The sequence below is a fragment of the Cnephaeus nilssonii genome, assembly GCF_951640355.1.
Source record: "Cnephaeus nilssonii genome assembly, chromosome: 5".
Taxonomy (NCBI): Eukaryota; Metazoa; Chordata; class Mammalia; order Chiroptera; family Vespertilionidae; genus Cnephaeus; species Cnephaeus nilssonii.
Genome location: NC_137076.1, coordinates 49,411,238 through 49,477,480, shown reverse-complemented (window position 1 = coordinate 49,477,480; position 66,243 = coordinate 49,411,238). Strand labels below are relative to the sequence as shown.

General features: G+C 44.8%; 4 protein-coding genes across 4 annotated transcripts; 2 read left to right on the top strand and 2 right to left on the bottom strand.

Moving 5' to 3' along the window:
- Positions 1 to 14,670: 14,670 nt before the first annotated feature.
- TMEM192 (transmembrane protein 192) lies at positions 14,671 to 36,644 on the top strand. Its single transcript, XM_079772552.1, has 6 exons — positions 14,671 to 14,827; positions 26,868 to 27,014; positions 28,294 to 28,558; positions 32,905 to 33,039; positions 34,665 to 34,767; positions 35,372 to 36,644. The coding sequence occupies exons 1-6, from the start codon at positions 14,801 to 14,803 to the stop codon at positions 35,508 to 35,510; spliced, it is 816 nt and encodes a 271-aa protein (XP_079628678.1). The 5' UTR covers positions 14,671 to 14,800; the 3' UTR covers positions 35,511 to 36,644.
- A 991-nt stretch (positions 36,645 to 37,635) lies between these two features.
- LOC307100194 (tripartite motif-containing protein 75-like) lies at positions 37,636 to 44,282 on the bottom strand. Its single transcript, XM_079772551.1, has 3 exons — positions 44,174 to 44,282; positions 40,668 to 40,732; positions 37,636 to 39,996 (listed from the first exon to the last, which is right to left on the bottom strand). Exon 3 carries the CDS (start codon positions 39,720 to 39,722, stop codon positions 38,328 to 38,330), a length of 1,395 nt encoding a protein of 464 aa, XP_079628677.1. The 5' UTR covers positions 39,723 to 39,996; positions 40,668 to 40,732; positions 44,174 to 44,282; the 3' UTR covers positions 37,636 to 38,327.
- A 3,419-nt stretch (positions 44,283 to 47,701) lies between these two features.
- Positions 47,702 to 49,108, bottom strand: LOC307100083 (tripartite motif-containing protein 75-like; the record flags this gene model as incomplete). Its single annotated transcript, XM_079772396.1, has 1 exon — positions 47,702 to 49,108. One exon carries the CDS (start codon positions 49,106 to 49,108, stop codon positions 47,702 to 47,704), a length of 1,407 nt encoding a protein of 468 aa, XP_079628522.1.
- A 3,287-nt stretch (positions 49,109 to 52,395) lies between these two features.
- On the top strand, positions 52,396 to 53,793 carry LOC307099011 (tripartite motif-containing protein 75-like; the record flags this gene model as incomplete). The annotated part of the gene is made up of 1 exon (XM_079770224.1): positions 52,396 to 53,793. One exon carries the CDS (start codon positions 52,396 to 52,398, stop codon positions 53,791 to 53,793), a length of 1,398 nt encoding a protein of 465 aa, XP_079626350.1.
- Positions 53,794 to 66,243: the final 12,450 nt, after the last annotated feature.

Here is a 66,243-nt window from a genome sequence, read left to right as displayed (position 1 = left end):
TTCTAACTCATTCAAAGACTTATCACAACCCTGTGAGATAGGACTATTAGTATCTCCATTTACAAAATGAGAAAACTAAGGTTCCAAATTTAAAGTAAAATTCAAGGAAGCAAATAGGTTTGTTTAGTTATCCCTAGAAATTCTCCTTTCAATGTTACTAGTAAAATTTGGAGGTTCTGGGTTTTGTCCCATCATATCAATTCTAAGGCATGTTACCTTAAATGCCTTGTCCAAATGCCCAAGGACCATCATGATTCTGCATGAATTCTGTGGGTATAGATTTAGAGACTCCCAAACTAAAATAAACTCTGATACTTTGCTCTTGTGACATAAATGCCATGGAAGGGGCTTCTGACTTTATTCAGAGTGAGGTGGCAAATCATTTGAACAGAGAGGAGTATCATGACTTTATTTTTGCTTTTCACAGATCACTCTAGTTAATGTGTAGAAAATAGACTGGGATGAGGACAAGGATTGAAACAGAGAAACCAATTAGAAAGCCATTGAACAGTCCAGGTGAGAAGAAATAATGGTCTAGATTAGGAAGGTGGTAGAGGATGTAATGGGAAATAGATATTTTAAAATATGCCCGGCCAGTGTTGTTCAATGGTTGAGCATAGACCTATGAACCAGAAGGTCATGTTTGATTCCTGATCAGGGCACGTGCCCAGGTTGCCGGATCCATTCCTAATAGGGGGTGTGCATGGGGCAGCCACCAATGATTCTCTCTCATCATTGATGTTTCTATCTCTCCCTTTCTCTTTCTCTCTGAGGTCAATAAAAATATATATATTTTATACATATATATATATATATATATATATATATATATATATATATATATATATATATATTTCACAACTAGAACCATTAGGTTTTGCTGATGGCTTTATTGTGGGTTATCAGCCAAGTTTCTTGGCCTTTGGGACTGGTTGAAAGGTAGTTTTTTTATTCAATAATATGGAGAAATCCATGAAGAGAAAGGCAGGAAATCAAGTTCTTTCTGTGGATATTTTAAGTTTGACATGCCCTTTATACATTAAGTGGAAATATGAAGTAGACATTTAAATATATGAGTCAGTAATTTTCAGGAAAAGCAACTTGGTTTTTTCTTCCTCCTCCCACCATGTTCTCAGGCAAAGATTTAACTCATATTGAACTACAAATTATGGTGGCCATTTTATATATCCTCCCACTAGAAACAGATTAACTTCAATAAAGGACAAAATGTTATGCCATTTTCTGGTGGCAAAAATTTCAGACATTCACATTACTCCAATGTAGAGTGAATAAAAAGGGCATCTAAGTGCTGCTTGGGTCATACCTCATACTTAAGTATTTATAGTGCTTTATAGTCAGTCCTCATGATAATCTCAACGTTCAAGAAGTAGACACGCTGCCCTAGCCATTTTGACTCAGTGAATAGAGCATCAGACTGTGGACTGAAGGGTCCCAGGTTCTATTCCGGTCAAAGACATATGCCTGGGTTGGGGATCGATCCCCAGTAGCGGGCGTGCAGGAGGCAGTGGATCAATGATTCTCTCTCATCATTGATGTTTCTATCTTTCTTTGCCTCTCTCTTCCTCTCTGAAATCAATAAAAATATATTTAAAAAAAAGAAGTAGACATCCTTATAGAAATGTCAACGAATACCTTGACATTTACCAGTTTGCGAAGAAATTTCTTGGATTAAATATGTTCTCAGATTAAACAGATAGTTGGTAAAACTCATGCTTAAAATAAACTCACTTCCTTTTGTTCATTGAATGACATTAGTTATTCAGCATGGATGAAGGAGAGAGGTAGTTATTATTTTCACAGGCTGAAACTTTATCAGGAAATATATAAAGACACAAAAATCACAGCACCATATCAGAATGTGTGGGGAAAATACAGTAAATAAAAAGTGTTTTTACGTCAGATTTCTTTACAATGTAAAATGCCACAAGTTTTCTTTGTAAACTTAAAGTTAAATTTCTGTAATTAGGCTTATAACTAGAAAAAAAAAGGGAACTTTCTCCAAAATGTTCCAACAGAAAACTGCTAGAAACACTCTCTTTTTAAAAGTGATTCCTTTTTTAAAAAAATGTTTTTATTGATTTTTTTTTTAGAAAAAAAGGAGAGGGAGCCCTAGCTGGTTTGGCTCAGTGGATAGAGTGTTGGTCTATGGATTAAAGGGTCCTGGGTTCGATTATGGTCAAGGGCACAGGCCCAGGTTGCGGTCTTGATCCCCAGTAGGGGGCATGCAGGAGGCAGCAGATCAATGATTCTCTCTCATCATTAATGTTTCTATCTCTCTCTCACTCTCTCTGAAATCAATAAAAAACATATTTTTTTAAAAAAAAAAAGGAGAGGGAGAGAGACTGAAACATTGGTCAGTTGCCTCCAATGGGAAACTGAACCTGCAGTCCGGGTACGTCCTCTGAGAGTCGACCGGCGGCCCTTTGGTGCACAGGACGATGCTCAGCCAACTGAGTCACACTGGCCAGGGCTAAAACAACTCTTACTTTATTTTTATGTCATTGTTTATTATTCCCAAATGTCCTTCAAAACAAAAACCCTTATTATGTCTTGCACTAAATTTAGTGTCGTGTTTAACATATCTAAGACAATACTTTACAAAATATCCCACACTATATTTATCTAGTTGACTTCTACAACAACCTTTTGGAACAAGTGTTATTAATATCCCCATTTGCAAATGAGAAAATTTAAGGCTCAAAAAAGTTGAACAATATACTTAAAATTATATAATCAATTGATGGTTTTAAACTAGTCTAGTTCTTCAGATTCCATATCATGTTGCTTCTCTGCGTTTTTCCTCCTCTCAACCCACAACACCCACTCAAATTTGACCTATTTTTCTCTGGCTTGAAACGTTAACTTTTCTATAAATAGAAGCTTTTTCAAGAACATACTGCCCTACAACTGTGAGAATGGCTATCATCAACAAATCAACAAATGACAAGTGCTGGTGAGGATGAGGAGAAAAAGGAACCCTCATGCACTGCTGGTGGGAATGCGGACTGGTGTGGCCACTGTGGAGAACAGTATGGAGTTTCCTCAAAAAACTAAAAATGGAACTCCCATTTGACCCAGTGATCCCACTTCTAGGAATATATCCCAAGAAACTAGAAACACCAATCAGAAAGGATATATGCACGCCTATGTTCATAGCAGCACAATTCACCATAGCTAAGATTTGGAAACAGCCTAAGTGCCCATCAGCAAATGAGTGGATTAAAAAACTGCTACATCAACACAATGGAATACTATGCTGTGTTAAAAAAAAAAAAAAAAAAAGAAGAAGGAGAAAAAGAAGAAGAAGAAGGAATTCTTACCATAAGCAACAGCTTGGCTGAACTGGAGATCATTATGCTAAGTCAGTGGTCGGCAAACTCATTAGTCAACAGAGCCAAATATCAACAGTACAACGATTGAAATTTCTTTTGAGAGCCAAATTTTTTAAACTTAAACTTCTTCTAACACCACTTCTTCAAAATAGACTCACCCAGGCCATGGTATTTTGTGGGAGAGCCACACTCAAGGGGCCAAAGAGCCGCATGTGGCTCAAGAGCCACGGTTTGCCGACCACTGTGCTAAGTGAAATAAGCCAGTCAGAGAAAGATAAATATCACACGATCTCACTCATTTATGGAATATAATGAACAACATAAACTGATGAACAAAGACAGACCCAGAGACATAGAAGCATCGATCAGACCGTCAAACCTCAGAGGGAATGTAGGGGAGGGTGGAGGTAGGGGGAGAGATCAACCAAAGGACTTGTACGCATGCATATAAGCCTAACCAATGGGCACAGACAACAGGGGGGTGAGGGCATGAGTGTGTGTGTGGGGGGGAGCAATGGGAGGATAAGGACACATATTTAGTACCTTCATCAATAAAGAAAAATTTTTAAAAAAAGAACATACTGCCCTCACCAATATATTTATCCTTGACAAGGGTGAAAGGACAACAAAATGCTCTCTGGCAGAGAAAAGGGAAGAACTTGTCTGTATGTCATGTGTCCCTCTTTCTCCCTTATTTTCTTCTGCTACCTACAAATCTTATCCGGTTCTCTGTTTTGAGCATATTTTCATTTATCTCATTGAACATAGTTATTATAACTGCTTTAAAGTCTTTTTAATTCCAACGTCTGGGTCATCTCAGGGTTAACCTCTGTTGATGGTCTTTCCCTTGAGAATAGCTCTATTTTCCTGTTTTGTTTTGGGTTTTTTTGTTTGTTTGTTTTGGTTTGTCCTGGACATTGTGGATGTTACATTGTAGAAACTCTGGATTCTATTATATCTCTCTGAAGAATGTTGGCAGTTTTGTTTTAGTGCACAGTCAACTTGATTAAACTCAGTGCACACTTTATCTCTCCTGTGGTGGGTGGCAGCTCAAATCTCAGTTCTTTAGTTTTATCGTTAGCTTCACTGCTTGCAGTCTGACACCATGCATACATACATAGTTCACGAATCAGCTAGCATCTTGGACAAGCTTTACACACTAGATTTTTTGCTCCCGTCTCTATCTTTCCTCTCTGGGATTCCTTTGTCATGTTCTGGCTGCCCCTACTTGTAACCAAGCTTGTTCTTCAGATCAGAAAGATAGCTAGCTTGCTATTGGAGTTTTAGCTTCTCTGTGCCCTGCTGTGACTATGGTCTGCACTCAGGAAAAGCTGAAAATAATTAGGAAAGCCACCTTGTCATAGTCCCTTCTTCAAAGTTTGAGCTCTTCTCCAGAAACTTACTGCTTTTGTCCAGTCTTCTTGGCCCTCAGGTAGTTGTCTCCCCGCCACCCCCCGCGTCCCCAAGTTTATAATTGTTATCTGCAGGAGGCTGATCTGTTAGCCATACCTGAGATATAACTGGGTGGTTCTTCTCCATGCATGTTGGATGCTGCCATCTGGAGGCTTGAATGAGACTGAAAATACAAAATAGCTTCACTCCTATGCCTCATACTATTCCTCTCATCCCTCCTCCTCCTTCCATATCTCTCCTTCTAACTTGATCATATTTATCCCACTCCCCACCTTCCATTAGTATCTTATTTTTACACAAGTTGGACTGAGTTCAATTTGACCACCATTTGTTGCATGCTCAATTCTGGGCTGTGTGTGATGGATTACATCTTAGAATGTCTGAGGTTTAGTTGGGGAGGATAACCCATAACCTGGAAACTTCTGAAGCAAAATAGAACATTTGCAATACCTATCTATACTAATAAAAGGGTAATATGCTAATTAGACTGGGAGACCAGACATCTTCCTACTGTCTGACTTCCTTCAGGACAAAGTCACAGTGGTGGTGGCCGAGGCAGAGGCATTTAGGGCAATCAGGCCAGCAGGGGAGGGCAGTTGGAGGCCATGAGGCCAGCAGGGGAGGGCAGTTGGGGGCCAGGAGGCTGGCAGGGGAGCAGTTAGGTGGTGGTCAAGCTGGTAGGCAGGCAAATGGTTAGGAGCCAGCGGTCCCGGATTGTGAAAGGGATGTCCCAGATTGGAGAGGGTGCAGGCTGAGAGACACCCCGCCCTCCATGCATGAATTTCATGCACCAGGCCTCCAGTATTCTATATAAACATTGCTTCTGATTGATTTCATCACTCTTATTTAGTTAATGGAGCTAAGTACTTGAAATAGTCACCAAAATTGTTAAGGATGTCTGCAATACCTATCAAATACCCACAAATTCTTAAGGCATCCAGACGTAGCATGAAACAATGGCAGAGAATAAAATATCCTATCCTGATCAGTGTGGCTCAGTTCAGTGTCAAGCTATGAACCAGGAGGTCAGGTTCGACTCCAATCAGGGTACATGCCTGGTTGCAGGCTTGATCCCCAGTGTGGGGTATGCAGTAGGCAGCAAATCAATGATTCCCTCTCATCATTGATGTTTCTCTCTCCCTCCATCTCCATTCCTTATTGAAATCAATAAAAATATATATTTTTTAAAAACAGGAGCTGAAACTCCCCAATGTCCTAGTTTTAAAAAATGTATCCTAATAATCATCAGTCAGCTTCTCTTGTAGGAAACAACTTTTGTTCTCTTTTTAAACTTCTCCTTCTTGATAAACTTAAGACAACCTGATGCAGAGATCCAAAAGTAATGATTCCTCTATCCTCATTACACTGCTATGTTAGCATGTAAAGCTCATTTACTCTTTCCCTAGAGAAAAAAACAACAACAATGAACCTCCCTAAGATTTACAGAGTCCATTTAAATACGATACCTGCTTGAGAATTAGAAGAATGAACTGGAACTCAAAATCTGCAGTGAAACAGTTTTATATGCTTTGCACTTAGTTTAAAATCCTCAATCATCTAAGAATTCTATAAAGGTCACACGGGAGAAAATAGTTTTTAAAAAAGAATGAATGGGCAACATTGATTTCTAGACAACCTCGAAACCTTACTCAAGTTTCCTAATCTTGCAATTTTAAAATAATTTCAGAAAATTGAAAATATTCTCTCCCATCAGAAACATCTTCATTTCCCTTTGTTGTTGTTTTGTGTGTGCGCACATGAGAATCATGAGTCTGGTGTCACATATACTTGAGTTTATACCTTGGTGTGCTGGGTGACTTTGGTCAAGTTATCTGGCTTATCTGAGCCTTGGTTTTCTTTTCTGTAAAATGAGCATACTGTCACTTACCTCAGAAGATTATGTGATTTAATGAAATAAGTTTACTGTCCATACAGTGGGCACTTAATAAATATTAATCTCCTTTTCCCGCTCTCCTCCTTGAGAAGGAGAAACTAAAGACTCAATGTCTCTTCTCAAACTCACAGTGAAAGAATTTAGGTTGTTATCTGGCTTCACATTCCTGCCACCTGCACAGAGGTGTATTCAGGTAAATAGCGAAAGCTTAATGGAGTACTCAAGAGTCTGACCTCAGCAAGGACAATGATAATTGTGATGATGATGATAGCTGAGGCACACATTTTAAGGTTTCACATTTTAAAATTCTGTCTTTAGATATTCAGATATGTCAACCTCCTAGCATAATTCCTGAGCTATTCAAATCATAGCCCACTTACTTAGTATCCAGGTCACTAAAAGGAGACAAATATCTATCTTTAATGCTTAGCCAGAAACACTAAATATTTGTCCTTTTTGATGAGAAAGATGTATCGATACCTGAGTCCAAAGTCTCCATCTTACTGATAGAGGAACAGCACTGCTCAGTGGGCTACATAAGAACTGCACCTCCAAATGCAAGTGTGGTTTGGGGGAACTTAAAACCAATTGTTTAGCTTTTATGAAACAAGTCAGTTCCTTAAAGCTTTGGGATAGCCTGCAGTCCCAAAAGCATTGGGATGGGCACTCCATCTCGCCCAAAACTCATTGCTTGCTCCTAGGGAACAGCAGCCAGTGTGGTGTAGGGGGTGTGGACGTGAAATAGGAAGAGGTGATGAGGTAGAGATTTCCTAGGGACATTTCTGAGTTTGTTTGGAAAAAATGCTTTCATAAGCATCTTGGGAAGGAGAGTGAGATATCAGGGCCTGCTCAAGCAACAAAAGATGTAAGCTGAATGGATATGCATGAAGGAAGGAGAAGTTTTTCATTGTTGTTGTTTTATCCTAAGAAGGAGGGGGAAAAGCAGAGGAGAGGAAAAGGGCTGAGTCAGTAGGGCAACAGAAAGCCTACACTCCCCTCCAAACCTCAGAAAATCCAACAGAATTCACAAACACTTGGTATAAATGGGCTTTTTGTAGAACTCAGTGAAGGGAGAAAGACAAAGAGATCCCAACCAACATCTGAGTTTCTGCTGAAAGCCTCATCTCCATTGCTGACCCTCTCTTCTTCTGGAGGGGTGGGTGACAATAACAAGTGACAAATCTCTTTTTTAAAAAACACACACATATTTTTATTGATTACAGAGAAGAAAGGAAAGGCAGAGAGATAGAAACACCAACGATGACAGAGAATTATTCATTGGCTGCCGCCCGCATGCTCCCTACTGGGGATCAGGCCCAAAACCTGGGCATATGCCCTTGACGGGAATTGAACCCAGGACCTTGCAGTCCACAGGCCGATGCTCTATCCACTGAGCCAAACCGGCTAGGGCACAAGTGGCAAATCTCTTCATCAGTCTCTTTGACTAGCCCCTAGCTTCTCAGTCTTTTTGCCTCTCTGTTAGACAACTATGCTACTGACTAAAAAGCAGGCCCTCAAAGTCTAGACATCTGACTGTCCAAAGGCATAGGAGCAACATTGTGAGTTAGGTGTGGGGATCATCATTCCGTCTTTGGGAGAAATGGAGTATCATTATGTGATTTTCCAAAACAACACTCTGAATTTAACATTGGTGCCATCTGAATTTCTGCCAAGGCAAAACATCTAATCAGGGTGATTGAGCAAAGTGCCTTTCGCCTGCTATGATAATGCTGAACATAATCAAAAAGCAGTTATTAAGTACTTAATTACATGCAGTGCTGTGCTGGATGCTGCATGCCCATGGAGAGAACTCTGTGTACCTGGCCCCTCCTCGATAGCTGACTACAATGGAGAGAAGGGGGGCGGGGAGGGTACCCACCAGGAAGGAAGCTAAAATTTCACAATTTTATGAGTTCCTCATGTGTGCCAAGTCCCCTGTAGGGATTCGACGTGTGCTTTAATACTTACGGTCACCTTAGGAGGTATCATTTTATAGGTAAGAATAATGCGGCTCAGCCCTAGCCCATTTGGCTCTGTGGATAGAGCGTCAGCCTGCAGACTGACGTTGCAAGCTTGATCCCTGGCCCTGGTCAGTGTACCTGGGGGAGGCAACCAATCAATGTGTCTCTATCAGCTGTTGGTCTCTCCCTCTCCCTTCCACTCTCTCTAAAAATCAATGGAAAAATATCCTCGGGTGAGGATTAACAAAATAAATACATAAAGGAATCTTATTTTTTAAAAAAAGAAAAAGAATAGTAAGGCTCAGAGGGGTAAGTTGTAGAACTGGAATGTTTGAGCTGAGTTTTCTGACTCCCAGGCTCTTTCCCCTGCACCACCTTGCCTCTGGGAAAAGGTGCTCCAAATAAAAGAACTACGTAACAATAAGATGGCTACCATTTGGGGATGGGAGGCAGCGATAAAATAAGTCGGGTAACTTGGGGTCAAAGAAAGAATGTCTTGTAGACATTCTGAAAAAGACTTTTAAATTCTTACCCTACGTTTTTATGTAAAACACTTTGTTTATTGCCCTAACCGGTTTGGCTCAGTGGATAGAGTGTCGGCCTGCGGACTGAAAGGTCCCAGGTTCGATTCCGGTCAAGGGCATGTACCTTGGTTGCGGGCACATCCCCAGTGGGAGGTGTGCAGGAGGCAGCTGATCGATGTTTCTCTCTCATCAACGTTTCTAGCTCTCTATCCCTCTCCCTTCCTCTCTGTAAAAAATCAATAAAACAAAAACAAAAAACAAAAAAACACCACTTTGCTTATTAGCTTAGGCTTGAAGTGCGCCATAAAGCAGAGGCCTGAGGAGCAGTTGCCCCTTTCTCCCCCACTTCTTTCCTCATTTGGAGATGCTGCTGAGATGCCCTTGGCCTTTAAAGCTTGTACTTCAGACAATGAATCTGCCCCAGACCCAGGGGCATTCTGGGAGTAAAGCTGCAAGTTTATGGCAGGATCCACAGCAAACCTACCCAACGAGAAATCTGCTCAAATGAAATGCCCGCTGCTGTTAGCGGCCTGGCAGTGTGCTGAGGACCCAGCTGAGGGTCCTGTCCCCAGGTAGCCATTTGCTCAGTGCCTGGGAGAGGTCTGCCTCTCACTGCCAGCCGGTAATGTTTGTGTGCCTGGTGCCTCCCCCGCCCTGCCTCAGGCACCTTACGTTACTTATCTCCCTGTGCCCCCTACCAGCCCTGTTGGTGTTTCACCTACATCTTGATCTAATTAATACAAAGCACGTGTGACTGCCTAGTCCAGTGCCCCTCAGCTCCCATACCTCTCTCCTCAACCTTTACAAGGGCTGCATTTCTGTCATCTCTCCTCTTCCTTCCCATCTGTCTCCTTCCACCATATCCTTCTTCCTCGGTTCATCTCACCTCCCACCTTCCATTAGTATTTTATTTTTATACCTTTCCTCTCATTTCTCTTTGACTGGGTTCGATTCAATGACCATTTGCTGCGTGTGCACTTCTGGGCTGTGTGTGATGGATTACACCCTAGTGAGTGTCTGAAGTTTAGTCGGGGGAATAAGGAATAACCATGAAACTCTTATTGATGACAGGAAATAATTAGTATTGGGAGTCAATTAGAAAAATGGTGTGAACCAGAATCTAAATAGGTGAGGAAGGCTTTTGTCTCCTTATAACCTTCTAAACTCTGAATACTTGGATTAACCTTTGCTAATTTATCACTTACTAAAGGATAAAGGTCAATTGAATGTGAATTATATGAGAAAAAGAAATCTTTTTTTAAATATTCAGGGTTGTTACAGCCTAGGCCAAGTAGCTTAATTGGTTAGAGTGTCGTCCCACTATGCTAAAGTTGCAGTTTGATCCCCGGGCAGGTCACCTACAAAAATCACCCAATGAATGCATAAGTAAGTGGAACAACAAATCGTTGTTTTTCTCTCGCTTCCTAAAAATTAATAAATAAAAGACTAAAAATTATCTTTAAAAAGTAACGAATGGTAAAAATTTCAGAGTGTGAAAAAATTTTAACAGGAAAGAAAACATTATTCTACATTCTTAGTCCTACTCAGTAGAGATAACTATGAATGATTCTGGTATATTCTTGCAGAAAATTTTCATAATTGTACAAAAACAAATATGTAACAGGTATTTTCACACAAATGGAAACATGTATATATATATTTGCAAATTGAATTGTTCTTACCTGGCTATCATTCTGCAGTATATATAAATCCATGCATATGGATTTACCCCTAGGCTTTTAATGTCAACTTCCATTGATACAATATTTTATTTAACTAGTCCCCCATTGACAAATATTTAGGTTATTACTGTTTTTAATAAAGAGGAAGTTTTAGAAATAATGTTGCAACAATATCTTTCTCACTTTTTTTTAGTACAACTGCAGAAAAAAATCTACAGTCAAAAGATAAATAAGTATTTAAAACCTGGGTAAATGTTTATTAGGTAGGTTTGGCAAATTGTCCTCAAAATGTTGCAGTAATTCACACTGCTTCTAATAATGCATGAATGTTTCCCACACTCTCATTAATACTTTTGTCTTCAGCAATCTGATAGGTAAAATGGCATCTTTTGTTGTTTTATTTTGCATTTTTAAGATTGTGAGATTAAACATGTGTTTCTTATTCTGTTTGCCTTTTTATTTCTGTGAACTACTTGCTTTTATCATTTGCTCTTTAAAAATGTTTTTAAACATTGATTTGAAGTACTCTTTGCATAATAAAAAATTACCTCTTTATCATGCAAGTTAGAGTTAGGATCATGCTATGATTCACAATTACATAATAAGCAGTTTTGTGTGTATTCCAAACTTTTTTAAAAATTCTGTTTTTCCAGGAATGCTCAGGGCCTACTCAAGAAGGCAAATAATCCTCTCCACTAATAATTACAGGGTAAAACAAGATGGTTGTTAGAGTATTAAATTTGACAGTAAAATAGTAGTCAAGTTTTCAGACTAATTTAAATTGGCCAATCAAAATAAGCAAATACTCTAGAAAAATCAATTGTACTGGACAAAAAAGCTGTTACTAAAGTGTTAACTAAAATTTTTATTGGTAGTTCATCTCATGGTAAAATTGCGTAACATATAATGAACCTAAAGCAGTCACATTTTAGTGCAAAAAAGTAAAATTTAAAAGCTATCAAGATTACAGCATAAAATTTCCAAAAGCCTCCCAATATTTAAACCAAAAAAGGGGGGATAGTAGAAGAATATCATGTAAGGAAAAATATTCTGCAAATAAATTACATCTAGAAAATTTTTACTTTAGAAAATTAACTTTCATTTGTAATGCTAACAGCAAGTCACCCAGGTAAAACATACATGGTGTCAAAACAAGCCAAAGGAAAATCATTTGGGCAAAAAAATGAAAAAGGATCGCAAGTCAAATTTATAGAAAATATTCCTTTATTAACTTTTGGTCGAGAATATGTTTGTATATTTTCAGAAAACAACTCCGAGACATGTGGATTCCTGCAACAGAGAGGAATTGACAGGAGTGCTCCAGCCATGAAGTCAGAAGAGAAACAGTCCATGGAAGACGCTGATGATGCCTTGCCATACTAGCAGTCAGCAGATATGCGTCACTGCAGATTGCCCAGGACCAAACCAGAGAGGGTCGGACCTGCAATACCACCATTTGTCCACCCTCCAGAACTGAAATATCATTGCTGTTATGAACACATAAACAACTGTTAGACATAGAAACCGGGACTCAAAAGAACTGTTGGCCCAGAAAGAAACTCACTATAGACTGATTCATTTGCCTCTCAGCATAACTATTATTGCTTGTCTCATTTTCGGTTCCTATAAGTGTATTCCTAGTATCACATGAGCTCACTCATCTAGAGGAAAAGATGAACAACATAGACTGAAGAACAAGAACAGCATTGATCAGACTGTCAGACCTCAGAGGGGAGGGTGGGGACAAGAGAGATAGATCAACCAAAGGACTTGTGTGCTTGCATATGAGCCTAACCAGTGATCACGAACAACAGGGGGAGGGGGGCATGCATGTGGGGGGGTTTGGGAAGGGAACGGGGGGAGGGGGTTGATGACAAATATGTGATACCTTAATCAATAAAGTAATTTAAAAAAATTCTGTTTTTATTGTGATAAGATATTTATAACATATTTTCCATGTTGACTATTTTTTTAAATCCTCACCCAAGGATATATTTATTGATTTTAGAGAGAGAGGAAGGGGGAAAGGGAGAGAGAGAGGGGGAGAGAACATGGATAGGTTGCCTCCCATACACACTGGGACTGGGAATTGAACCACATCCTATTTGGTGTATGGGACAATACTCCAACCAACTGAGTCACCCAGCAAGAGCCACCAAGTATAAGATTCAGTGGCATTAATTGCATTTATAATACTGTGCAATAATCACCACTATTTATTTCCTCCAATTTTCATTACCTCAAACAGAAATCTTATTTTTTTAAACAGAAATCTTTACCATTCAACAATAATCTCTCACTTCCATCTTTCCCAGCCCTAGGTAACCTCTATCTACTTCCCATCTCTAAGAACTTGTCTATTCTAGATATTTCATATAAGTGGAATTACATAATATTTCTCCTTTTGTATCTGGTTTATTTCATTTAGCATAATAATTTCAAGGTTTATCTGTGTTGTAGCAAGTATCAGAACTTCGTTCCTTTTTATGACTGGATAGTATATTACATTTTTAAAAATCTATTTGTCTATTGATGGACATGAATTGTTTCCACCTTTTGGACCTTGTAAACAAGTCTGTAATGGACATTGGCAATACAAGTGTCTGCTTTCAATTCCTTTGAATATATACCTAGGATTGGAATTGCTGGGTCTTATGGTAATTCTATGTTTAGCTTTTTGAAGAATTGCCAAACTCTTTATTAGTGGATTCTTTAAGGTATTCTTTATATGTAACATCATGCCTTTTTTTGAATGATCTTACTTCTTTCTTTCCAATTTGATGATAAGCAGTTTTGTGTGTATTCCAAACTTTTTAAGCCTAGACGGTGTTGCTCAGTGGTTGAGCTTTGACCCATGAATCAAGAGATCACAGTTCGATTCCCAGTCTGGGCACATGCCGGTTTCCAGCTCTCATTGGTGGGCTGCCTCCTGCATGCCCCCTCCTGGGGAAGGACTCCATCCTCCTGCCAACTATCACTGAGCCAAACTGCAGGGCACACTTTTTTCTTTAGTTCCTCTGGGTTCGGGGTCATGCATGAATAGTCTTTACTGTAAAACTATGATTTTTTTTCTAGAACCTCTGTCGATTCATTTTTATGTTTAAATCTCTGAACTACAGTATTAGAAATTTACTTTGGCTTAAGGAATGTGGGAGTGATCCAGCTTTATTTTCTTCCAAATGACTAGCTATTTTCCCCAATATCACTCACTAAATAATCCATCAACTGGGGAATACTTATTTAAAAGAATATACAGCTCAAGTTGACAAAGGGTAAAACTGTTTACTCCTAGAAGTGTTACACAAGGAAAGACTCAGACTCTCCTGACACAGCGTCAAGTCTGCTCATTCAGAACTGAATCAGAGCCAGAAGAGGGAGCTACTGATGGGCAAAGCCTGTGAGACTGACCTCTAATTTGGTTTCTTTACTCATGCCCAGTGGAGACATCTGTGAATATGGTCATAGGGATTAGAATCTTGATTCTGTTCGCGCCCCTCTACTGGTGTTTGAGCTCAAAATGGGAACTCTAAAATTCTGCTACATGTTCTAATTACGCATGGAGCTATGCCTGCAAACAAAAACTAAGAATGAAAAGAGTAAACGTGTGAAAAAGAAGCAAGGAGCGGCCGAAAACATTTAAATTCTTGGACTTGTAATACATCCTTTAACGCCCAAGTCTCTGGCCAACAGCGGACCTGAGCAGAGGAGGGAATCCCTAGGAACCGAGGTCACGCGGCAGCTGCGGCCCCCGGGTCCGGTCTTCGGGGCGGGACACGCCCCTCCCCCTGCCTCGACCAATCGGGAGTGAGGAGGCGGGGCCCCGGGAGGACCGGAGGCGGGGCAGGCGCCCGAGCGGGTGTGTCTGGAGTGGGGGCGGGCAGGTCCCTGAAGGTGGCAATTTCCCGGGCCCACTGCGCCTGTGAACAGGTGGAGGGGCCGGGCAGGCCCGGGCTTCGGCCTCAAGCGTCGGGAAATGGCTGCGGGGGGCAGGCTGGAAGATGTGAGTGCACGAAGGTGGCGGGCGGCTGGCCCCGGAACCCCCTTCTTCCTGTACTGGGCGCGCTGGGCGGAGACTGCGCGGGGAAGCCACCCTCACCCCTTGCGTCCCCGGCGGGAGGCGGTGCTTCCTGCGCGGGGCTGGCCGGGGGCGCGGGGTGATAGAAGGCGTCCAGGTGGGGTGGGGTCGGCGACCGGCCGGCCACGGCCTTATTGTCCCGGGTCTCCGCCGGGTGGTGGCTGCGCGGGTTCCGGGTCCCCGGCGGGTGCCCAGCCCACGTGCCTGGCGCATCTGTGATCCCGGAACTGAGAGCTTCACCTGACGCGCGCCTGGCCTGACAGCCGTGGCTCCGGGCGGGTCCTGGGCGCACGGCCGCTGGGCCCCGCTCTATCCCCTGGGGCGCCTGGGGCGAATCTCCCCTCCTTGCGGGCCCCTCCCTTGTCTCTGAAGGGCGGTGGTGTGGACCTGGAGCGGCCGCTACCGGCAGGCCAGCCGCCCGCGTCCCACGGGCAGACCTGTCGCTATCAGCAACAGAAAACCGACTTTGGGGAAAAACAATGGGATGTTTTGAATTTAGGCAGGTATAGTAGGAATGAAAGGACTAATGAGTCTCCTTTAGATGGATCCAAACCAGATTACTAAAAAAAAAAAAAAAAAAAAAAAATTCCCTATTTTACAGTGTACGGAGTGATAGCATAATTGCAAAAAATATTTTCTGAAGTATATAAAAACATTTTTAGGGGAAACATATTTATGCCCAGAATTAACTGAGTTACCCTATGGGCACAGAATAAAATTACTGACTTTCAAAAATGCAAAGTTGACAGTTACATTAAAGCATTAATTTAGATTAGTAAATTAATAGAAATATTACTGCAATCCTATCACTGAATGAGGTCCATCAGGCAAGACATATGAAACACAGTTCCAGCCCTACAAGAGGTAAGATTCTTTGGTAAATAGTGACCATAGTTGTATTATCTTGACTAAATAATGACCAAACGGTTTCTAGTAAGACTAAAAATTCCTCCTTTTCCCCCAGCGGAGATAATGGAACACTAACTGTAAAACCTGGAAGTAGATTTGAGACTCATATATTTAAAGAAAAAATTGATTTTTTCCCTAAATTTTTAAGGATGGGATGTATGAACTGACAGTGTGTGAAAATAAAAAGAATAAGTAAAATGAGAGACTTAGAAAAATGCATGCAGTAAATGCTTCTTAGCTGATGCTAAGCTACCAGGGTTCTGGATCTGTAGCTTTTAGCTTTAGAATGAGTACAATCCTAGAAATCTGTTTCACCAACAATTACATAGCTAGATCACTTTCAATCTGAGCAAGTTGCCTGCTTTGGTATTTTTGTGGATATGAATTCTACTATTCAGTAAAATGTTAAAAATTATCAGCCATGTCATAGGCTCAGACACTTCAATGACTTAAAAGAGGGGAAGGCTTTTTTTTAGTTAAGGTTAATTGATTGCAAACAGTGAAACCAACTCTGGCTAACTTAGGGAAAGTTGGGACTTCTCTGAAATAGGGTAGATGAACACCCGGGCCTCTGAAAGGACCCATATGGTGTGGGCAAAAAAAGAGATATCTTCTCCAGGGAGGAATGTAGTTATCAATAGTGAAAATGAAATTATTTGTATTCAGGAGGCATCTTCCCTCCACCTTTCACTTGCAGATGTGAATTAGAGAATGTTGGGGTGCTATTTGTATGGTTTTACTATATTTCCTGTTAGATCCATTGGACAGTGTATTTGATACAGGCATCATGTATTTATTGAACATCAAATGAGAGATAGAGTGAATACACTGTAGTGGACTCCTTCAATGTAGCCAGGGAAAATAATATAAGGCAGCATAAGAAATATTCCAACTAAATATTAAGGGTAGTATGTTTTAAAGTAGAAAGAAAACACTGGTCTGGACAAGTTTTATAGAGAACGTAAGTTTTGTTTGGCTGGGATTTTGAAAGATGAGTTGGATTCTGAAAAGAGAAAAGTGTGTATGTATTTGTGGGCATTCCAGAAAGCTCATTCAGGCTAGAGGAGAAGGAGCATGAAATGGAAGATGAATAGAGTACAATAGTTCCTCAGTTAGCATTGATGAGATGTCTTAGGAATTTAACTCTGGTTGATATCAATTAGCCTATGGTAAAATTGGTTTCATTATATTTCATTTTACTTAAAGTTACAAAACTTATCGACGATGTTAGGTGAGGTCTTACTGTAGATTCTTGTTTTACAGTTAAGGTCTCAATTCTGGCTTTAGTTTAAGCTCCCAGGCCCCATCTTTTCAAGAAGTTGGGGTATAGTTTATTCATTCCACACACGCTTTAAGCTATATATCTAGTGCTAAAGTTACAAAGAACATAATACAGTACAGAGTTCTGTCCTTATGAAACACACCTATTCCAACAACTTCAATGTCTTGTGCTCAGTATCATCTATATTATAAAAGGCCAGTGGCCGGAATGCTGGAACGCTGGAACAACCTAATGACCAGTCACTAGGAGGTGCATGGAGCACCTCTCCGCCCCTCCCCCCGGCCCGAGAGCCACTCACAGCAGCAGGGCGGGGCTCGTGGCTCTCTTGGCAGGTGGGACACGAGCCACTAGTGGCAGAGAGCTAAGAGCGGAGGAGGGCTACTAGCGGCAGAGGGTGGGGTGCAGGGTGCGAGCTACGCTACAAGCGGCAAGCAGCTGAAGCAAGCAGCAGCAAGCTACTCATGTATGGAGTGTGGGTCCCGCCGGCGCCACCAGTCTGGGCCTCGTGTGACTTCAAGCAGGGCCTCTAGTCTATATATATATATATATATATATATAAAAATCCAGCGACTGAAATGCCATAACGACCAGTCACTATGATGCCCACTGCAGCCAGCGAACCTCCCGATCAAGGGGCGGGGCCGGCCAGCCAGCCAACCTCCTGCAGCCCCTCCCCGTGGCCGGCCAACCACCCATGGCCCCTACCCCAGGCCGCTGGTCCCTGATTGGCCCCCCGACCCTATTCGGCTGGCCCCACCCACAATCAGCCTGCACCAACCCGATTGGCCCGTAGTCCCTCCCCCCAGCCAGCTCCGCCCCCCCACCCCAACTAGGGGCATAGCCCTCTGGCCAATCGCCCTCAGCCCCTTCCCCCAGCCATCCCGTTCCTGATTGGCTGATCAGGGTGGACCAGCTGGCCAACCTCCCGCTGTCTCCTCCTCCCGACAGACCCGGCCCCAATCTGCCCTGATTTGGGCTGGGCCAGCTGGACCCCTCCTGTGCACAAATTCATGCACTGGGCCTCTAGTAAGCTATAAAAGAGAGGTGTATAAGTCCATTGAAACTGATCCAGAAATGACATTCTCATACTAGAAATAACAGACATTAAAAATTATAACTGTTTTCTTTGTGTTGTAAAGGTTTTAAAGACACATCTTACCTTATAATAGACAAATATGCAAATTGACCGCACCTTCGCTACGCCCAAGCCACGCCCACCAACCACGCCCACCAGGAAACCGTTGCAGGGATGTTGGGGTGTGGCGGAGCCCAAGGCCGGGAAACCCTCGGGCGGAGGCTTTCCCGGCCTTGGGCACCAGCGGGGAGCCTGCACGGATCGCTGGAAACCACTGGGGGTCGGCTCCTGCGATCCCTAGCAGGGATGCTGGGTGTGGCCGAGCCCAAGGCCACCGCCCGGGGCCAAGCCCCGACCCTGAAAGAAGGCAGAAGGCGGTGGCCACAGCCAAGGCCTGGGTCCCCAGTGCCGGCAGAAAACTGGTGCAGGCAGCCAGGTGAATGAAGGTCTATTGCACGAATCTTCGTACAAACGGGCTACTAGTGGAAGATATAAAATAGAACCATGTCAAACTTGTAGATATGGAAACTACAATGTCAGGTGTAAAGGGCAGTAGGAACAGTGTTGAGGCATCAGAGAAGACAGCATTTTTGCTGGGACAGGTATTTGAAAGGTGGCGGCACAGCAGCTGGCATCAGGAGGGAGGGAGGAAGGTGGTGAGAGGAAAATCCTGGAAAGTAACTTGGGGATGGATTGTAAAGCACATAGCCAGACAAAGTGTTTGGACTTTGTGGATAATGGGGAGGTACCCAAGGTTTGGGGGAGAGAAATGTGAATGTTTGTTTTGGAAGAACTCTGCAGTGAGAGAATTGCTAAGGTCTAGAGATTGGAAGGTATTAGCATAGGCCATGAAAAATGATGAGAGCCTTGACGGAGATAGTGAGAACAGAGGAAAGAACCGATTTGGGAGTTAAAATGGTAATGAATATTGTATTATATGGCAATGCATATTATATAATGAATATTATATGGTAATGAATATTACATGGTAATGAATATTATCAATGGAAAAGCAAGAATTAGAGATAATAGTAGCTACATGCATATAAGCATAACCAATAGAGATAATAGTAGCTAATATTTTTTGATTGCTTACTCTGTACCTATCAGTGTTCTAAGGACTTTTATGTGTAGTTACTTATTTAATCTTCCCAACAAAACTACGAAGCAGGTGCTATAATTATTCTCCTTTTAGAGATCAGGAAACTGAAGCACAGAGGGATGAAGTAGCTTGTCCTTAGCGAGGAAGCAGTAGAACTTACATTTGAACCCAGGTAGTTTGTCTTGGGAGCCTGCCCTTAACCACAGCACTTACTGTTGATGGTCCCTACAGCTCTTGATAATCTCTTCTGATTATGATGATACCATAACTGAGTGAGGGAACACTGCCAGGACAGTTTGGAACGTTCATTCATTCATCATGTATTCCCTGAGTGCCGACCACAGGTACTAGCATTACAAAGACATAGGAAGTGGGTCTCATAAAGTCTATTGGGAAAGACATAATAGTAAGAAGACCATCACAGGATAGTATGCTAGAGGAGGTCAGCACCAAATGTTTGGGAAGACTGGGCGGGGTGGCATGATCCAGATGCTTGGCTGCCCAGGAAGGCTACCCATGGGAATTGTCCCAACTGAGCCTGGAAGGCTACATGGACATTAGCTAAGGAAAGAGCTGTGGAAACTAGAACATCTGCTGACCGAGAAAGAGCCAGAGGCAAAGGAGTCTTGAAAAGAATAGAAGTAATCAGAATTGTACCATGAGTTTTGGCAAACAAAACAGGAAACTATCTAGGCATTGAACTTTAAAAATTGCCGACCAGTGGCGTGGCTGGGTGGCCCAGTTGGTTGGAGTGTGGTCTCATACACCAAAATGTTGTGGGTTCAATTCTCAGCCAGGACACATACTGAGATTGTGGGTTTGATCCCCAGTGGTCCTGGAGAGTTTGAGAGGCAACCATTTGTTTCTTACATTGATGTTTTTCTCTCTCTCTTTCCCTCTTTAAAACTAGTGGAAAGATATCTTGGGTGAGGATTTTAAAAATTGTGGAGCAGCATTGAATGCCTAAGATTGGAAATCAAAGCCCCACATTACTGAATTATCTATCTAATCCTAGTGACCAACATACCATCCTCTACCCCTTCCAAAGTAGAAAGCCCTTATCTTCTGTCTCCTAATTCTATTCTCCAGCTTCCCTTTTGCAAATTAAGACATGAAAACCTAAATTTGTTGCATTATCTGTGCTATTCATTTGCTAATTTATTACCCCCCTATAGTATCCTGTGCACTATATTCTATTGCATGTTGTTTAGTCCTGCATGCCTTTACCCTGGCCTCCCCAATGAAAATGTAATCTCCTTTTGACTGTGTCTTAAGTTTATATAACAATTTTCCCTAAGAATCTTTTTTTAAAAATAAATTTTGAGAAAAACCAAGATGGCGGCATAGGTTAAACACCTAACCTACAGCCGGGCACAACAATATCAAAAACACAACTAAAAGTCAAAACGGACATCATCCAGAACCACAGGAAAGCTGGCTGACTGAAATGCGCACAATTAGAAGGAAAAAGAAAACCACAAGGAAAATCAGAGAAGCCGTAAAAGCTTGAGGTATGGAGACACGGGCGGAGACACGAGCCCGCGCACGTGCGGGGAAGCCGGAGCCGGAGAGGAAGGGGCGGCTGGCCGCCTGGCTGGCGTTCTCTGGCGGGAAGGAGATAAAAGCGCCAGATTGTGCTGAACCCCAGCTCCGACTGCACTGAACCCCAGTGCCCGGCAAAACCCTGGGAAGCCAGGCTCATGCTGGGGGAGTCTGGGCTGTGGGACAGAGACACAGAGGAGCTGCGCCGGAGCCGCGCACGGGAATGTGCGCAGAGGAGGGTCTGTTGCCTGTGCCGCTGGATTGCCCTAGCGGGAAGGAGACAAAAGCTCCGGACTGTGCTGAACCCCCAGTTCCAACTGCACTGAACCCCAGTTCCGGGAAAGACCCGGGGAAGCCATGCTCATACTGGGGAAAGCTGGGCTGTAAGGCAGAGATGCAGAGAGGCGGCGAAGAGCAGAGCACCGGAGGCGCACACAGGATTGTGCGCGGAGGATGGGCTGTTGACTGTGCCGCTGAGTCGCCCTGGAGGGAAGGAGACAAAAGCGCCAGACTGAGGTGAGCCCCAATTCTGACTACACGGAAACCCAGTTCCGGGAGAGAATCTGGGAATCCAGATTCATTGGGGGAGAAACTAGACTGTTTGGCAGCGCGCGAAACTCCAGGGCGCTTTTCTCTCAGAGGTGTTTGCTGGGAGTACAGAGGGACACTGAGACACAGGAACCTCATAGGGCGGGGCTGACGGGAAGCCAAGGCGGTAGGCTCCGCCCTGTAACTCCGCCCCATCCAAGCTGAACACAGAGGCTTTTACAATTTTGCAAGTCTAGTTGAATGGGGCTGTCTCCCGGCATAGACACAGCTGATCCTCACAGCCAATTGGACTGGAGGTCACATCCTCCCAGTGTACCAACAGCAATCAAGGCTTAACAACACCAAGACTTTGCACTCAGCCCACAAAGGGGGGTATCAAGAGCGACCACCTAGGGAGATTGGGGAAGCTGAGCGATAGGGAGGCAGCCAAAAGGGGAAGACACTGAAACAGGTCACGAATATAAGGGATGCTATAATTCCTGCTGAGGGGCCACAGGCAGTAGCTGACCTACACTCCATTGGAGACCCAGAAACGAAGGCATCTAGTGGTCGGTGTGAGATGACATCAGATTTCGACCACTCCCATAAGGGACACATTCAAGAGGCAGACGCAGTGAGCGCCGAAGCCTTGCTGCACCAAGACCCGGCACATAGGCGTGTCTCCCGCACAGCAACTCTTCCTTTATAGATACAGAGGGTCCGCACGGCCAATAGGCCTGGAGGACAATTCCTCCCAGTGACACCAACAACAATCAAGACTTAACTATACAAACAAGGACCAAGATGGAGGCATAGGGCAGAAGCCTGATTGCTGCCTACCACAACGGTTTTGAGACTACAACGGGAGAGCGGAGCGGACACCATCCAGAACCACAGGAGGGCTAACTGAGCGGATGCTATACAACTAGAATAAAAGAGAGGGGTACGCGGGATGAAGCTGATGCCGGTGACCCAAAGACCACACTTTAAAAACTACGGCTCAGGCGACACAATGGCGGCCTGGAACGTGCTCGGCGCAGTTCCCCCAGCGGTCTCCGGCTGAGGGGAAGGCTTCACTCGCTGCCGAGCACGGACAGACGAGCCCCTGGGAGACATGGGGCGGGAGACTACGCGCTTGCTGACCTCCGAGTCCTTCAAGAATCTCAACGCCCCGGAAGCGGCCAGGTGCGCACGCTCGGCGACAGGCCACCGCTGCAGACCCAAGGGCCGACGCAGCCACCCCGGACCAGCCCGCCGCCGCGCACCGGGCACACCGGAGCTTTGCCGAGCCCGCCGCCCAACGAGTTCTGCGGTGGCTGCCCTGGAACTCTGAGAAAATGGCCGAAGGAATTGCTGAGAGGGAATTGACCAACAGGAATTGGGATCAAGAAGACGAAACTCCGCTGGGTCCCGGATCCGGGTGAAGCCGCGTGCCCCTGGGTCCGGGTGAGGCTGGGAACTGGGTCAGGGTGAGGCTGGGCCCCGGGTCCGGGTGAGGCCACGTGCCCCTGGATCCGGGCGAGGCCATGCGCCCCTGGATCCGGGTGAGCCTGGGTCCCGGGTCCGGGCGAGGCCGCGGGCCCCTGGATCCGGGTGAGCCTGGGCCCCGGGTCCGGGCGAGGCCGAGGGCCCCTGGATCCGGGTGAGCCTGGGCCCCGGGTCCGGGCGAGGCCGCGGGCCCCTGGATCCGGGTGAGCCTGGGCCCCGGGTCCGGGCGAGGCCGCGGGCCCCTGGATCCGGGTGAGCCTGGGCCCCGGGTCCGGGCGAGGCCGCGGGCCCCTGGCTCCGGGTGAGCTTGGGTCCCGGGTCCGGGTGAGCCTGGCCCCGGGTCCGGGTGAGGCCGCGGGCCCCTGGATCCGGGTGAGCCTGGGCCCCGGGTCCGGGTGAGGCCGCGGGCCCCTGGATCCGGGTGAGCCTGGGCCCCGGGTCCGGGTGAGGCCGCGGGCCCCTGGATCCGGGTGAGCCTGGGCCCCGGGTCCGGGTGAGGCCGCGGGCCCCTGGATCCGGGTGAGCCTGGCCATGGTCCGGGTGAGGCCGCGGGCCCCTGGCTCCGGGTGAGCTTGGGTCCCGGGTCCAGGTGAGGCCGTGGGCCCCTGGATCCGGGTGAGCCTGGCCCCGGGTCCGGGTGAGGCCGCGGGCCCCTGGCTCCGGGTGAGCTTGGGTCCCGGGTCCGGGTGACGCCGTGGGCCCCTGGCTCCGGGTGAGCTTGGGTCCCGGGTCCGGGTAAGCCTGGCCCCGGGTCCGGGTGAGGCCGCGGGCCCCTGGATCCGGGTGAGCCTGGGCCCCGGGTCCGGGTGAGGCCGCGGGCCCCTGGATCCGGGTGAGCCTGGCCCCGGGTCCGGGTGAGGCCGTGGGCCCCTGGATCCGGGTGAGCCTGGGTCCCGGGTCCGGGTGAGGCCGCGGGCCCCTGGATCCGGGTGAGCCTGGGTCCCGGGTCCGGGTGAGGCCGCGGGCCCCTGGATCCGGGTGAGCCTGGGTCCCGGGTCCGGGTGAGGCCGCGGGCCCCTGGATCCGGGTGAGCCTGGCCCCGGGTCCGGGTGAGGCCGCGGGCCCCTGGCTCCGGGTGAGCTTGGGTCCCGGGTCCGGGTGAGGCCGTGGGCCCCTGGCTCCGGGTGAGCTTGGGTCCCGGGTCCGGGTGAGCCTGGCCCCGGGTCCGGGTGAGGCCGTGGGCCCCTGGATCCGGGTGAGCCTGGCCCCGGGTCCGGGTGAGGCCGTGGGCCCCTGGATCCGGGTGAGCCTGGCCCCGGGTCCGGGTGAAGCCGCAGGCCCCTGGATCCGTGTGAGCCTGGCCCCGGGTCCGGGTGAGGCCGCGGGCCCCTGGATCCGGGTGAGCCTGGGTCCCGGGTCCGGGTGAGGCCGCGGGCCCCTGGATCCGGGTGAGCCTGGGTCCCGGGTCCGGGTGAGGCCGCGGGCCCCTGGATCCGGGTGAGCCAAGGTCCCGGGTCCGGGTGAGGCCGTGGGCCCCTGGATCCGGGTGAGCCTGGCCCCGGGTCCGGGTGAGGCCGCGGGCCCCTGGCTCCGGGTGAGCTTGGGTCCCGGGTCCGGGTGAGGCCGTGGGCCCCTGGCTCCGGGTGAGCTTGGGTCCCGGGTCCGGGTGAGCCTGGCCCCGGGTCCGGGTGAGGCCGTGGGCCCCTGTATCCGGGTGAGCCTGGCCCCGGGTCCGGGTGAGGCCGTGGGCCCCTGTATCCGGGTGAGCCTGGGTCCCGGGTCCGGGTGAGGCCGTGGGCCCCTGGATCCGGGTGAGCCTGGCCCCGGGTCCGGGTGAGGCCGCGGGCCCCTGGATCCGTGTGAGCCTGGCCCCGGGTCCGGGTGAGGCCGCGGGCCCCTGGATCCGGGTGAGCCTGGGTCCCGGGTCCGGGTGAGGCCGCGGGCCCCTGGATCCGGGTGAGCCTGGGTCCCGGGTCCGGGTGAGGCCGCGGGCCCCTGGATCCGGGTGAGCCTGGGTCCCGGGTCCGGGTGAGGCCGTGGGCCCCTGGATCCGGGTGAGCCTGGGTCCCGGGTCCGGGTGAGGCCGCGGGCCCCTGGATCCGGGTGGGCCTGGCCCCAGGTCCGGGTGAGGCCGTGGGCCCCTGGATCCGGGTGAGCCTGGGTCCCGGGTCCGGGTGGGGCCGCGGGCCCCTGGATCCGGGTGGGCCTGGCCCCGGGTCCGGGTGGGGCCGTGGGCCCCTGGATCCGGGTGGGCCTGGCCCCGGGTCCGGGTGAGACCGTGGGCCCCTGGACCCGGGTGAGCCTGGGTCCCGGGTCCGGGTGAGGCCGTGGGCCCCTGGATCCGGGTGAGCCTGGGTCCCGGGTCCGGGTGAGGCCGCGGGCCCCTGGATCCGGGTGGGCCTGGCCCCGGGTCCGGGTGGGGCTGCGGGCCCCTGGATCCGGGTGGGCCTGGTCCCGGGTCCGGGTGAGGCCGCGGGCCCCTGGATCCGGGTGAGCCTGGCCCCGGGTCCGGGTGTGGCCGCGCGCCCCTGGATCCGGGTTGGCCTGGCCCCGGGTCCGGGGGGGGCCGCGGGCCCCTGGATCCGGGTGAGCCTGGCCCCGGGTCCGGGTGAGGCCGTGGGCCCCTGGATCCGGGTGAGCCTGGCCCCGGGTCCGGGTGAGGCCATGGGTCCCTGGATCCGGGTGAGCCTGGCCCCGGGTCCGGGTGAGGCCGTGGGCCCCTGGATCCGGGTGAGCCTGGCCCCGGGTCCGGGTGAGGCCGTGGGCCCCTGGATCCGGGTGAATCAGTGCCCCTGGGTCCGGCCGAGACCAAACCAGAGGGAGTCGGACCGGCATTACCACCATTTGTCCACCATCCAGAGCTGAGGGGTCAGTGCCGACATGTTCTCATAGGGAACTGGTGGACATTGATATTGGGTCTCAAAAGAACTGTTGGTCCAGAAAGAAACTCACTACAGACTGATTCATTTGCCTGTCAGCATAACTATTATTGCTCGTCGCACATTCAATTCTTATAAGTATATCTCTAGTGACACATGATTTCGCTCATCTAGGGGAAATGATGAACAACATAGACTGATGAACAAGAACAGAACCAGAAACAAGGAGGCATCGATGGGACTATCGGGCCTCAGAGGGAGGATAGGGGAGGGTGGGGGGAGGGGGGAGAGATCAACCAAAGGTCTTGTGTGCATGCATATGAGCCTAACCAATGCTTAAGTTCAACAGAGGGTTGGGGCATCCAAGGGGAGGGGTGTGGGATGGGAATGGGGGGATGAGGACAAATATGTGACACCTTAATCAATAAAGAAATTAAAAAATAAAAAATAAAAAATAAATAAATTTTTATTGATTTCGGAGAGGGAGAGATAGAAACATCAATAATGAGAAAGAATAAACGATCGGCTGCCTCCTACATGCCCCCCATTGGGGATTGAGCCTGCAACCTGGGCATGTATCCTGATGGAATTGAACTGTGACCTCCTGGTTCATCGATCAGTGCTCAACCACTGGACCACACTGGCTAAGAATCTGACATTGAGAGATTGTTGTATGCATCAGAGACTGGACAGTACTGTTCTGTCAAGACGATACTGTTAAACATGATTAAGTAGGTTTTTAAAGTAGCAGCTGAACTTTTGCCAACTACTTCAGTGACATTGCAAGTGGTTGTCCTCATTGAGAATCTGACATCTACAAACTGAAGTCTCTCAGGGTGCTCTGTTTCTGTTAGCACTCTAAAATATTTCTATTATAACTGAAAGTTTGTTTTAAGACCTCTGAATAAAGCCTTCACCTCGAAGTACTGAGGGCTTGAAGAAAATTATTTGCTTTAGTCTCATTATGTATTACCTTGTTTGAAGATAAATGAATTAAGACATCCTCTACCTGTTTTAATGATTGTTGTTTTTACCAATTTGTATACAGAAGTTACAGAGGCTTATGTATATTCAAAATTGGCTTTAGGTAGGGAGTATGTTTTTTCCCCTCTAACTTGTATAATGCTTTTTAAAGTTTTATAATTCAGTAAATTTGTCTTAGAAACATAGTAATCCACACAGTGGTAATTATAGCTTGCTTTCTCTTTCCTACACCCCAGGGTTCCTTGGATCCATCCCAAAGTGTTGAAGATGACCCCCTTTTGGACACCCAGCATCTTTCACATTATCCCTTACATGCTCATTTTAGACCCAGATTCCATCCTCTTCCTACGGTCATTATAGCACATCTTCTCCTGCTAATACATGTAAGTTCGCCGCGAGAAAGCGATCCATCTAGAGGTGATGTTTTTTTTGTTTTGTTTTGTTTTTTCCTAATTTATCTGTATTGTTGAAAGTATTACAAATGTCCCCTTTTTTCTCCTCATGCCTTCACTGCACTATTGTCTGTGTCCATGGGTTATATGTATATGCATATAAGTTCTTTGGTTAGTCTCTTCCTGCCCCCCTCCCCCTCAACCCCCTGAAATTTTTCATTCTGTTGCATGATTCAAGTGTCTCTGGATCTATTTTGTTTGGCAGCTTATTTTATGCATTAGATTCCGTAAGTGAGATCATGTGATCCTTGTCTTTCTCTGACTGGTTTATTTTGCTTAGTATAATACTCTCCACATCCCTCCATGCTGTCTCAAAGGGTAAAAGATCCTTCTTCTTTTTTTAAGATCTGGAAACAGCCCAAGTGCCTGTCAATAGATTAGTGCAATGGTAGTCAACAGAGTGACAAACTGCGTCTCACGAGCCACGTGTGGCTCATGAGCCGAAGTTTGCCGACCACTGGATTAGTGGATTAAAAAGATGTGATACAGCCCTAGTTTGTTTGGCTCTATAATAGCTATAGTATCGGCCTGTGGACTGAAGGGTCCCAGGTTCGATTTCAGTCAAGAGCACATGCCCAGGTTGCAGGCTTGATCCCCAATGGGGTATGTGCAGGAGGCAGCAGATCAGTGATTCTCTCTCATCATTGATATTTCTCTCTCCCTCTCTGAAATATATATATATATATATATATATATATATATATATATATATATTAAAAAAGCATAGGCCTGCGGGACTTGAAGGGTCCTTGGTTTGATTCTGGTCAGGTGCACATGCCTGGGTTTCGAGCTCGATCCCCAGTGGGGGCATGCAGTAGGCAGCCGATCAATTATTCTCTCTCATCATTGATGTTTGTATCTCTCTCCCTCTCCCTTCCTCTCTGAAATCAATAAAAAAATATTTTTTAAAAGTTTGTAAAAATGCAGTTTTTTTTAAACTTATTTTTAAAAATCGGATATCAGAAACATAAACTTAGAGGCAGTGAAGGGATTGAGCAGAAAAGAAAATAAAGGAGAGAAATCATGGACTTGGACAACAGTGCAGTAATTGCAGTGGTGGAGGAGCATAGAGGGGCTAAAAGTTGCTGGAAAAATCAAATTAAATTTAAAAACAAAATGTCATAAGCATAAAGAGTATGTGGTGGGATGGTGATAATGTTTCTGAAATCTAAATATTGAATATTAAACCTACTGTTTTCCTTTCCACCAGGTTGTGTTTGTTATTTTAGCATTTTTAACAGGTGTGCTTTGTTCTTACCCTAATCCAAATGAGGACAAGTGCCCAGGAAACTACACCAACCCACTGAAAGTTCAAACAGTCATAATCCTTGGAAAAGTTATTTTGTGGATTCTGCATTTCCTTCTTGAGCGCTACATTCAGTATCACCACAGCAAAGCAAGAAACCGAGGCTATCACATGATCTACCGATCGACAAGGCATCTTAAAAGACTTGCATTAATGATACACTCCACTGGTAAGCCCAATTGTATCTCTCAGCTTGTCTTTGGCTTCATTGAGTAGCAAAAATTACAACAAAAAGAAAATCTGGTCCTAGCTGGTTTGGCTCAATGGATAGAGCGTCGGCCTGCGGACTGAGGGGTCCCAAGTTCAATTCCGGCCAAGGGCACATGCCTGGGTTGCGGACTCGATCCCCAGTGGGGTGTGTGCAGGAGGCAGCCAATCAATGATTCTCTCTCATCATTGATGTTTCTATCTCTCTCCCTCTCCCTTCCTCTCTAAAATCAATAAAATATATTAAAAAAATAAATGAGTAATCGTTAACATTAGATAATAAAACATTTAAGAAAAAAAGAAAATCTGAAGACTTGATTTTATAATCAAATACAGCAGGTCCTTGAATAATGTCATTTCATTCAAAATCATTTTGTTAAAATGTTGATGGGATGCCATAGGAACTTAACTCTTATTTATATCAATAGCCTATGGTCAATTGGTTTCTTTATACGTGTTTTACTTAATGTCACAGAAACCTATTCACAAAGTTAAGTCAGGACTTACTGTAGATTCTCCTTTTTGTGAGACTGATATGTGTTGTGGCCACTAAATTTTGGATCACCTAAATGTCTTGAAGCTTTTCTTATAATATATACTAGCTTCATTTTCCTTTGAAATCTGTGTTGGTTATTATAGGGGAGGGAATATCATTTTTCCTCTACTTTTCAGTTAGTTGTCTGAGACCCCCACTGTAATAAAAGACAGATTAACAGGAGAAAAACAAACAAGTTTAATAACATATATGCCTCCTATATATAGATACTCAGGATACTGTAACACCCCAAAATGGCCCAAGCCACTACCTTAAATACCATCTCCAACTAAAGACAAAAGAAGATGCTGGGGTGGGAGGCAGTTATGGGAGGTTACAGGAAAAGCAAAGAAAACAAGAATAAAGTTGTTAAGCAGATTTAAGTAGATGCCTTCTCCATTGATAAGAATTTCTTGAGATTTAGAATCATCCTTCTCTTCCTGGTACAGAGAGGGAGACAGTCTTACAAATGGATAATTTCTCTGTTTTCAGAGCTTTTTCCCTGTGTCTGCTGTTCCTAAAAAATAATCCTTAAAGTAATCCTTATGTCAAAGAGTTACATTTTCAGGTGGCATTTTCTGCTCTCCTTCATTATGAGCATGATATCCATGTATTGCTGTGTCCATGTATTTGTATCTCCTTATTCATCTCAAGGAGATAGAAATGCTGCTGTGATTTGATACCTGTAAGATAAGAAGAGGGAATTGCTTTATTTTAAATGAAACTCGGTACTTTCCTTGTAGTAAGAGAGAAACTGTTACATAATAAGATGCATTATCCAAAATGAAAAAAGAAAAGCAAATTATGAAGGCAATATCAGCATTTGGAATAATGAGTGCCTGCTTTTCTTTACTGTTGTGGACATTGCAAAGGCTTAATGGAATTAAACTGAGCTTCTTTAGGTAGGTAGTTTTGCCTTAATGTTATTATAAAGCTTCTATCATGTTAAAATACCCTATTTGATTGTGAGTCCAGAATAAATCTTTAAACCAGATTAGAAATGAATACTTTTTTTGCCAGAAAAAAAACAGCATTACAGAATTTAATTTTTATTTTTATTCTGTGCTAGTGCATTTACTTAAGGGCAAACTGCAAACTGCAAGTTCATCCACTCGGTGACATTTTTAGTGAAGATGAGGGCCTGCTAGCAGAGAAAGCAGCCTTTTATAGAGATGGCTGAACTGTGCTCATCCAGAAGGGGACGACATTTACTGCTTGCTCCCTGAGGAAGAACTAGATTTTATGTTCGACTTTTGATGTGTAGTGCTCTCTCCTGGCCAGAAGGTGTCACTATCACCTTTGGGTGGAGGGGGCGGTCAAAAAACTTTTAAAAGTGTTTTTATTGATTTTAGAGAGGGAGGAAGGGAGGAGAGAGAAGAGAGAGAGAGAGAGAGAGAGAGAGAGAGAGAGAGAGAGAGAGAGAGAGAGAGAGAGAGGAAGGGAGGGAGAGAGGGAGGGAGAGGGAGAGAGAGAGGGAGAGGGAGAAAGAGAGAAAGAGAAATATCCGTCTGTTGCCTCTTGAAGGCACCCCAACAGAGGACTGAACCCAAAACCTGGGCATGTACCTACTGGGAATCAAACCTGCCACTTTTGATGCATGGGACCATGCTCAAAACAACTGACCCGCACTGGCCTGGGCAAAAATCTATTTTTTTAATTACTGAAAGACCTTATATGCTCTATAACCAAAATAATGTTCCATCATAAGAGATTTTCTGGAAATAGTTATTTTGAGTCCACCAAAATGACTTTCAAATTATTGTTTAAAATGTGACCCTTAATCATAATGTTTCTAAATAATTGGACCCTTAGTTTAATTGCAGATGGCATCACTTTTATGTTGTTCATATAAGAATTCAGAATATCAAAAAACCATTTCTTAGTTTTTAAGTAAGTTCAGGTATTCACCTTGTTTCTGTTTTTCTTTAAGCATCTTTTTCTTACTTGAAGAAAAAGAGGTAAATCATAGAAGATACAGAAGCTCCAGCTAATCAGAAGAGTATAACCATTTTTAAGATCAGATGTGATAGTATTGTTGGATATATTTTTTAAAATCTTTATTGTTGAAAGGATTACATATGTCCTCTTTTTTCCCCTATTAACTCCTAGGCGCTCCCCCACCCCCAACTCCAGGCCTTCACCACCCTATTATCTGTGTGCATGGTTTATGCATATATGCATACAATTTCTTTGGTTGATCTCTTATCACCCACCCGCCCACCTCTGAGTATTGCTGGATATTGATTAGCTTCATCCTGATACCTTTTGTTATTCTCTAGAGAAGAAAATGTATTTATTTTACGGAGATGGGAGAAGGGGCTTTTCTTCTAAATAAGTTGAAAATATTTATCTAATTTATCTGTCCTCATTCCTTAGATCCAAATACATTTTAATGTCCAGCCTGTGTGGCTCAATGGTCGAGCATCAGCCCATGAACCAAGGGGTCACTGATTTGATTCCTGGTCAGGCCACATGCCTGAATTGCTGGTTTGATCCCCAGTAGTGGGTATGCAGGAGGAAGCTGATAAAAGATGTTTATCTCTCATCGATGTTTCTTTCTATCTATCTATCTATCTATCTATCTATCTATCTATCCCTCTCACTTTCTCTCTCTAAAAATGAATAAAAACATTTTAAAATACATTTTAAACTCAGGGTTGTATGACAAGTATTATTTCCCCAAATTTAAATAGGAGGAGTCCAGGGTCAGAGTAAATTAATGGCTTTAGTTCATAAAAAGAACTAATAGAGTCCAGCTGGGTGGATCAGGGATTGAGTGTCAACCTATGAACCAGGAGGTCACAGTTCAATTTCTGGTCAGGGCACATGCCTGGGTTTCGGGCTCGATCCTCCATGGAAGGCATGCATCAAGCAGCCAATCAATGATTTTCTCTCATCACTGATATTTCTATCTCTCTCTCTTTCTCCCTTCCTCTCTAAAATCCATAAAAATTTATTTTAAAAACTAATATAAAAGAAATATATCAAAAGAAACTATTAAAAATGAAAAAAAAAAGACAGCCAGGCCGGCGTGGCTCAGTGGTTGAGCATTGACCTATGAACTAGAAGGTCACAGTTCGATTCCCAGTTTTAGGGCTTGATCCCCAGTGTGGGGCATGCAGGAGGCAGCTGCTCAATGATTTTCTTTCATCATTGATGTTTCTGTCCTTCTCTCCCTCTCCCTCCCTCTCTAAAATTAATAATAATAAAAATATTTTTTTAAAAATGAAAAACAACAATATCACTGTGAGAAATATAGTTATCCCCATTTTTCAGATGGGAAAGTCAAGGAGCAGAGGAAGTCAGGCATTTCTCCAAGGTTAACAGTATGTCCGGATTTTCATCCAAGTGTCTGGAGCATCGCAATGCTCCTAAAGGCAGTGTAGGTCTGCCATGAGCATAGGTGGTGGCCAGAATGGATACTAGGTTCCTCAAGTACCCATGAACCCGGAAGAACTGGGATAATGCAAATTTCTAAAAACCACAATGCACAAAGGATGACCCAAAGGAATGTCATTGTTAATAATCCTGTGAAGCAAAAAACCATTTCTTAGTTTTTAAGAAAGTTCAGTTTCTTATATATTGGTATTAGGAGACATCATTAATTCTTTGATGTTTTGTTTACCTTTATTCCCCCCTCAAAAGATGAGCAGATTTTTGGTTTTTATCCTCCAACTTCCTTCACTTCTCTGTATAAATGGGGTGTGGGTGTGGGCATGGCCTTGGGGTGTCACCTGGGCTCTGGCTAATACTGTGGTTATTTCCTCCTCCAGGCAACACTGCTCTCCTCCTCACACTGTGCATACAGCATTCCTTCCCAGAGCCCAGCAGGTTGTATCTTGACCTCATTCTGGCCATCCTGGCTCTGGAACTGATCTGTTCCCTGACATGTCTGCTCATCTACACAGGTGAGATCTACAGCTAGGCTGTTCTTACAAAGACCGGCTTGAAGCCCCTGTCATTTGAGAACAAGGAAGTTGTTCTCAAAGCTTTTCTATGTAGCTGAGAACCTGTTGAGCACCCTTATCTCTCAATGCTGACATTCAGACTTCTCTAATTTCAAATCCACAGGAAGATACCAGTGAGCCTCGTTTTTAGTTGTGTGTCATCCACAAGTTTCTGTCAATTAAAGTGAAGCCTTTCTAGTATAAAACAAAAAATTCCCAGAAGACCACCAATGTTTGATTCCTCAAAGGCAGCTGACATGTAAATCTTGCATTTACAATTAAAAGAAACAAACTACAAAATAAGTACATAAATAATGCATGCAAAATTGCTTAAGGCCAACGTTGCTTTGGGATAAATCATTTAAGAACTTTCTGTCACTTCTCTTTTAAAGCTCTCAGTTTATTGATAACCTTTGTAGGCTTTTTGTCTCACTCTATATGACTATTGCCTTGAATGTCTGACAATGAAACACACACAATAGAGCACTTGTTAACTTAACACTAGATATTTGAACCCTGGGCTAGTGCTCACTGAGTTATTTATAAAAGAAATATTTTTAGTTCAAGCTGATATGCAGTGAGTTTTTCTGGGTGGGCTAGTGGTATCCAAGCCCCTACTCTACTAAAAGTGTAGTCTTAACTACCTCCTTTCAGACAGGAGATGGAAAATTTAGGACACTGAAATATTACCTTGTAAAATAGCTTTTTTTGTTGTTGTTGTTGTTCCTAAAGCTATCTTGTTCTGTGTTAAAGCTAATCATCTCAATGTAACTTTTACTAGTATATACTTAATTAAAAAATACACACTCTCACACACATCCTCACTCAATCTTTCCCCTTCTTAGGATCCTAAGTATTTGTTCTGGATCTTTCCTCCCACCCCCCTCCCCCACCCCCCAAAAAACAAAAAAGCACCTTCTCCAGTCTTTCGGGTTTCCTTCAAGGCTGAACTCAAGCCCTACCTTCTTCCTCCTCTCTGAACCTCCCCTCACCTGCACATCACTCCTGCTGAGTAAGGGGCTGCTTTCCAGGGGTGTCCTAGCCCCTGTGCAAGCTCTGCTTTATGGTCCTTTTTATCCTGTTCTGGAATGTATATTTGTATTTTTCTCTGGTTTGGTAGCTCTTATTATAGGATAGTGTCCACAGTAGAGGCTTCAGAGCCCTGCTTCCCAGATTAGAGCCCTGGCTATTTGTCCAGCTTTCTTGGACTGCACTTGACTTGACTGTAGAAAATAAGGAGTAATAAAAGCACCCACCTAAGGGGGAGGTTCTGAGAACTGAATGAGTTCCAGTAAAATAGTTCCCCTGTGCCTTCTGTGCTTTTAGTCCACAAAGAAATAATCCCGGTTATTATAATCAATAATAGCAATGATCACTGTGTTCCCCATGCTTAGTACAGGCTTGGTACATGATAAACTTTCAAATGTTTGAATACATCAAAAAAACGAACCTATTGCTTCTCTTTGTGAAGCATTTTTATGATATTACCTGTTTTGAAAGTAGCCAATTCATGTAATTTGAATAAATGGAAATAGAAATATTTTTTATAATTAGGTAACCTGACAATAATGACTTTATTATTTTAGTGAAGGTTCGAAAATTTAATAAAGCCAAACCACAGCCTGATATACTTGAAGAAGAAAAAGTCCATGCTTACCCTAGCAATATTACTTCAGAGACTGGATTCAGGTAAGCTTTGGGTGGGGAATAAAAGTTGAAAGAGAAATAATTTCCTCCCTCCCACCCCCCACCCCACCAAAATCTAGAAACCATTCTACTTGGAGATTATGACTCTACATCTATGCCTTTAGAATTAGGTTTGTGGTTTTGTTGTTGTTGTTAATCCTCACCCAAGGATATTTTTTTTTCATTGATTTTTAGGGAGAGTGGAAGGAAGGGAGGGAGGGAGGAAGAGGGAGAGAGAGAGAAACATCAATGTGAGAGAGACCCATGGATTGGGTGCCTTCCGAATGTGCCCTGACCCAGGCCAGGGATGGAACCTGCAACCCAGGTACACAACCCTTTGCTGTGTGGATTGAAGCTCTATTCACTGAGCAATATGGGCCAGAGCTAGAATTAGGTTTGATGCTACTTCCTTTCAGCTGTGGTGAAGCCCAGTTAAATGAAAGAATCTCATTTGGGGATATTGCCCTGGCTTACAATATCTACGAAAAGGTAACAAATGCAATATGCTGTACTTTCACCAGTTTTCAACTGGTTGGGACCCATTTGCAAAGAGACCAATGAGTATTGGTGAATATGTGTAACCCATTAATATTTTGATTCTTTGTAGGACTATTTCAAGTTTAGAAGAAATTATTGAAAAGCAAGGAGACATAATAGTATACCTGAAGAGACACAATGCACTGTTGAGTAAGCGGTTGTTGGCTTTCACTTCCTCGGACCTAGGCTCTCATTCAAATCGAACGTGAGAATTCAAGGTCAAGACAGCAATTGCAGAAGGATCCAGGCTAATACAAGACTGACCACCTGACAAACTGTCATAGAAAATTGCAGCTTTTGCAGAGTGACATTTTAGCACTCTTGTAGGGTACCTGAATTTGGTTCTCACCTGTGTGGCTGTATAATATGTAGAGCTTGTGGATTATGTGATGGTGATTTGTCAAGCCTTGATATCTCAGAATGTCTGTCTTACACATTTTGAAATTATTTAACTGCCTGGTTTATCCTAGGACCAAAGGTAGAGTTTAAACATCTCCTGCACCAACACTTCTTCCACATGACATAATCCTATTGATAATTTGGCTACTTATAGAATTAGGCTGGCATGCTAATGTATTTAAAACAGGGATTTGATCAAATGAGTTCTTCCCACTTTTAAACTGATGAGGGAAGACATTTCTTGTGTTAATGATTCCTCCAATGGCGCCTTCTCATATAGTTTATATGCTTGTGTAGTATTGGATGGCAGCTTGGCCCTTGTAGCATTTATAAAGAAGTTTCTCACTGTAGGATCAAATTCTCACTAGGTGATTTACTATGCAAACTCCTACAGTTTTCCATTGTCCAGAAATAAGATATTAAGATTACTTGGATCAGTGTTAGACTAACCAGTTGTCTGTTAACTCTATAACACCTTCTACTGGCAACACTTTGAACTTTCTCGCTATTTTTGCCCTCTTCAGGAAGTTGCCATGCATTTCAGTATTGACTATATACCTTCACTGGATCAGTATGTTCAGTGATAGCAAAGGGATCTTCTGTGGTTTTATCTAAAAAGAAAGGACACCTCTTTTAGTCTTGGATCACACTTAAAAATAAAATGCCCTATCAACTTCTATACTGATATTAAACTTATGTAATTCTCCAGATAAATTGAGGTATTCTTAGCCTGGCTGGCATAGTTCAATGGTTGAGCGTCAACCTATGAACCAGGAGGTCACGGTTCAATTCCGGGTCAGGGCATGCTCAGGTTGTGGGCTTGATCCCGTGTGGGGGGTGTAGGAGGCAACTGACCAATGATTCTTTTTCTCCTTTTCCCTTAAATCAAAAATATTTTTTAAAAATAATGTGAACCATTTTAATGAATAAATGGCATTACTTCAGCAGTTTTCCTACTGTGCCCTTTATCAGTGTGCCCTTGGAGCCTTAACGTGCTGCCTTAGGAAGACTTAATTGAAAGCTTAGCATGACGGGGAGGGGATATCTGTGATAATGTCTGCTAATTTTTATTTACTCCTAATTTTGGGGGCGTATTTAGTGGAATAATACTTGGTGGGAAAACGCTTAACCTAGACACAAGTATCTGACAGGGGATGTAGTCATGATGTCACACACAGTTACTTATGAAGGGCTAACACCCGTTTCTTTTAGATGCGGCCATTATGGGGGCATTCTAAGCGTTTTCTACTCAGCTAAAAGTGATGGTACTAAAAAGCCAAATTTTATTGTGAAAATCCAGGGTGTCTCCAAGTTTTCTGTCCTCCCCTTCCTATCCCCCCCCCTTTTTAAAATATATTTTTGATTTCAGAGAGAAAGGGAGATAGTTCAATGATGAGAAGAAATCATTGATCAGCTGCCTCCTGGGGATTGAGCCTGAAACCTGGGCATGTGCCCTTAACCGGAATCGAACCAGGGACCCTTCAGTCGGCAGGCCAAAGCTCTATCCACTGAGCCAAACCAGCTAGGGCTTGTCCTTCCTTTTTAGTATGTCTCAAACCATTGCCTTCTCTGAAAAATCTGTCTCTGTGTCTGAAAGTCTGTAAACTGCTGCCAGCTGATTTCTTTTTCAAAAGGAAAACACTGATGGTAGAGGGATTCTTATTTTTAAATTCAATTTGGATCTAGTCCGTTTCTAATGTTTGTGGGATGAACTTAGGTTTACAGAGAAAAAGTAGTAGTTACCGTTAGGATGCTCAGATTCTAATGTGTCAGCTAGGTGACCAGCAACACTTTTTAAACACAATAATGAACACTACAAACAATAAAAGAAAATGAAACTAAGCACCAGAACTAGCAAAACAGAAAAACCACAAAACAATTTAAATGTTAAGCATGCTATTCAGCAGGCAAATACTGTGCTAGCACCATCTATACAAAAACTACTAAGACCCTGGTTTGTAGCTTACAGAGGACCAGGATTTCTGCCCTCTGGGCTCAGTGAAATAAGGCAGAGAGCCCAAAAGTACCATAGGAGTCCAGGTCAGAGAATACCCTGGAGGGGAAGGGGGATTTAGGAACCCCAGACCAATTCAAGAGTAAAGAAGCTAAGTAGCCAAAACCGGTTTGGCTCAGTGGATAGAGCATCGAACTGAAAGGTCCCAGTTTCGATTCCGGTCAAGGGCATGTACCTTGGTTGCGGGCTCATCCCCAGTGGGAGGTGTGCAGGAGGCAGCTGATCAATGTTTCTCTCTCATCGATGTTTCTAACTTTCTATCCCTCTCTTCCTCTCTGTGAAAAATCTATATATATATATGCTAAGTAAACAGCTATAGAAGATCCCAAGCACTGGGTAGAGCTTGAACCAAGAGTGCGTTGGGACCTGGACAATCCTCAGTTCTTCTACTGTGCTGTTGAAACAAAATGAAAGTCTCTTCCCGACTTAGGTGTTTAACAGGACCACCTTTGTTTACCAAACATTTCTTCCTTTCACCTTGCAGTGAAGGGGGATTAGATTTACTCTCATATTAATATGATATAATATGATACCTACTATTGTATTAATTCACACACACCTTCCATTTAAAAAAATTTTATTAAACTGGTCCAGTCACTTAAAAAGTTTTCATTCAGTCTGTTCCTGTAGAGATCCTAAGAGGTTTTGAGTCAGGACCTACATAGAAATAAGGTCTAAGAGGTCGATTAAAAGTGTCAGTGAAAGTATAGATGTGCGATTTGTCAGTCATGTTATAAAATGAGATCTCCCCCATCTCATAGTCCAGGAAAATGCCAATGCATGTGGGATTCACTTCAGACAAGAGAGGGATGGTGCCAGCTCCCGGGGCATCATAGACATTCCCCTCCCTCCTTATCTGCCAGCATCCCTGACAGGCCGACGGGCTCGTCCTCAACCTGGTGGACAGAAAATCTTTGCAAACCCCTATCTCCCATTTGGGTTTGTCTCCCACTTCTACCTCCCAGAAATGCCTGCCAGAATTAAAGTATGGAAGCCCCAGGACAACTGTGTTGACTGTAAATCTTTTTGGAAAAATAGGAACGTCTTGCATTCTCTTTGTATATTGCACACATTTTTTATCCTCAGAGACAATCAGGTTAGGGTGTGCCGTTTCAGGGTCTAGACTGATATCAACTCTAAATGTCCTTATAATTTTCTTTAAAGCAGAATACTGTAAAGGAAAACTGCAGCCTTCCGTCCGTAACTGGGCTGGAAACGTTGTTGGGAAGGTCACCTCAGAGTTCTTGTAGAAACTTTTCATTTGTAACAGCAATTCCACATCTGTCAGCACCGTGTACTCTGCTACCTGACTTAGCAGGCCTTGGAACGTGGAATTGTACTTTGAAAATTCGGTTATATTAGCGCTGAGTTCCTTTTCAACAGCCTTTTCTTCATCAGCTAATCTTGAAAGAACTGCTTCTCGCTCCCGTTCTAAAAACTGCCTCAAGCGCTCAAATTCAGAGAGTAATTCTAGCCTTTGGGTCTCCACCTTCTCTCTCAGTTCTAAGGGTTTTTTGCTTTGGATGCTTATTGATTTCTGAAGGTCTGCCACCTGCTTCTTCAGGACCTCAGTGTAACTGCTGAGCCTTTGCCTGTGATGAGAGGCAGCCTCCTCCATGGGCCTCACCTGGTGGCCCTGGTGGGACTGAGTGCACAGGGGACACAACAGCTCTAGGTCCTCCTCACAGAAGAGGGTCAGGGCCTGGTTGTGCTGCTCACACAAGCCCCTCTCTTTCTGCCTCTTCTTCTTGCCCCTGATGGACTGGAGAATCTTGGCCATGTCAACCATCTTTCCCAGCTGGGTGTTGCTCCTCAAGCACCTCTCTTGGCATGGGTGACGGCACACAGGGCAAGGGAACCTGTCCTGTAGTTCAGCCCAGGACTGCTGGATGCAGGAGCGACAGAAGTTGTGCCCACATTCGATGGTGACAGGGTCTTGCAGGCCATCCAGACAGACGGGACAGTTGATTTCTGCCGGGAGTTTTGCCAGAGCAGCGTCAATCGCCATTGGGCCCTGAAAGAAGGACGGGACTGAGGTGGGTTTCTTCAAGAGGTTGGGCTCTGCAGCGAGAAGTGGATGCACTGGAAATCTCAGTCCTCACTTTGCTGGTGGCCCGTGAGTCCTGTGAGTCCCCTGACCTTTTATTCCAGCTGCCAAGAGAAGCCCTTCCCCCAGCCTGCAGCCAGTCACAGCTCAGCTGGACACCGCTCCTCCAGATTTGGAAGCTCAGAGAACGTGCAGCCAACTAAGCAGCTTTCTTGGTCAGAAGAGCAGTCCTTACCTGAAATCATTAGTTGCTGTGTGTGAGAAGATATTTCTTCCTTAAATCCCTGGGTTTATCTCAAGTGGCCCCACCCACTACCACACTCCAGTCAAACACAGATTTCTCTCTCCTAACCCCAATCTTCCCTTCTCATGCTTTTATCATTAAGCCCATCTATTTCCACCCACTGGGCACCGCCATCCATGAATCCCATCTACTTTCCATTCACCCACCTGGGCTACGGGAAGGGCTCTAGGACAGATGGGAGTAACGCACCCAAATTACACCGCAGCCTTGGCCACCTATCCTAGTAACGTGGGAGAATTTATTTGACATCCTGAAGGGGTTCAGAACATGTGACCTCAGAATATGCCATTTTGGATGGGGGTTATTTTGAGCTGATGGCAATCAAAACCCAATAAACTCAGGAAAAGCCCAGAGCTCTTCCTTCACTGCCACCCTCAAAGTATCAAATTCTGCATTTATGGGATAATCGGCAATTATACAGGAAATTTACATCAGAAAAGGGGCCTTTGTAGCTGGAAGAGAACTATTACCAGAGTTACCCTTTTCACCTGAGACTCACCTTTAACTGGACCACCTTTGCTTACCAAACATTTCTTCCTCTCACCTCCCAGCGAATTGCCTCCCACAACCCCAGAAGCTCCAGACCCCTAGCCTTTCCTCACCTCCAGATGGTATAGAAGTCTCACTTCTCTGACCACCAGTCAAGTCTCCAATCTTTGTGAAAATCCTGCATATAAAAAATCTTAATTAAAAATTTTTGTCTCTTGTTAACCTGTGTTAAACTGACCTCAGTGGAGCCAGAGTCAGGTCACCAGGGTGGAAAAGCCCAGGTGCCTAGCAAGGAACAAGCAATTGTAGGATGGGACCCTTCCCCCAGGGTGACTTTTCCTCACCCAGCATATCCACACAGTTTTGACCCCTGGCCTTTCCTCCCCATGAATAACATAACATCTATTCCTCAGTATTATTTCAGCTCCAGGCCCAGATAAGCAATAAAATCAGCCTCAGGACCAGCTGCATTGCATTGAATAATGACCTCTAGCCCTGGTGCCTGCCAATCAATCAGTGGAGATCACAACCCTGAAAGGAAACAACGGGAAAACTGCTGAATATTCTATTGAGCTCTTCCCCTGGACCTCCCCTAAAACCTCCATCTCTTTTCCTTGGGGGTGGGGCAGTTATGGTGGGTACCAAGCAAAGTAGACTGAATAAGGGAAAGATTGTTAGGTAGATTTCAATGGGTGGCTTCTCCATTGATAAAACAGTTTCTAGAGCTTCAGAGCCATGCTCTTCCTGATATGAAACACCCTTACAAATGGAGATTTCCCTTATAAATGTAAATCTCCCTCACAAAAGGACAACCTCACCATTTCCAGATATTCTGCAGCATCAGCAGCCTTTTAAAAACCATCAGCCCCACATATTTTAGGGTGGCGTATTCTGTTCTCCTTCAACCGCTGTGTGTGCCAAAAAGCCTCATTTGTGAAATGTGATCCAGGGAGGAACTAACATTTAAAACATGCAAATTGCCCTAGCCGGTTTTGCCCAGTGCTTAAGATGCCATAGAGTGTTGGCCTGTGGACTGAAGGGTCCCAGGTTCGATTCTGGTCAAGGGCACATGCCTGAGTTGCAGGCTCGATCCCAAGTAGGGGTATGTAGGAGACAGCCAATCAATGATTCTCTCTCATTGATGTTTCCATCTCTCTCCCCCTCTCCCTTCCTCTCTAAAATCAATCAAAATTTATTAAAAACAAACAAACATGCAAATTGAGTATAAACACAACCGGGAAAAACATTTTCAGTATTTACTAGTAAAATATCATCTCTAAAGAATACCTACAAGACAAGAAAGTAAAAAACAAATAAACACAAAAACAACAAACATGTAGAAATAGGAGCAACAGTTATGGAAAAATGTAGGACCTTAGCCTATATCAGTGGTTGGCAAACTGTGGCTCTCGAGCCGCAGTTTGCTGCTCTGTTGACTAATGAGTTTGCCGACCACTGTCCTATATAATAAAAACCTAATATGCAAATTGACCCATCGTCAATTTTCTTTCTCTTCTCTCTCTCTCTCTCTCTCTCTCTCTCTCTCTCTCTCTCTCTCTCTCTCTCTCTCCTTCTCTCTACAGGTCACTATGATGCACACTGACCACCAGGGTGCAGACACTCAACACAGGAGCTGCCCCTGGTGGTCAGTGTGCTCCCACAGGGGGAGTGCCACTCAGCCAGAAGCTGTGGCGTGGCAGGAACCTCTGCCGCCTCCGGGGTCCCAGACTGCAAGAGGACACAGGCTGGGCTGAAGGACCCTCTCCCCACAGTGCACAGATGTCATGTACCGGGCATCTAGTTAATATAAAAATTACATGCCTGCCCTGTTTATTATGCTTATTGTATTGAAAAGATTGAACAAATTGATAGTATCCAGTGTTGGCTTTGGGAGGTAGCTATTCCAGTGCTGTAGACAGCTGGAGTAGAAACCTTTAAGAAAGCCACGTTGAACTATCCATCAACAATTGAAAAATCTTTGCTTTTCCCTTATAATTCCCCTAATTCTAAAAAACCTGTTAATCGTCCATGGACACAGACAATGTGGCAGTGAGGGCCTGAGGTAGGGGGCCGGGGCAGGCTGGAGGGGGCCAGTGAGGATCAAAGGGGGACATATATACTAATTTCAACAATAAAGAATTATTTAAAAATAAGAATTTAAAAAAAGATTGTTAAGCATTAAAAAACAGACCCAAACCCTGGACAGTGTGGCTCAGTTGGAGCACCATCCCATTCACTAAAAGGTGGCAGATTCAATTCCAGGTCAGGGTACATACCCAGGTTTCGGGTTAGATTCCTGGTCCCAGGGTCAGGTGGTGAGCAGGAAGCAACTGACTGGTCTCTCTCAGTCTCTCTCAGTCTCTCTCTCTCTCTCTCTCTCTCTCTCTCTCTCTCTCTCTCTCTCTCTCTCTCTCCCTTTCTCTCTAAAACTAATAAAAATAAAAATCCCAAAGAAATTACTTATGCTAAGCCCCATGCCATCAAACTAAAACTTAATTCAGCTTTCCTAGAAATTGAATCTTAAACCCATCAATCAGGAATCACCTGATCAGCACTACACTAGTTAGGTCAGCTGCCTGATGAGCCCTGCTATCCCCAAAGGCAGGCGTCCTCAAATACAGCCACGGGCCACATGCAGGTGTTTTTGCCATTTTGTTTTTTTACTTCAAAATAAGATATGTGCAGTGTGCATAGGAATTTGTTCATAGTTTTTTTTAAACTATAGTCCGGCCCTCCAATGGTCTGAGGGACAGTGAACTGGCCCCCTGTTTAAAAAGTTTGAGGACCCCTGCCCAAAGTAAGTAAACTTGCAACAACTAACCCTTTTTTCTGGCTCCCTTCTGCCTATAAAAGCATTTTATTTTGTAGTTCCTCAGAGCTTCTTTCTAGCTGCAAGATTAAATTCTGCCTATTGAGCCATTAAACAAAGCTAGTAAGATCTTTTAAAATTTACTTAATTTGTGTTGAATATTGTTCTTTAACACACATACAATTTAATCAAAATAATCAAAAATATGTACAAAAAAGAAGAGTAAAATAGATATATACAAAGATGTTCTCTTCAGCACAGGTTTAAACTTCATAAAAGCAGAAACATTGGAAATACCAAATGTCGGTATTGGCTGAATAAACCACATTACAAACGTGTAAAACACATTCTGTTCAAGAGACTGCAAGTTGATTTTAAAGAAAGATGATAGTGCCAAATGTACTGATCTAGAAGGAGGCACACTAAACGGTGTAGATTGAAGAAAGCGGGTTAACTTCCCACTCCATTGCAGTCCCAGGTGTTGTCTCAGACCACCGGCCGCAATAACTGTATTCAGAATTTTGTATTTTAGACCATGAATATGCTACGTAGATCATGTACTTTGTAAACATCCACAGAATGATCTGGGGAAACACTTCCTAATTAAACTCAATATAATTATGATAGAATGCACCTGTGTTCAAACCAAATGGGATAATTAAAGACAATCATGTCAGGTGATGTTTTGCCAAATATGTTTTGCACCAAATTTATCAAAAATGTGTTTTACAGCCCTAGTCGGTTTGGCTCAGTGGATTGAGCCTCCGTCTGCAGACCAAAGGGTCCCAGGTTCGATCTGGTGGCACGTACCTTAGTTTCAGGCTCCTCCCAACTCAGACGCTAGTCAGGGCGCTTGCAGTTGGCAACCAATCAGATGTGTTTCTCTCCGATATTTCTTTGTCCTTCCCTCTCTCTCTCTAAAAAAAAAAAAAAAAGGAAAAATATTCTTGGGTGAGGATTAAAAACAAAAAACCCCACAAACTTTAAAAACAAACTTGTTTTACAGCAGTTTGGGTTCCAGCCTGTGGGCTCTGTAGGATGACCCTGTGACCTGGGACTAGTGTCCACCAGGCCTCTGTTTACATAGGTACAGGCTAGAATGTGCCCCGGTTCCCCCAGATCCTTCCCAAGCTCACAAGGCTCAGGGTCTATCTCTTATCTGGCACCAAACCCACTCTAGGCGAGCTTCAGCCAGGTTTCTTCACTTTCTCCAGGCTGACCTAACTCTGGCTCCAAAGATATTTTTTGAGCGGGGAGTGATTGGAAATTCTTTATTTCAATTGTCCTTAAACATTTCTCTACACACAGTACAAAGTAGGTGTAACTCCCATTTACTGATGCAACCCTGTTCTCTCCAGGCAGCTTGCAAGTACTACCCCCCATTTTTTTGTCGGCCCCACAGAAGGCTTTATTCATTCCCGGGAGCCGGTATTTACACGGGGTTTTCTTAATTGAGATACAATTGATCCCAGGGCATTTGAATAACAGCAAAGCTTACCAGTTATCAGACTCCTTCCTTAGCTCCTACTCTTCCTTCAGAGTTCACTCACCCCATCCCCAACATCCAATTTCAAGGTTCAGTATCACACTTTCTATAAAACTTAATCATTGTAGTGATTTTCTTTGAGGTCCAGATCTGTCTTCCCCACTAACCACAGAAACACCAAGAAAGTATCCTTCTTCCTTATAACATCCAGCTCAGGGCCTGGCACCTAATAGGAAGTTGTGTATCTGTTGATTGGATTCCTGGTGCTCCCTTATGAGTTCTGTGGCTAAACGACTGAACCTCTCTGAGCCTTAGTCAGCCCTCTATAAGAAGGTTGACTTTTTGGTTAAGGAAGATCAAAGCCACACAGGGCCTGAGGATCAGAGATATGGGCCCCATAGCTCTCATCCCTCCACTCCCCCAGTACACAAACCTCCCCTCACTGACACATTCACACTTGGCCACAGACCAGCACCTCGGCTTAATCACACACAGATATTGTTCCCCCTTAGGACAGGGTGGGACCTGGGTATCTGTCCTAAAGGGGAACAAATATTTAACAAATATTGCAGGCGATTCTGGACAAGACTCTTTGAGGGACCAGGAACCATAATACACGGGATGTGTTCTGAAATAATCGGAACCTCAGTTTGGATTCCCCGGCGAGGCACGATCTCTCCAGGGAACCAAGTACCTGCACAGGAGGTCAAGCCCCTTACCACACTCCAGCCTCCTGCACCCACATCCTCCCATCTCCCCACTTACCTGGAGCAGGGGGGCTCTGGGACAGATCCTCTCTCAGTGAAAGAAGCCACAGACACTAAATTTGAGTACAGCTGGGAGGGTGTGGCTTTGAAGACTCCACCCAGCAAAGACACAGCTGCTCCAGGAAATGGGAGGAGCTGGGGGAGGGGAAGGGGAGAAAGGATGCGGGTTTCTCCTGTGATTATAGTCAGTGTCCTTGGCCTTGATCTAAGAACTTTGGATCTTCTTCCTCATAACTATGTAGCACTGTTTCTTTTATCATTCATATTTTTTTTAATTAAGTAAGGAACAGAGAAGTTGAGAAAGTAAAAAAGAAATGTCAACCCAGAACCTGCTAGCCAGGTTACTGTAGAATGACCTTCTTTTTTTTTTTTTTTCCTTTATTGATTAATGTATTACATATGTGTCTTTATCCCCAACCTTTCTCCTCCACCCCCCAAAAGAAAGACCTTATGACAGAAATTAGCACCGAGGGTGCCCAATGAAACAAGCTGTGGTTCACAGATGCCAACTGATTTTATAAGGAAATTCAAGACATAAATGATGTTCTTTTTATCTGATACATATAGGAACAGAATTCTAAAGTGATGAAGTTGTTATACTAATAATGACTCTGGGAGGTTCATTATCTTATCTCTACTTGGTATATAACCTTTAAGATGTTCTTACCTTTATTGTTGAGATTATTACAGATGGCCCCCCTCCCACTTTTCCCCCTTGCCTCCCACAAACCAGTTCCCACTCTGCCCCAGGCCTTCACCCTAATGTCTGTGCTCTTGCACAGTTTTAATAACACTGTAACAGGACAACCGAGGGGCCCAGGCTGCCTGTCACTACTTCAGTCAATTAAGCAGACACAGGGATGAATCATATATGAGTGTTAATTCCAATAATGCCGGCAGCAAGGAAGAGCAGGTCAGCCACAAAAATCGGCTCTGCCTCTCCCCATAAGCCAGCAGCATTATATTGGGTAGAAGGACAAAGATTATGTGGGAAAGTAGGAATTACAGGTATGGGAAAGTAGGCAGCTGATAATCATTCCAGGTTAAAAGTCATTCGGGCTGGAGGGGGGTTGCAGGGGGAGGAAGCTTCCAGGTGCCCCAGGGCCCATTTACCTGTTATAGGAGCTGGGAGCTGTAAAGAGCAGCTGCCTCCAGGACTAGATTGTTTCAGCCAAGAGGTTGTAAATCTTTCCATAATGATAGGCAGTTCTTGGGACAGGAGGATGGACAGCATTCCAAGGTTAGCTCCCATGTCCCAGGGCGTACAACTCTCAGAAAGGTTAGAGTGTGCTCTCTCTAATCAGAACAGAACCATCGTGGTTAACAGAGCATGGTTAATATCTCTTATAATTGTAGCTGGTCCCCAATAGTCTATTTCTGCCCCTAACAACACAATTTAAAAAGATTTAACGGTGGGAGAAAGAAAAGGTTTTGTAGCTGAAAACATTTTTGTGTGCATGTGAATCTAGGTGATGTCTAGTGGAATCCTGTAGGCAATAATACTGGCTATCCCCTGGAGAGAGACATTCCCTTATTATACTGGACAGCAAACGAACCTGCCCTGTTTTGTATGGAGACACCATCTCCATCTTCCAAGGCTGTTCCCACAAAATATTGTTCCTTGCAAATATTGTCTGGAGCACTCAGTTCCTTGCTTCCCCAAACAGCAGAAACTTGAGAGACACAAAACTCTCTCTCCATAATTGTTTTCTCCCACCTCTGGAATGTGTAAGGTAGCTATGAAACAGGTAAATGCATACGTATGGGAAATAGGCAAATGTTCACAAACTTATTGCAGCAGTGAAAGTACAATTTATACACTTTATACGCTTCATACACAATTTATACCTGGAAAACTTGACAGCTAACCTGCACATCTCATAGTTCCCACATCTCTATTGCTATAGAAACAAAATTTAAAAAATGGAAAACAAAATAAGAAAAACATTGTTCATGTATGTCAAATCAAATAAGCATTAACTAATGTTCTTTATCGGTACTAAATTCACTCATAGTTGTACAAAATTCTACCTACTGCCTGTAAATCACAAGAAGAAAATGAACCAAAGTGACAGTTCATCCTTCCTAATCTCTTAAAGCACAGACAGTAAGAGGTTTGGGGTCACATCCGATATAGAAGTAAGGCTTTAGCACTTCAGAAAATGTATCCCTGAAGGAATGGATGTGAGACATGTCATTCAAACTGTAAAAGGAAACCTGCCCCAACTCATAGTCCAGATAGATGCCAATCCCTCTGGGCATTTCCTTCAGCACAAGGGGGACAGGAACAGACCCGCGTACCACATAGTCACCATCCTGCAGCTGAATCGTCCAACATCTGTTCTCCTGTCTTAGCAGGGGCTGCTTTCTCTCCTTGGAAAGGGAGTCTCTACAGACCCCCACGGCCCACTCAGGCTTGTCATCCACCTGGACCTCCCAGTAATGTCGGCCACAGTCAAACCCTTCAGTACCCAGGACAACTGGGTCGACCAAAAATCGCTTTGTACTCCGACGAACTCTTTGCTTTTCCCTCACAAATGTCACAGACTTTTTATCCTCAGACACAAGCAGATTAGGATGTGCGGTTTCAGGATCCAGGGTAACTTCTTCTCTAAATCTCTGTATAATGTTCTGTAGGGCCGAACACAGTGGAGGAAGACTGAATTCATCTCTCTTATACTCAAAGCGATAGACACCTGGGGGTTTTAGTTTTACACAATGTTGGAGGACACCTTTGATATTCATCATCATGTTCACATCTGACATCACACTCTTCTCTGTCACCTCCTTTAGTTGAACTTTAAGTTTGGAAATGTGGTCTGAAAATGCAGCTTTGTTTGCTCTGAGATTCTGTAGAATGTGCTTCTCTTCTGCAGCTAGCCTTGAGAGAGCTGCCTCTTGCTCATTCTCTACAGTTTTTATCACATTGTCAAATTCAGAGGTTAACTTTGCTCTTCGTTTTCCCACCTGTTCTCTCAGTTCTGATAGTCTCCGTTCTTGGGTGTCTAGTAGTTTCTGAGTGTCTGCCATCTGCTTCTTCAGGGGCCCAATGTAACTGCTGAGCCTTTGCCTGTGATGAGAGGCAGCCTCCTCCATGGGCCTCACCTGGTGGCCCTGGTGGTCAGGGGGATGAGTGCACAGGGGACACAACAGCTTTAGGTCCTCCTCACAGAAGAGGGTCAGGGCCTGGTTGTGCTGCTCACACAAGCGCCTCTCTTCCTGTTGCTTCATCTTGTCCTGGGTGATCTGGAGGAGCTTGGCCATGTCTACCATCCTTCCCAGCTGGGTGTTGCTCCACATGTGCACCTCTTGGCATGGGTGACGGCACACAGCACATGGGAAACTGCCCTGCAGACCAGCCCAGGACTGCTGGATGCAGGAGCGACAGAAGTTGTGCCCACATTCGATGGTGACAGGGTCTCTCAGGTTATCCAGGCAGATGGGACAGTTGATTTCTGTCTGGAGTTTTGCCACAGCTCCTTCACCTGCCATTGTGCCCTGAGTGAAGGATGGGACTGAGGCGTGTTTCTTCAGGAGGTTGAGCTCTGTGAAACCTCTCCACTGAGAAGCAGATGCACCTTCAGATCTCACTGGCCTTCCTGTGTAAATTCTCTCTATCAATTAAGGGCAGCCCTTGGTGTCCTGTGAGGTCCTTAGCTGCAGAGGAAGGTGCCCAGAGGAGCTCCCCTGTCCACCTGCAGCCAATCAAAGTAGTTGGAGGACTACTGTCCTTGGCAGCTCAGAGGTATGAATCCAAGTTCAGCAAATGTCTTGGTCAGAAAGAAATCATGACTCAGGTACCGATTGGTTCCTGGGGATGAGAAAACACAGTTTCATGAAAAAAAAAAAAAAAAAAACACAAAAGGAAAGAAATGAAGGAAAAACTGCTTACTATTTGTCTTGTGCCTCTGCCCTGTTAACTGCCACCTTTGAGGGAACCATTGATTTCTTTTACCCAGCCCTACAGGTAGACTGCACCCACATTCATCACTGTGGGTCTGCATGGAACTGCAAATGTTGTGAGAATGTTTCTTACTAGATTCTTTGTCTGTGGGCTAAGTTTCAGCTTTAGTCACCAATTATCTGGGGTGTTAGGGAAAGTGCTTAACATCCTTAACATTAAGAGATTCAGGTTAACAAATATAAAAATCCCAACCTCCATCACTTCCAGTTTTTAAAAAACCTCAGCAATGGACTTGGCACTTTTTGTCTTAAAATACAGTAATTTCTGCCCTGGCCAGTGTGCGCCACTCTTTACAGTGTTGACCCGTGTACCCAAGTGTCTTGGGTTTTCCGTTCAAGAGCATGTACCTAGTGCAGGTCCATCCCCAGCTTCAATGGGGCGAGCTCAGGAGGCAACCAATAGACTTGTCTTGCACAGCAATGCTTTTCTCTTTCTCCTCCACCCCACTCCCTCACTGCCTACCACTCTCTCTACAAAACCATCAATGGAAAAATATTCTCAGGTGAGGATTAATAAACAAACAACAGTTACTTTTGTTAACACGGAATTCATGATACAGTCAAACCTCATCTCCCATCCCAAACAATTCAGTTCTCTCAACCAAATTGTTCACAGAAAATGTTTCAGTTGTCGACCAAAACTTCAGTTTTCCACCTGACAGTTCTTTCATGCTGATACCTCGGCATGACAAAAAGTATCCCAGATAAAAACAAACAAACAAAAAACCACAAAGGAAAGACTGCTTTTGTTGGTTTCTAAATCAATAATTAGCACACTTTTAAAATATAATGTTACCATCAAGGGAGCTAAAGTTGCCCTAGTGGCTAAGGCCTAGCCAGTTTGGCTCAGTGTATAGAGCTTTGGCCTGAGGACCTAAGGGTCCCAGGTTCATTTCCCTTTATTTATTTTTATTTTTTTAAAAAGCGAACCTTTTAATAAAAACGGCTCATAAAAATCCTAGTAAATTTCAAAGAGCAAGATGTGTCTCAGTACATTTATAAAAGAACGTTTGGTCCTTTTACAAAAAGCTCCCTTCTCACGTAAATAATCTCTTATTTACAATCAGACAGAAACAAGGCCGCCAGCGGGAAGCCTATTGCACGTCACAGAGAAGCGCCCGTGTTTCCAGAGGTTCCCAGCTCCCAACTCTCCATTTCTTTTTAAAAGCCAGATTTACGTTTCTTGGGCGTCATAAATAAAAATGCAGCGTGTGTTTCGCTACTTAAAACGACAGCAAATACCTTTAAAACTATTTTTCTGCCTGAGGAAGTGGAGGGGGGACAGGAGGGTCCACGGGAACTGAACCAGCCTGGCAGCCACGTTCAGGGGAGGGTAGCCCTGAGCCCTGCCAGCCCGCATGGCCTGCAGCCCGCCGCCCACCCCCACAGCAGCCCCAGAGGGGACTGCACCTGGCCAGGAGCCAGTGTCAGAGAGAGAGCACCGGAGCTGGGAGGGAAGGAAGGTCGGATTGGAACCTGGATCAACCAGTAAACTGAGCTGAGGCACGTGCTGGGGGCAGAGGGGGCAGAGGGGACATCAGGCTCCGCCCCCCGACTGCACACCTGCACCTGCCCCGCCAGGCCCGGGACTGTCCCCTGGCCACCTGCAGGCCAGCTGTGCGCACACAGAAGCGCCCACCGCGGGGCAGGAGACTGCGCCCCGCCCGACCCCGGGCTGGTCAGCAGGTCCAGGGGCGGTAGGCACGGGGCCTTCGGGGCACATCAGGCGCTGGAAGCCGAAGCTGAGCGGGAAGCGCTGGGAGCCCGTGCTGGGCCCCAGCCCAAAGACGAGCCACAGTGAGCCATGGAGGCCAAGCCACAGGAGCAGCAGCACCAGGAGGAGCGTGCACCATTGCACGGGCATCCTCCCAGCGCGCTGGGCCCTCCGCTGCCGCCACCGCACCCATGCTCTCTTTTCCATTTAAAGGCGTGTACCTGGGTTGCAGGCTCCTCTGGGCCCGGGCCCTGGCCCTGGTCTGGGCACCTGCAGGAGCCAACCAATCAACATGTTTCTCTCACACCCATGTTTCTGTATTTCCCTCACTCTTCCATTCTCTCAAAATATCAATGGGAAATTATCATAGAAGATGGTACATAGAAGATGGTACACTGCCCCAGGTGGTGGCTGTGACAAGATGACCTCATGATCCCTTCTGACTTGAGTCAAATTCCAAAATTCCTTAGAAAGGTTTCCAACAAGTCTCCTTTCTATTGCTAAGGGTGTGAAGGTGCTCTCAAAACAATCACAGCCAATTGAAAAGGTAGAAAAACTGTTGCTGATTGGGTAAATGAAAAGCAGATAGCCAGACATAGCATTTCCTAAACAGTCCAGAAGACAGTTGAGCTTCTCCTTACAGTCAGCACTGATCCTAGTAGAGACCAAGAATAGGCTGGAATGACCTCCAACCTGGGTCACCTCAGCTGCCACACGTCAAGGAACACTAAAGACAGTATCATGAATTTTTTCAATTCATGCTGCAAAATCACACATTTAGAAGATCAAAATTCCCATTTCCTATAACCTCCCTGTAACCTTAGTTTCTGTGCAGCTGCCCTGGCTAAAGGTGTTTAATAACTAAAATACTGGTCAGGTCGCCGGGTTTCCTTTAGGGACTGAGCGTTTTTGGGATCAGCAGGAGGTGGTGAACCGAGCTCCTCTGGACGACACGTGCGGCCACTGGTCTCACAGGAACGAGCCATTCAGGACAGCAAGGCCAGTGAGATCTGAGGGTGCATCTGCGTCTCAGTGGAGAGGTCACCCAGAGCCCAGCCTCCTGCAGAAACCCACCTCAGTCCCGTCCTTCTTTCAGGGCCCAATGGCAGTTGACGCAGCTCTGGCAAGACTCCCAGCAGAAATCAACTGTCCCATCTGCCTGGATGGCCTGCGAGACCCTGTCACCATCGAATGTGGGCACAACTTCTGTCGCTCCTGCATCCAGCAGTCCTGGGCTGAACTACAGGACAGGTTCCCTTGCCCTGTGTGCCGTCACCCATGCCAAGAGAGGTGCTTGAGGAGCAACACCCAGCTGGGAAAGATGGTTGAAATGGCCAAGATTCTCCAGTCCACCAGGGGCAAGAAGAAGAGGCAGGAAGAGAGTCGTTTGTGTGAGCAGCACAACAAGGCCTTGACCCTCTTCTGTGAGGAGGACCTAGAGCTGTTGTGTCCCCTGTGCACTCAGTCCCCTGACCATCAGGGCCACCAAGTGAGGCCCATGGGGGAGGCTGCCTCTCATCACAGGCTAAGGCTCTATAGTTACATCAGTAAGCAGATGGTAGATGTTCAGAAATTAATAAGCATTCAAAACAAAAAACCCTTAGAGCTGAGAGAGAAGGTGCAAAAACAGGAACAGAAATTAGCCTCTGAATTTGAGCATCTGTCTCAATTTATGGAGCGCGAGCAAGAGGCAGTTCTCTCAAGGCTAGCTGAAGAAGAGAAAGACATTCAACAGAAACTCCTTGCAAACACAACTGCATTTTCAGACCATCTTTCCAACCTCAGAAGTGTAGAAAAGGAGGTGGCAGAGAAGAAGCATGTGACACCAGATGTGAAAATGCTGATGGATATCAAGGGTGTCCTCCACCGTTGTGATAACCTGAAACCCCCAGCTGTCTATTGGTTCCAGTTAAGGAGAGAAGAATGCAGTCTTCCTCCGCAGTGTTCGGCCCTGCAGAACATTATACAGAGATTTAGAGAAGTTACCCTGGATCCTGAAACCGCACATCCTAATCTGCTTGTGTCTGAGGATAAAAAGTCTGTGACATTTGTGAGGATAAAGCAAAGAGTTCATCGGAATCCAAAGCGATTTGTGGTTGACCCAGTTGTCCTGGGTACTGAAGGGTTTGACTGTGGCCGACATTACTGGGAGGTCCAGGTGGACGACAAGCCTGAGTGGGCCGTGGGGGTCTGTAGAGACTCCCTTTCCAAGGAGAGAAAGCAGCCCCTGCTAAGACAGGAGAACAGATGTTGGACGATTCAGCTGCAGGATGGTGACTATGTGGCACGCGGGTCTGCTCCTGTCCCCCTTGTGCTGAAGGAAATGCCCAGAGGGATTGGCATCTATCTGGACTATGAGTTGGGGCAGGTTTCCTTTTACAGTTTGAATGACATGTCTCACATCCATTCCTTCAGGGATACATTTTCTGAAGTGCTAAAGCCTTACTTCTATATCGGATGTGACCCCAAACCACTTACTGTCTGTGCTTTAAGAGATTAGGAAGGATGAACTGTCACTTTGGTTCATTTTTTCCCTGTAATTTATGGACAGTAGGTAGAATTTTGTACAACTATGAGTGAATCTAGCACTGATAAAGAACATTAGATAATGCTTATTTGACTTGACATACATGAACAATGTTTGTCTTACTTTATTTTCCATTTTTTACAAGTTTGTTTCAATAGCAATAAAGGTGTTGTGGGAACTAATAGATGGGGCGGGGGGGGGGGGGGAACTGTCAAGTATTTCCGGTATAAATTGTGTAATAGTGTATAAATAAAGTGTACAAATTGTACTTTCACTGCTGCAATAAGTTTGTGAACATTTGCCTATTTCCCATACCTATGCATTTACCTGTTTCATAGCTACCTTACACATTCCCGGTGGGAGAGAACACAACTGGAGAAAGCGTTTTCGGTCTCAAGTTTCTGCTGTTTTGGGAGCAAGGAACTGAGTGCTCCAGTGCCAGGGCTGACCAGCAGCCCCCAAACGACAGGACACAGTTTCACCGAGGGGGAGAGGGCTAAGGGATGACTTGACTGATAGCAGCCAGGCAGCCTCGATTGCCTGCCTTGTTAGGCTTTTATTGTAATTTTTATCTTTAGATACAATCAGTAGGGAGAGTAATCTTGGGAGGACACGTGTATATAAGGGCATCCAGGGATTAAGCATAAGGATTCCAGTAACACCCAGGGGTTTGCACATGCACAGACTTGTTTGGAAAGGTCAAGGAATAATTAGGTGCACTGACTTGGACACTCCCATAAGTCTCTCTTAAGTCAGAATTCTGGTCAACAGGGCAGGCAGCCTTCCACATACTTCCCTTTTATCAGAATGTCCTCCCTACAACTTTTCAACCCAGCCTCTTGTGCTCCCCAACACTACAGACAATATTTTAAAGGAAGAGCCTTGGAAGATAGAGACGGTGTCTCCATACAAAACAGGGCAGGTTCGTTTGCTGTCCAGTATAATAAGGGAATGTCTCCCTCCAGGGCATATCCAGTATTATTTCCTACAGGATTCCACTAGACATCACCTAGATTCACATGCACACAAAAATGTTTTCGGCTACAAAACTTTTTTTCCCCTCCCACTGTTGAACCTGTTTTTAATTGTGTTGTTAGGAGCAGAAATAGACTATTGGGGACCAGCTACAATGATAAGAGATATTAACCATTAACCACGATGGTTCTGTTCTGATTAGAGAAAGCACACTCTAACCTGCCTGAGAGTTGTAAGCCCTGGGACATGGGAGCTAACATTGGAATGCAGTCCATCCTCCTGTCCCAAGAACTGCCTAAAATTATGGAAAGATTTACAACCTCTTGGCTGAAACAATCTAGTCCTGGAGGCACCTGCTCTTTACAACTCCCAATGCCTATTGCCTGTCATTATTGGAATAAACACTCATATAGATTCATCCCTGTCTGCTTAACTGGCTGAAGTAGTGACAGGCAGCCTGGACCCCTCGGTTGTCAGGTTAAAGTGTTACTGAAACTGTGCAAGAGCACAGACAATAGGGTGAAGACCTGGGCCAGAGTGGGTACTGGGTAGTGGGGGGCAAAGGGGAAAAGTGGAGGGGACATCTGTAATAATCTCAACAATAAAGATAAGAACATCTTAAAGGTTATATGAAGTAGAGATAAGAGGATAATGAACCTCCCAGTCATTATTAGTGTAACAACTTCATCATTTGAGATTCTGTTCCTACATGTATCAGATAAAAAGAACATAGTTTATGTCTTGAATTTCCTTATAAAATCAATTGGTATCTATGAACCATGGTTTGTTTCATTTGGTTTGAGCACAGAAATAGTTCTACAAAGTTATAAGGAAGAAGTCCCAAATTCTTAGCTCAAGGCCAAGGACGCTTAGGATAATTACAAGAGAACCCCCCATTCTTTCTCCATAGTTCCTCCTCCCAGTACCTCCTATTTCCTAGGGGAGCTGAGTCTTTGCTGGGTGGAGTCCTCATAGCCACACCCTCCCACCTTTACTCCAGTTTAGATTGTGGCTTCTAGCTCTGAGAGGATTTGTCTAGGAGCCAGCCCCCGCCGCCTCCCCCACCCCCAGCTCCAGATAAATGGGGAGATGGGAGGATGTGGGTGCAGGAGGCTGGAGTGTGGTAAGAAGCTTGGCTTCCTGTGCAGGTACTTGGTGAAAGGTTCAGGGTTGAGGGCGGGGGGCGGGGTCACACAGAAGGGACTCAAGGCACCTGGGTGCAGGTGGTCTGACTGGAGAAAGAGTCAGCAGTGAATTGGGAGGGAGCAGGCTTTTTATGGGCTCAGGGCTTTGGCTTGACACATGTATCAGATCCATAGTTTTGCAAACTACAACTTTATTTCCGAACATTATTAACAATACACATACAGGCATACAAACAGAAGCATGCTCTCAAAGGTTGGAAATTTTACTTAATGCCAAAAACAAGTATGTGACCTTTAAAAGTCTTACAGGGATTGGAAAGGGTACGCTTATAGCCCTGGCTGGGTGGCTCAGTTTGTTGGAATTTGGTCTCTTACACCAAAAAGGTTGTGCACCACTGGGGTCCCTCGGCCTGGCCTGCCGGATCGGACTAAAGTTGGCTCTCCAACATCCCTCGAGAGGTCCTGGATGGCAAGAGGATGCAGACCAAGCCAAGGACCCCACCAATGCACCATCAGGGCTGGGGGGGGGGGGGGGGGGGAGGATATGGGAGGGCTCCAGGGCATGTCCAGCCCATCTTGTTCAGTCCCAATGGGCGGGACCCCAGCACCAAGCTAACCTAAAAGTTGGAGTATCTGCCTCCTGGTGGTTAGTGCATGTCATAGCGAGTGGTTGAGCAGCCTTAACATATCATTAGCATATTACATTTTGATTGGTTGAATGGACCACTGGACACTTAGTTAGGCTTTTATTATATAGGATTTCTGCTTGGTTGATTCCTGTGGTTAGTCTGGCTCAACCTTCCATGTCTGCCCCTGCCTATGTTCCACCTGCTTTGTTTTCCACTGGACCCCTGCCCTATTTGCCTGCATTTCAAGTTAACCCCCTGCGATACAGAACACAGGTAAGGATGGTCAGGCAGGAAAGGTATAAGGAGGTTGGGTGACCTCTCTCCAAGGTGAGAGAGCAATTTGCTTTTCAGTGTGTTCTACTTAACAAGTGATTTTTACTAAATTTATCTATATTGTTCTAATTTTTAAAATGCTTTCCAACAAATAACTCGAAATGATATTCACTGGAAAATTGCTACAATCCAGGTGTTAGTTTTGCTCACCTGTTTGGACACAGCCATTCCTGTGGAGGAGGTCCTCAAGTCACATGATCTCTATTGCCTGGGGGGTCAGTTCTCTCATAGTGGGGACTCTGAGGAGATCTGTGCATCCAGGCTTCTGGCTCCACGCCACACACCTACTGAGAGCTCGGAAAACATTTGCTAGATGGCCCTGTCTGGTTTGGCTCAGTGGATGGAGCATTGGCCTCGAACTGAAGGCTCCAGGGTTAGATTCTGCTCGTGGGTAGATTCCTTGGTTGCAGGCTTTGTCCTAGGCCCTGGTCAGGGCTTGTGAAGAAGGCATCCAATGCATGTGTCCCTCATACATCAATATTTATGTCTCTGTCTCCCCACCACCTTCCACTATCTCTGAAAAATCAATGGGGAAAAAAATTTTTGCTGGGTGCATAATTCAATGAGATGTCTAAATGGGCTTGATGGGATAAGACAGACCTGCGTTAGAAATGCAGATCTGACTGTTTCCAGCCTCCCGTGCGGATGATTTTGTCAGGAGCAATGGACAGAACATGTGAGAGTCTGCCGAGACTGGATTGGCTCAGTGGATAGAGCGTCGGCCTGCGGACTCAAGGGTCCCAGGTTCGATTCAGGTCAAGGGCATGTACCTTGGTTGCGGGCACGTCCCCAGTGGGGGGTGTGCAAGAGGCAGTTGATCAATGTTTCTCTCTCGTCGATGTTTCTAACTCTCCCTCCTCTTCCTCTCTGTAAAAAATCAATAAAATATATATATATATTTTTTAAAAAGAACATGTGAGAGTCTCTATCCCAACCAAACCCAAGTGTTTCCTACTAAGCCCCGAGGGAAGCCTGGATGGCTGCTGCCCCCAGCCTGCTTGGTAGAATATCAGTGCAATGAAGGTGTAACTGTCAGGTGGACCCTGTTCTTCCTGGGAGGCCTGGGCTGAAGAACAGAAGATGTGATCTGAGCATGATCTGAGCATGGAACCATGACATTTGAAACCTGGGAATTCCACACTTTTTACATCCTCACCTGAGGGCATGCTTAGAGAGAGGAAGGCAGAGAGAAAGAACACAGGAGAGAGAGAGAGAGAGAGAGAGAGAGAGAGAGAGAGAGAGAGAGAGAGAGAGGAAGAAGGTGTATGCATGACCAGGAATTGAACCCATAATTGGATGAAGCTTTAAGTAATGGAGTTACCTGGCAAGGGCAAAACATTTTCATAACAGAAATGGTTTATTAACTTAGTAATGTTTATGGCATTGACACCATAACCATCTCCCATTGAGCCCTGTGCCCAATTATATATTTTAAAATTTCTTTATTGATTAAGGTATTACATATGTGTCCTTATTTCCCCATTAATCCCCTCTAACCCACCCATTCATACCCTCACCCCCCTATTGTCTGTGTCCATTGGTTAGGGCCTAACCGTTAGGCTTATATGCATGCATACAAGTCCTTTGGTTGATCTCTCCCCCTTACCCCCACCCTCCCCTACCTTCCCTGAGGTTTGATGTTCTGATCGATGTTTCTCTGTCTCTGGATCTGTTTTTGTTCATCAGCTTATGTTGTTCATTATATTCCATAAATGAGTGAGACCATGTGATATTTATCTTTCTCTGACTGTCTTATTCCACTCAGCATAATGTTTTCCAGCTCCATCCATGTTGTTGCAAATGGTAAAAACTCCTTCTTTTTTACTGCAGCATAGTATTCCATTGTGTAGATGTACCACAGGTTTTTAATCCACTGGTCTACTGAAGGGCACTTAGGCTGTTTCCAAATCTTAGCTATGGTGAGTTGTGCTGCTATGAACATAGGGGTGCATATATCCTTTCTGACTGGTGTTTCTAGTTTCTTGGGATATATTTCTAGAAGTGGGATCACTGGGTCAAATGGGAGTTCCATTTTTAGTTTTTCGAGGAAACTCCATACTGTTCTCCACAGTGGCTGCACCAGTCTGCATTCCCACCAGCAGTGCATGAGGGTTCCTTTTTCTCCACATCCTCACCAGCACTTGTCATTTGTTGATTTGTTGATGATAGCCATTCTGACAGGTGTGACATGGTACCGCATTGTCGTTTTGATTTGCATCTCTCGGATGATTAGTGACTTTGAGCATGTTTTCTTATGTCTCTTGGCCTTCCTTCTGTCTTCTTTCGAAAAGTATCTATTTAGGTCCGTTGCCCATTTTTTTGATTGGGTTGCTTATCTTCCTTTTGTTAAGTTGTATGAGTTCCCTATAAACGTTGGAGGTTAAACCCTTAGCACTGATACCATTGGCAAATGTTCTCAAAGTGGGCTTTCCTGTTGTTTTGTTGATGGTATCCTTTGCTGTGCAGAAGCTTTTTATTTTGATGTAGTCCCATTTGTTTATTTTCTCTTTAGTTTCCATTGCCCTAGGAGCAATATCAGTGAAGAAATTGCTTTGGCATACGTCTGAGATTTTGCTACCTATAGACTTCTCTTCTATTTTTCTGGTTTGCGTCTTATGTTTAAGTCCTGTATCCATTTTGAATTTATTTTTGTGTATGGTATAAGTTGGTAGTCTAGTTTCATTTTTTTGCATGTATCTGTCCAATTTTCCCAACACCATCTATTGAAGAGACTCTCTTGTCTCCATTGTATGTTCATGCCTCCTTTGTCAAATATTAATTGAGCATACTGGTTTGGGTCGATTTCTGGGTTCTCTATTCTACTCCATTGATCTTTATGTCTGTTCTTGTGCCAGTACCAGACAGTTTTGAGAACAGTGGCTTTGTAATACAGCTTGATATCTGGTATCAAGATATCTTCTTTCTCAGAATTGCTGCAGCTTTCGGGGTCACAATTACATTTTTTTTTGAAGTTTTTATCTTATTTTTTATTTTTTTTATTAAGGTATTGTATGTGTACATATCTTAGAATTGTCCCCTCCACTGCACTCCCATACTTGCCCTCACCCCCCAGAGTTTTGCGTCCATTGGTTATGACAATTACATTTTAAGTGGTAGATTCAAACCCAAAAGATCTGGTTGAGGAGGTTTAGTTTTGCCCTGACCAGTATGGGTCAGTTGGTTAGAGTAATGGTCTCGTACACCAAAAGGTTCTTGGTTTGATCCCATGTCAGGATAAACACCTGTATTTCCAATTAGATCCTAGTCATGGTGTATATGGGAAACAACTAATCAGTGTTTCTCTAACATTGATGTTTGGTTTCTCTCTCTCTCTCTCTCTCTCTCTCTCTCTCTCTCTCTCTCTCTCTCTCTCTCTCTCTTTCTTACTAAAAGCAATAACCATGTCCTTGGTTGAGGTTTAGAAAATAAGAATAATATATGACTTACTATTATTTGTTTTTAATTCTCCATAGAATATTATTCCACTGATTTTTAGGGAGAGAGGGACAGAGAGAAACATTGATGTGAGAGAAAAACACATCAATTGGTTACCTCCTGCACAAGCCCTGACCAGGGACAGCCTAGGAGGAGCCTACAACCAAGGTATTTGCCATTGAGTAGAATCAAACCCAGGACCCATTGATCCACAGGTGGATGCTCTATTCCCTGAGCCAAAAAGGCTATGGCTATCTTATATTTTTAAAGTATATTTTTATTGATTTCAAAGAGGAAGGCAGTGAGAGAGAGATAGAAATACCAATGATGAGAGAATCATTGATCAGCTACTTCCTCTATGCCCCCTACTTGGATTGAGCCCAAGCATATGCCCTAACAGGAAATTGAGCCATGACTTCATGATATATAGGTCGACACTAAAGCACTGAGTCACGCCGAAACCGGTTTGGCTCAGTGGATAGAGCGTCCGCCTGCAGACTGAAAGGTCCCAGGTTCGATTCCGGTCAAGGGTATGTACATTGGTTGTGGGCACATCCCCGGTGGGGGGTGTGCAGGAGGCAGCTGGTTGATGTCGATGTTTCTAGCTCTCTATCCCTCTCCCTTCCTCTCTGTAAAAAATCAATAAAATATGTTTAAAAAGCACTGAGTCACACTGACTAGGCTGTACATGCCAACTTTTTAAAAGCAGTGCCTGGAACTTGGAAGAATTAAGTACATGATAGCTATTGCTACTACTTCAAGTGAGGATCACTTCTTTCATCTATAATATGGTAGAGACACTATACAATCGTATATGCAAAAAGCCGAATATGCAAATGAACCAGACTGCGGAACTATGGGTGGAAAGACCCATTGCTATGATGTGCAATGACCACCAGGGGGCAGACGCTCAACCCAGGTGCTGCCCCTAGTCCTTAGGCTTCAGGCCAGCCAAGGCGGGTGCCAGAGCCCCCCTCCTCTTCCCCCGCCCCCCCACCCCACCACACACACATCAACCTGCAGGTCACCTTGCAGAGGGAGGCAACTGGCAGCAGAGGCAGGAGGCAGGGCCAGCAAGCAAGTGGCACCAGGCCAGCCAAGGCAGATGCCAGCAGGGGCCCCCCAGATTGTCCCTGATCATGGTCAGGCCTAGGGACCCTACCCATGCATGAATTTCATGCATCTAGTGACTCTATAATAAAACACAGAAACCTGATTACTTTACCCTTTACATCATCTTCCAAAAAACAATTAGTCCCACATTACAAAATTTTTTGGACCAAGGAAAGTAAAGAATCTATTTGTTTCTTCCCTTCTCAAGAAAAGAACATTTTTCTTTTACCTCTCTACCAATGCTTTCAGAGTATTTCCAAATGTTACCTGAGATTTTGGTTTCCAACACTAGAATAGTTGTTATTTATATGTTTTTATTGATTTCAGAGAGGAAGGGAGAGAGATAGAAACATCAGTGATGAGGGAGAATCAGCCATTGGCTGCCTCCTGCACACACCACACTGGGGATTGAGCCTACAACCAGGGCATGTGCCCTAACCAGTTATTACCAGGACCTCCTGATTCCTAGGATGTGGCTCCAGCACTGAGCCATGCCTGGCCAGGCTTGGGACACCTCTCCTATGAGGTGTGTTCTCCCCAAGTGCAAGGGGTTCCCTCTGTGGGAGGAAGTTTGACAGACATGAGCCCAGCAATGACCACGGGCCAGCCCCAGGCCCAGAAAGGCAACACCAGGGCTGCCCTCAGGACCAGCTGCATTGAGTAATGACCCCCTGCCCAGGCGAGGACCCATCAATCAGTGGAGACGCTGACCTTGAAGGACATACCTAGCAAGCTGATGTACACTCTATTGAGATCTTCCCCTGGGACCTCCCCTAAAGTCTCCACCTTTAGATCCCTGGGCACCCAGGACCCAGCATACTCTCCCTTCTGGGAGCAGGCTCCTGCTTGCCCTTCCCTCTCCCCTCTGCATCCCAGAGATGGCTCACCTTGACTTTCTTCACTTCTAAGCACTTGAAACCCTATCTTTGTCTCTGCAAGTTGTTTCCTAAGCCCATTTTTTCTCTGAGGTACCTCTTCTTCCTCTGTGATTTTCTAAACAAATGTTATAGTTTGAAAAATAAAAAATTAACCAGGATCCTGGGACATTCTATGAAGGACTGTTATGGTCACCTCCCATAGGCAAGACTTAAGATTCAAAATTTGATTCTGGTATCAAGACTCCTAGTGGCACAAACACAGCAAGAGGGTATGTAATAGTTTATTACTCACTTCATGAGGCTTTATGTGGACAGGAGGGTGACGACAGGTCCAAAAATGGCTGGAGAGAAGGGAGAAAGGCAAGGAGCTTGGGGCTTTGAGGTTAGGGGGAGGCTCTGGAGGGCCAGTTCCTCTGCAGGCAGAGTCTGAGTTAGAACCAGCACCGACTCCTCAGCCCAGTGAAGAAGCACTGAGGCTGTCTGCATGGCTGGCCCAGGTGTGTGTGTGTGTGTGTGTGTGTGTGTGTGTGTGTGTGTGTGTGTGAAGTGCGGGGGGATTCGGGGAGTAGAGGGGGCAAATGGTGAAGCCAAATGTGTGAGGATTAAAAGTCATCAGCACAGCTCTTGATGGTGTGGCTCAGTTGGTTGGTGTGGCTCACCACATACACCAAAAGGTCACCAGTTTCACCCTTAGAGCACATAGCCAGGTTTTGAGATCGACCCCTAGTTGGGTTGATATGGCAGACAGCTAATGGATGATTTTATTCACATCCACATTTCTATTCCACCTCCATCACTCTCCATTTCTCTCTCTAAAAATCAATAAAAACATTTAAAAAAAAAAGACAGCAGATACATCAGAAATGTGCTTGTGCCTTTTATTAACACAGGAAGAGAGAAGAACCATGGAACAGATTACAGGCGGTTCATCATTCATCATTGACTATACATAAGTGATTTTGAAGAAGGTCCTAGGCAGAAATAGGACATAAGTTTTTCTGTAAAAGTTTCACTGAAAGTATACAAATGTGACCTATTTCTCAAATTATAAAATGAAACTTCTCCCAACTCATAGTCCAGAAAAATGCCTATCTGTTCCCAGTTGACTGAATGGCATGTGACAGATGCTGGAGTTTCCAGCAGCCATTTCTTGGGGATGGTGTGACACAAGAGCATTCCTGGGGAAAGAGTCCTTACACATACCTAAGGACCATGCCCCTGTGCCTCCTATTTCTACCTGCCAACAATGCCTGCCAGCATCAAATCCCTCAGAACTCAGGACAGCTGGGTAAGAAGTGTGTGCCTGGGGATCAAATCCTGCCTGCTAGAAAGATTCAGGGGACAGATTATAATGGGGAAGGGGCTGGGGTGAGCAATGCAAATACATGCTGGCCTGGGGGTCCTCAGACATCAGTTATTGTAATTAGTCATCAGGCCATGAGATGATGGTTTGACTCCTGGTGGATCAGCCTGACCATGTTTGAGGGTTCTGATTGTGCGATTCGCAGCTGACTCACCTCCCAATCCCTTCCCACGGGCCTTGAAAAGAAAACTTGAAGAGAAATTTAATTCCCTATTCATACCTAAGAAACTTAACTTCCTATTCACATAAGTATATGTGTTCTAAGATTTAAAATAATATGATTACTTTTCAGATTAATACAGCTGCTCTATCAGATTATAAATCCCTCCCCCTCCCCCCCGCCCCGCCATCAGTATAAGACTGCTTTTGGTTCAGTGACCAGAGAGACCAGGATATAAATTCCTAAAATGTCCTATTCTAAAAGATACCATTTATGTAGAACAATCATCTCCTTAAGTCACTTTCATTGGGATTCTCTCCCCGCCGCCCCCACCCCCCACCCCCAGGGTAATGAGGATTTTTTTCAATTGATGGAGTTAAACATATGTTGTTATATATGCGTTTTGATATGTTTGCTATTTTGTTGTATTGACAACAAGCTTCAAAACTTCATATGTCACATTTTTTAAGGTGTTACCATCATAGATATTTTTATGCTTAAAAATGTTGAATTTAGTGCCAAAAAAAAAAGAGCATTTGCGGGAAGGTATAATTCATTACTTTATTTTGAAGAAAAGTGCTGCTGAATACTTCGGGAAGCTTATGGTGAACATCCTCCAAAGTGGTGATTTCAGTGTGAAAGACAAAGAACGTCCAAGTCAACCGAAAAAGATTGAAAACCAACAATTACAAGCATTATTGGATGAAGATGCATGTCAAACTCAAGAATAACTTGTTGAAAGATTAAACGTTGCTCAGCAAACAATTTCTCATCATTTACAAGCAATGGGAAAGATTTTAAAGGAAGGAAAATGGGTGCCACATCAACTGAACTTAAGACAAATGGAAAACTGAAAAGTCATCAGTAAAATGTTGCTTCAACGGCATGAAAGAAAGTCCTTTTTTGCATCGAATTGGGACTGGCAATGAAAAGTGGATTTATTTTGAGAATCCCAATGCACGAAATCAAGGGTTGATAAAGGTCAACCATTAACATCGACTGCAAAGCCGAATCGATTCGGAAAGAAGACAATGCTCTTTGTTTGGTGGGATCAGGAAGCTGTGGTGTATTATGAGCTTCTAAAACCAGGTGAAATCATTAATACTGATTGCTACTGACAACAAATAATCAATTTGAACCACACTTTGCTTGGAAAAACGATCAGAATGGGCCAGAAGACATGGCAAACTAATTTTGCTTCATGATGATGCACAATCACACACTTCAAAACCAGTTAAAGACACGTTAAAAGATCTTGCCTGGGAAGTATTAACCCACCCGCTGTATTCACCAGACCTTGCTCTTTCAGATGACCACTTGTTCCGATTCATGGCACACACAGTTTCTGAGCAGCACTTCAAAACGTACAAAGAAGTGGAAAATTGGGTCTCTGAATGGTTTGCCTCAAAACAAGAAAAGTTCTATTGGGACGGTATTCACAAATTACCTGAAAGATGGGGGAAATTTGTAGCTATCGATGGACATTACTTTGAATAAAGCACTTTTGACGTTTCTATTAAAGTTATTGTGTGATTTTTTATTATAAAATCTGCATTATTAACTGGTACACCCAATATTTCTGTCTTCTAACGCTTACTATACACTGAAATAGGATTTACAATCCCAACAGTGAGACTTTTGCAAATAAAATGAAAAAGCCCTGGAAAACACATACATTTTCTGGAAAATGTCAGTAGAAAAATGAATGTGAAAGGTCCTTTGATGACAACTCAGAGGAGAATGAGGAACGTGTTATATGACACTGAAGAAAGGTGATTGTTATTGTAAAGGGCCAGAAAACAGCTCAGTTGTGTGGTACCATGGTGTGGAAGGCAGACTTTGTAAGTGATGAACTGCTGAGGAGAGTAATCCTCTGGGGCTGGAGGCCCCACCCTCTGGGTCCATATTATTCCTACTTTAAGAATTACAGTTCACATGCCATGTTTAACTGAAATCTAAACCCGTGATGTACTTGGGTTGTTTAAGTAACCATAGCAACTGAATTTGTGCCTGTTGAAACATTGTTACATGTGAATTGCCTTTGTGAGTTTGTGCTGCAAACATACCATAATGCCACCGTCTCTCACACATGCCACACCGTTCATTTAAGTACCTCCTAGGGCCCTGGCCAGTGTGGCTCAGGTGGCTGAGTGTTGTCCCATGGCCCAAAAGGTGGCCAGTTTAATTACCGGTCAGGACACAAGCTCAGGTTGCAGTTTCAGTCCCAGGTTGTAGCATGTATAGGAGTCAACCAATTGATGATTCTCTATCTCTCTCTCTCTCTCCCTCCCTCTCCTTTTCCCACACTCTAAAATCAATAAAAAACATTTTTTTAAATTGATTTTGCAGAGAGGAAGGGAAAGGGACAGAGAATTAGAAACATCGATGAGGG

What these genes read in the sequence shown, in the direction of transcription:
- TMEM192 (XM_079772552.1), top strand. Translation starts at nt 14,801, where the DNA reads ATGGCTGCGGGGGGCAGGCTGGAAGAT. An exon ending in ATCTTCTCCTGCTAATACAT is followed by an intron (nt 27,015 to 28,293) that starts GTAAGTTCGCCG and finishes CCTTTCCACCAG; the next exon opens with GTTGTGTTTGTTATTTTAGC. An exon ending in ATGTCTGCTCATCTACACAG is followed by an intron (nt 33,040 to 34,664) that starts GTGAGATCTACA and finishes TTATTATTTTAG; the next exon opens with TGAAGGTTCGAAAATTTAAT.
- LOC307100194 (XM_079772551.1), bottom strand. Translation starts at nt 39,722, where the DNA reads ATGGCGATTGACGCTGCTCTGGCAAAACTCCCGGCAGAAATCAACTGT.